The 70,528-nt window shown below is 54.5% G+C and overlaps 1 protein-coding gene across 2 annotated transcripts; it reads right to left on the bottom strand.

The window, feature by feature from the left end:
• Window positions 1-49,265: 49,265 nt before the first annotated feature.
• Window positions 49,266-66,448, bottom strand: Ythdf1 (YTH N6-methyladenosine RNA binding protein F1). Of its 2 annotated transcripts, XM_013144625.3 has the most exons (6): window positions 66,201-66,447; window positions 65,760-65,784; window positions 65,020-65,089; window positions 64,554-64,633; window positions 56,413-57,933; window positions 49,266-50,534 (listed from the first exon to the last, which is right to left on the bottom strand). In XM_013144625.3, exons 5-6 carry the CDS (start codon window positions 57,913-57,915, stop codon window positions 50,508-50,510), a joined length of 1,530 nt encoding a protein of 509 aa, XP_013000079.1. In that variant the 5' UTR covers window positions 57,916-57,933; window positions 64,554-64,633; window positions 65,020-65,089; window positions 65,760-65,784; window positions 66,201-66,447; the 3' UTR covers window positions 49,266-50,507. The 2 variants fall into 2 exon arrangements, with proteins under 2 accessions (XP_013000079.1, XP_003462856.1); XM_003462808.5 differs by lacking the exon at window positions 65,020-65,089 and having other exon boundaries at window positions 66,201-66,448.
• Window positions 66,449-70,528: the final 4,080 nt, after the last annotated feature.

The following is a 70,528-nucleotide window of genomic DNA, read 5'->3' as shown; positions in this document are numbered from 1 at the left end:
CACAAAAAGAGATGTGTGTGTGTGTGTGTGTGTGTGTGTGTGTATGTGTGTGTATGCAGGTGGATTAATAAAAACCCATTGAAATGCAAAATGAAGGGTCCCCCATGCCCCTCCCAGACAGAAGCGAGTCATCACCCATGGTCCTCCTGGGAGATGCAGAACTCGGGGGGCTTCCTGCCCTACCCCAGAACACTGGAGAGGCCTACACTGCCAGTCACGGAAGCTCTGATGGCTAACCAGGTGGGGACCACCGGCTCCAACCCACGGGGCTCTCGGCACCTCTGATGTCTCTACTCTGGAAAAGAACAAATTCCAAGTTTATTTCACTGCCTGTACAACGTGCATCACTGCTGAAATTCCAGCCGTGCTGTCTTCTGATGGTGCCACCCAGCACAGCCGGGCATAGCCCACCCAGTCAGGTATACGGCTGTCTTTGAGTGGACACCAAGTCATTTCATTCCACATCCGAACTTTAGCCGGGGGCTGTGTGGCCCAGGCCGCTGTCACCTTGGGGATCAGATCACGTCAGTCAGCACTGGGAAGGGGATCTGCCCCGGGAATGGCTTCTTCTGGCCTCAAGCACCACCTTCTTCTGCTGAGAAGACGTTGTCCATCAAAAACAAAGTCTGGCATTGTGGAAAGTACCTCTGATTAGAAATAACAACCAGAAAAGTCAGCCCCTCCTGCCATGGGTGTGGCCACTCCCTGGGACCTGCACTGTCTGGGGCACAGTGGTGGTGGCCACACAGACAGCACCGGTGTTGCAGACCGTGGTGGGCCACCCCAAGGGCTTCACAGTGAATCCGAACCACAGAGAATGGTAACCGGCGCTTAAAGACGGGCCTGGTAGTTAAGCCTAATTTATTCTCCTATGAAAAGGATATCGGGCAATGCTTCATTCTGCCCTTTGCTGAAGATTAACTGTTTGTGCCCTGCCACGTGAGCACGGGTGATGACTGTCTTTCCCAGGCAGCTTGGGGTGGGCTTGCAGGGCTGCACACCCACCTCCTTCAGCAGGGGCTGGAGCTTCCTGGGGAGCGAGCCACTGGGCTTGGCTTCCCTGGGCCCAGTCCCAGCTGGCCCCTCACACTCAGGAGCCAGCCTGAACCTCAAAAAAGACACAGTGAGGGAGACACTGCTGGACGGGTGTTGGGGGGCACGGGGGCAGGCGGAGGTGTAGACCGCACAAGCGCTCTCACCTTCACACACCCCGACACTCTCTATGCACACACACCACCTGCACACACACTGGCACCCACAGAAGCTCGCGTCCTCAGCTGCACTCTCGGGCCCTCAGCACACACATCTTGTATGCATGAACTCAGTCACCCACGCATAATTAAATATGAAGCCATGAGATTCTTGACCCCAGGATGTGGTCAAGGCAGCTGTCCCCCAGCACTGGAGAGGCTAAGGCAGGAGAGTTTCAAGTTCCAGTCCTGCCTGGGCAGTTTAGAGAGACCCTACCTTACATGGATAAGTGACTGGGGTGTAGCTCATTGCAAAGACCTGGGGTGGAATGCCCAGTACCACAGAAAAGGGGGCCCATTTCCAGATGGCAGGTGTCCAGGGAACGAAGAGACACAAAGGGAGGTGCTGCTGGACGGCTGTTGGGGGGCACAGGGGCAGGCTGGGGGATGAGGTTGGTCCCAGCTGACCCCAGGGGCCAGGGTCTTTGCTGCCTGCACTCTGGCACAGGAGGCCAACACTCTGATGTGACCCTGTCTAGGCAACACTGGCCACCCCAGACAGCAGGGATTGCTTGTATGCAGTGAGCCTGTGCCTTTGTTTTAATGTTAATAAAAAACTGAACTTAGCCTGGGTGCCCACCCTCCCACAGTGGGTTCAGCCTAGAGGAGAGACTGTGGGCCACCGCAGGACAGAGCTGTCCCTGCAAGCCCAGTGACGCAGCTGATGCCCATCAGCGCAACCCTGGCTCCTCCTTCCTTCAGTCCCGCCTCTGCTGGGCTGTGGCCACCAGGCAGGTGTAGGCTTAATAGACTATGTCAAATTGAGAAGTTTAGAAGCTTAACTAAACTAAATTGGCTCAGCATTTCTGCACCCTAGGATGTAGAGGACCTGCCCTGGGGTGGCTGTCTGCCCCTTACGATGTAGAGGACCCATGCCAGCGTGGCTCAGCCTGATGGTATAAAGGGGAAATGCAGCGGACAGACAGGCTGCTGTACTTTGGAGGCGCTCCAGTCTTCGTCTTCAGCTTGGACGTCAGCTCCTGCTTCTAGTGCAGACTCTTTGATTTCCACCCTGGATCCTTGACTCTTCAGCCTTCTGTCGCAGACCCCCTGGCCTGCTGGTGCAGACTTGCATGGGACACTGCGGTGAGCTCCAGCCCTCAGGCTGAATCCTTCAGCCTCCAGCATACAGACGCCCTCTACGCGCTTCCTCATCCGACTCTGGATGACCATTGGAAGTAAGTCTTATAAGTTCTTATGCATTTGTATATCTTGAGTTACATCTGTTTCCCTAGTAAAACTCTGACTGATACAGGAGGCGAGCTGGGGACAGGGTGAAGCTGCAGTTCCTTACAAACGGGGTCACCACACACAAGCGTAGAGGACACGGAGGGGTGAGCCTGTGTGTCAGGAGGGCCACATGTGCTCTCAGATGTATTTTTTTGCTTGGCTGCCAAGCAGGGGCTACTCACAGCAGTAGCTGCAGCCACACTGGCCCCTTTGCCTCAGAACACACACTGCTGTGCTGCTTGGTGCTCTGCAGGGCTCCCCACACCCTGGCCCGGGGGCAGCAGGAAAGGAGCTCCTGCCACCTGTCCTCTGGCTGGTGGCTAGAGAGGGCACCAGGGAGGTGGCTCTGTGTTCAGAGTCCACAGTGCCTGCTCCAACATCCGGGCCTCACACCTGGATGCTTGACCACCGAGGATGAGGTGAGGCCAGGGACTGTTCAGGCAGGGACCCCGAGAAAGGGCAGCCCCTGCCTGAGGTCAGGACTCTGGGAAGCAGAGGGCAGGCAACAGGGGAGGCGGACATGGCCACAGGAAGAGGAGTGTCGCCAGCAGCCCGTCCTGGCAGGCCTGGCCCCCCCACCCAGGCACAGGCCGGAGGCAAAAGGCAACTGTTGACTAATGGGGACCTGCTTGCTGATAAAAGCCAGTCAAGATGTCTTACAGTGTGAATCAAGAAGGCACACTTAAGTTAATAGGCAGGGAACTGAAATGTTGCTGAATAAATCTTTCAGTAAAATCATTTCCAAGTTCAAGATCAGCAACTCCGGATTAGTCAACTTGATCTGGAATCTGCCAATTTGGAATTCAGGGCAAGTTTGGCTCCTAATTAACGATGGTGTTGTGTCCACCAGCAGCTTTCCCAGGCAAGAAGAGGCCTCCTCCAAGGTGGCCCTGTGGGGCTGGCCCCAGCAGCTGCCCCCCAGGGCAGCAAGACGGCTAAACCCTGGACACTCTCCTTCTTCAGGACCTGTCCCAGGAAGGGCTGTGTGTTAAGGAACCCGGGTCACGGGAGGCTGCAAGCTCAGCAGTCAGGCTGGGAAGGGCATGAATAGTCATTTGGCAGACTCAGTGAACGCCTCCTGGACACACAGCCCCGGGATGTGACTCCCACCTACCTAGGAGTCTGTCTTAGTCCATTCCGGCTGCCACAACACAATACCACCCAGCAGGTGGCTTACACACAGCAACGATTTGTGCTCACAGTTCTGGGCTCTGGGGAAGCCCTGGTGTGAGGTGCTGGCAGACCCCTGCTGGAGAGAGCCTGCTTCCTAACAGCGGGGCCCTGTCCATTGTCCTCAGGGGATAGACAGGGCACCCTTTGGGGTCTACTGCCCAAGGCTCTGCCTCCTAACACCTCACCTTGTGGGTGAGAAATTTCAGCATGTGAATTAGGGAGACACAGACATTCAGATCATAGACCTTTACCCCCAAAATTGACCACCTGCTGGGCCACTTTTTTACAAAAGCTCAGTAAACTCAGATAAATAGTGCAAAGTCTACTCTGACCAAAATTAATACAACTAGCAAATGAAAAGTAGAAATAAAAGTTCACAGTTTAATTAATTTTGGTTAAAGTCACAATCCCAAGGAAAATCTGCCTTGGCGCATGACAGGGGTGTGGCCCCCGGGCAGAACTGTCACTGCTGAGCCCTAGCTCACCCTAGACTTGGGCTCACCTGGGCTGAGGTCTGGAAGCCCTGGGTGATTCCATCAGAAGCCAAGATCCATCTCCAGCAAACAACTTGACTGCCGAGGGCAGCGTCTGTGCGCCCTGCTCTTTTGAGACAGATTGCTCACACGACTGTGGACACACTCAAGCTAACCCCGGGAGCACCCACATCCTGCCAGGCAGGCTCCATGGAAGGGACCCTCATCCCTCCCCAGCCTGAGGGGACCAGAACCTGGACTGACTGAGTCCCGCAGGACCTGAGTGACAGCTGCCCGAGATTCTCAACTGCAAGAAAATAAATGTGTAGTTTGAGGGGGGCGGGCCGGAAAGTTTCTGGTGAGTTTTGTTCTGCAGAAACAGATAATTCACATTCAACAAGAAAAATTAAGTGACTTCTGATCCCCCAGGTCACAATGCTACCCCAGGGCTGGGGTGGGGCTCAGGGCAGGCCCTTCGTTCCATCCTCAGCATTAAGACAAATTGTCAAAAACACAGAAGCACTGACCCTGGCTCCAGTGTATGTGGGGAGGATTTGCCTCACTTCAAAGAGCTTCCTCCTCTGGTCACTGAGGTGGCCAGAAGGTGTCTGGTTGTAAGACACTCAGCAGGGCACCTCGACCTCTGCAGTCTCTGAGGACGTGCTTTAAAGAACAATGGTGGCAGCCAGCACTTGGTTCCAGGCGACCAGAGACTGAGCCTCTGGGCAGGCACTGTGACAGCCACCGCCTGCCTCCTGGGCGCTGTTTGGTAGCTGTTTCCTAGTACTATTTTATGTCACCACATTCAAGGTTATGAAAGAAGCCTCACTGTCACAACAGCAATTTTTAAATCTGTTTGCACAGCAAGATGGAACCAGTTGTAATGGGCTTGATGGAGAAAGGCAGCTGATGACTCAGTAAAGTGTCGACAGCCAGTGCTTCCGATGCCACCCTCTCCGACCAGCACCCCCACCCAAAACAGACCATGGGTGGGGCTGAGGCAGCTGCGCATGCACAGAGGATGCAGGCACAGGGCTGCGCACCCATCTGAGTGTGCTCCAGACCCACAGGGTCAGGTGCTAACACACCGCTCTGCCTGGGCTTTGCTCAGGGTGCTCAGCCGGCTCTTGTGGGCAGCGCCGCCAGTGTAGCCCACCCTGGCTGAGAGCTGCAGCCCAATCTGCACTCCTCGTTGCGTGAACTTGGGGTACTGCCTCGGAGCAGCTTGTGGTGAGGCTCCGAGTGACTGCGATTAGCTCAGCACATGAAGGCTGAGCAGGCCCCCCTGAGGAGCCTGAGGTCCCAGCAGCTACTCCCCGCCTGAGCCCCGCTGTTGGCCTGCAATTGCCTGCTGGCAAAGGCAGGAGGCACAAATCAGAACAATGCTGTGTGTCACACATGTGTCAGAGGGGCTCACGTGCAAAGGCCTGGCTATACCACATATAGGCTCGTAGAACCCTGCCCCACCGCTGTCCGGGGGGCACAAGGGTTCTGAGCCCCCTGGGAACAGTCAGTGGAACACCCACTCTGCAGCCGAGGGGTTCCGTTCCCAGGCATCCTCTGCATCACTAACCACCTACAATTCACACTCAGACCTGAGGGTGCAATTCATGCATTTTACACGCCCATGTATGCACCCACGTAACCACTTCTTAGTCACATGTGCAACATGTGACCCCAGAAGGCCCAGTCCCGAGCTGGCTCCCCACACACACCAGGTGGCTGGGTTCTGATTTTTCACTTTCTGCCAGAGGCTGCCTATGCTTGAACTTGGTAAACGTGACCATGCCCTGTGTAACCCTGTCCAGCACGTGGCCCCGCTGTGGTGGGCAGCTGGTTCCCGCCTCTTGCTGAGCGGGTTCCACAGTGCGCTGCCAGGTTGGGGATTTGTGTAATGAGTAATACGTTTTGATTCCTTCCTACGAGAACCTTGCCTAAATCAAGATCAGGGAATTGTTGCCTGGTTTGGAATCTTAGGAAAAGAACTGTAGGTTATTTTGTTTTCATTTCTTTTTGTCTTTTTGAGGCAGGGTCTCACTACGCAGTTCAGGCTGGCCTTGAGCTCACTTGTAGCCCAGTCTGGTCTCAAACTTGCAACAATTCTCCTGCCTCAGCCTCCCGAGTGCTGGGATTACAGCCGTGACCTCGTGCCCGGCTATAAACTGTAGGGCTTTTTTTTTCCTTTGCTTCACACTTGCCATGCAGGTACTTACACCACTGAGCTAAATCCCTGGCCCAAAGTTGTGGTTTTATCACACTGAGAAAGATCCCTTCAATTTCTAATTTGAAGGGAGATTTTATCACAAATGAGTGGTGAATTTTATTTTGTCTGTCATTTTTAGATGGTGATATGTAAAATGTTAGTTTTCCTTTGTTTTGTTAATATGGTAAAATAAATTGGTTTTTAAATATTAATCCAACCTTGCATTTCAAGGGTAAACATTCCTTTGTCATGGGACAGATTCTTTTATTGTATTGCTGGATTTGACTTATTAAAATTCTAGTTTGTTTGTTTGTGGTACTGAGGACTGAATCCGGGGTCTTTGCAGAGTTACATTTCCAGCCCTTCCTTACTAAATAAGAGTCTCACTAAAAAGTTGTCTGAGCCGGGAAGAATTTCTCACAAACATGTATAAAAATGCCACAGTGAAATCAATTGCTCTGTATATTCAATATACAGTACACTAAATTCTAAAAATAATGAAAATGTCTGTCTCTGTTCCTAAGAAACATTCAGCGTCATTTTAGCTGTAATGTCCTTGTCGGCTTTGATTTAAGTAATGCTCTGGCGCCCTGGGGGGCTCGGGAGTAGCCTCTCAGGCCACTCTGCTCGCTGACATCACGCTGCTTCCCTGCGAGCAGCCACACTGCAACTCTCTCGTCCCAAAAGCTGGTTACAGATGGCGTGTTTTCCCGGAGACCTGGGTGTTAGGTACCTCCAGACCCCAGGCTCGGCCTCACAAAGCAGCACACGGTTCTGCAGCCTCTGCGCTCTGCACCTGTGCGTGGTCTGCAATCGCTCTTCCGTATGTATCTGACAGGGAAACCGACGGCCTGGATAAGGCTTTTTGTTGGTTGTTTTTGTGAACTTAATTCCTTTAGTGGTTGTAGGGCTCCTTATCTTTTCATTTTCTTCTGGTATCAATTTTGGCACGAAATGTTTTTTCAAGGGATTTCCCATTTCCCGGTGTGTCTAATGTAACCCTAACCCTAGCCCTGACATGCCCTCCATGCGTTTTTAAGGTCTTCCTTACTCATAATGAAGCAAACGTGACCTTGCTTCCCCTTTGATCACCGCTGCCGACTTTATGACCTGTCAGAGGCCGCTCTCGGCTCCGGCTCCGCTGAGTTCCCTACTGTGTGCCTGCTTCCCGTTCCTCTGGCTCCAGCCCTCCCGTTATTTTCCTCTTCCTGTTGGTTTTCTTTCCCTCAGATGGACACGAATCACCGACTTTAGACTTTGGATCTCTGTGCTCGCCTAGTGACCCTCTCTTCAGAGCACTGCTTTCCCCGGCCCCACAGACAGCAATGTGTGGTGTTTCCATTTCATTTCACTAGAAATATTTGCTACTTTCTCTTAGGATTTTTTTCACGACAGGAGATTTAAATGTGTTCTTCATTTGCCTTTATTGGGAGCTTTTCTGAACAGCATATTAATTTCTCACTTAATTCCACTGTGATCATGTAACACTGCCTTAAGCATTTCCGTGGGGGCCCCACAGCCATGCCTGTGTGGGCACCCCAGCCCTCTGTGCAGGACCCTCGGGGGCCTCACACGAATCCTGCTGCTGCCCACACAGCTCTGCCCTGCTGGCCTCCCAACCCAGGAGTCACCCCAAACCCCAAACTCTGCCTCCTCACCGAAGCGTAACTCTGAAGTCTGCCAGGCTCACCTCCACGGCTGCCTGGAAAGGCCCCGGGGAAGAAGCCGGGCAGCCCCAATCCTCGGTGCTCTCTCCTCCGGATCTCAGTCTGGGCTGCGGATAACCCAGAAGCAGCTCTCTCCTGGGCCTTGTCCTGTTTCACCGGAGCATGGGGAGGCAGGGTCAGCACAGCTCCAAGCAGAAGCTGCTCAGGTTGCAGTGCCAGGCACCCTCCGCTGTGACTGTGAAGAGAGTCCTGGCAGGGAGGGCCCTGGGAATCACTGTTCCGAGAGAGGAGCAGCTGACATTAGGAGGGCCTCACCCAACCTCACCCAGACAAGGCCCCACTTGTCAGGAGACGAGGGTGACAAGAGCAGATGACGCCTCCATGTCACAGTGAGTGGTGGTTTAGAGCCAGAGAATCCCCCACAGGACTGCTACATGGAGGGTGCCCACTGCTCTCAGGAGGTGGGGCCTGGTCGGAAGAGGAGGGGTGCATCTCCCTGCCTGCTCCTCAGTTCTCTCTCTGCCTCCTGGCCCTAGGCATTCCATCACACCTTTCCATCATGCCATTTCCACAACCACGGATGGAAACCTCTGACACTGAGCCACCATAAGCCTCTCAGCCGTGGGGGTCAGGTATTTTGTCTCCATGATGAGAAAGTGACTCAAACCCAAAGCTTGTGAGAGTGAAAGGCAGGTTCACTGCACAGCGGACTCCACTGGTGCCACCCCAGACCGAGTGAGGGCTGCGGCCGGCCGCTCTGAAGGCCTCACAGATTCCAGCCCCACCCTGCTGTCTACTGCCCTCCAGGACAAGACGGCGCTTCTCCTGCATTTCTCCAGGAGCTCCGGGCCCAGCACAGGGCTTGCGGCCCCCACTGAGCTGGCGTTTGCTACAGTGGCATGAAATCCTGTGCACAGAGAACCCAGTGGGCATGAGCTCAAGCCACTGATCAGTGTTTGACTTGCATGCTTACCTGGCAGCTCTCTGGCAGCCTGGAAATTGCTCGAGTGACTCACTTCCATCTGGGCATCCGACTTCGTATTGAGGAGGTGCAAAACTGAGTTGGGTCCCCAGCAACTGTCCCACCCTAGGACTTCCAGGGCTCCTGGATTCTCGTGGCCAGAGCACAGAGCACGCCCATGTGCGCAATGCCCATTTCCGCAGTTCCCATATGTCCCTGCCTCAACTCAGACTAAGGAGAAAGTGAATGGAGCCCAGGCCTCGGCTGGAAGAGGCGACCTTCCCACCCTTCCACAGCAAGACTGCCCCTCCTAACAAGGTGAAGGATGAAGGGTCCTGCTAGAAATAAGCCTGACTGAGCAGACTTAAAAGGGTGGATACACATCTGAAAACTCAGAGGCTCCCCCAACGTCAGAGAGGGGAGAAGTGTGTAAGGCCCTGGACACACAGGGAAGAAGTACCGGGCTCCCTCGGTGCCAGGAAAAGACTGTCCACCTTGTGACCCCTGTCCCTGTGACCGGTACCTCACTGAAGACACAGTCTCTGCACTGGTTAAGCAACGGTTAAGAGGAAGTCATATGAGTTAGAATGGGCCCCAAACCCAACGCCAGGTATCCTCAGAAGGAAAGAGATGTGAGACATGAGGAGACGGCTCATGAAGAAGGCAGACTGCAGCGATGCAACCAGAAACAGGGAGAGCCAGGAGGGAGCGCCCCTGGAGCCCTCAGCGAGAGCATCGTCGGTGGCTTCTGCCCTCCGAGCCTAGGAACCAGGCTCACCCAGTCTGTGGCCCTTCCCAGACCTGTGCCCATCTACCTCACCCCTGCGGAGCCCATCTGTCTCCTTTCTCCAGGTTATGGTTGCTCAGGCTGGCAGCTTGGCAAGGCTGGGGGCTGTGCCACTCCTTCCTCTGCCCTGCATTCTCAGACTGGACACTCTGCAAGTACAAGAGGGCAGGTCCGGCTGGATATCGGATCTCAGGGACCTGCGTCTGGAGCACAAGGCCACTTCTCTGGGCCTGGACCTGAAGTGAACTCCTGCAACTGGAGATTGGGGTAGCCATGCAGGGGACTCTCAAGTGACAAGAGACAGGCCATTGGCAGATCTGTGCAGCCCGGAACACACACAGCAGTGAGAGGGTGCACCCTATCCTTCCCCGGAATCACCCCATCACCCTACAGGGTTCAGACAGAATTCAGAAGGTCGGATGCTAGCTGCACCTTCCCAGAGCGCACACTGTGCCAGCGTAAAGGCCACTGGGACACTTCCAAGAATGGGGGTGTGGGGTCCCCTCCTGCAGGCAAGTGACTGTGGGCTGCCAGCTGCCTTGGGCACAAAGCCCATCACACTCTCCTTCCCTCCTCCCTCCCAGCACCCTGCTTAATTCTGATTCTCACTGCACAAAGTGCTTGCAAAGTTGGAAAAGGCATCTGTATTTCTCTTCCTTTTCCAAATGAACTGGAGCTCCTGGATTTCCGGTCTCGATATTTTCCACCAGAGCAAATTGGGAAGGACTTGACTGCCCAGCAGCCGTGACAGCCAGCATGAGCATCACAGCTGTGTTACTGTCCCCACACAAGTGATGTCACCGCCTCCCAGCACGCGTGCTAGCCACTCAGCCCAAGTGTAACACGTGTGCGAGACCTCAGGGTGCTCCTCCCCGCTCCCCTTCAGCCTTCCTGGGCGCCTTCTTGCTGCCAGGCTCCTTATGCTGCCCCACACCAGACAGACCCATAAAGACCTGCTGATTAAAGGGCCCCAGGATGAACCCCTGAACCTGAGCTGCACGCCAGGCCCCCTTGTCCTGCATCTGGTAAAAGCCTAGGAGCAGCCCCTAGATGTGAGGTCCTGTTCACAGAACCATCTGAGCCCCGCAGCACTCACCCATAGCCAGACCCGGACCACCCAGGGGGGCTCACGGCACTCACTCGACTGTGTCCCAAGTCTCAGGGCACTTACCTGGGGGAACCCCAAGTGCTGGACCCTGGGGCTGGGGGTATGGGGATGAGGAGGTGGGTGGGCCCAGGTGGTCACAGGAGTAGGGGTAGGACAACAGCCAGCCAGCCATGACCAGCGGGGAGCAAAGTGAACCCTAACCCTCCCCTTCAGAGTGACTCCCCCAAGCCCCACCCTGACCCTGTGAGGCCCTCTGGCTAGGTGAGATTTCACTCAGCAGACAGCAGCCTTCCCTGGCTGGGAACCCTGCTGTCACCACAACCAGCGACCACCAGGGCCAGCACCAACCCTAACTGGCCTGGTGCCCTTGGCTGTGTGTTGAGGAGGCAGCCAGCCTCCCAGGGCAGTGAGACCCAGTCTGGTACCCTGGCCCCTTTCCAGCTGGAACCTGCCAGAGCTCCCCGTGCCAAACACCAGTCATCCACACCCACACCCACCAGGAGGGATGCCAGGCCCCGAATGCTGCCAGGCCCGGTGCCCCTCACAGGGCTGACCATGGGCTCCGCTGAGCTAGCAGAAGGGCCGGGAACTTGAGGAGCCCTACTCTGGGCCTCTGGGACAAATGTTCCCCAGAATGCTGCACTGCCTGCTTCCCCATGGGTCTGTAATGAGCCCTCCCGGCCCAGCTCACCCACCCCATCACCTCTGCCCGCAGCCACTGCACACCCAGCCCACCCCAGGTTCAGCTAATGGCACGCACCACCTTCAGACACAGCCTGATTCTTCCCAAATGCCGGTTTCAGTTTTTCTGTATTTTGCAAGTTGGGACAGTGGGTATGCAAGAATCTGTACTCCAAACTCAGCCCCAGGAGGAACAGCACCTTCTGCATGCACAGCACAGCACAGGTACATGCTCTAGGGTCAAGAGGTGAACACACGTGTGGCATGGGAGCAGAGAACCCATTCCCCTCCGGTCCCTCTGCAGAACTGAGGTTGCAGAACTCGATTGCCTGAGTCCTGAGACTGTGTCTGTCTGCCCCCTGAAGCTGTTTGTACCTCTGGGTCACCATGCTGAGCAGGTGGCAGGCACACACCAGGGAAGACAACCACAGCCACAGTGCCAGCTGAGGCCTGACAGACAGTGGCTCTCAAAGTTTATCCCGTTTGCAGGGCCCTTCGATGTCCATCTCTGGGCCGAGGGTCTCTCTGCTCAGAAAGGCACTCAGAAACCCAAGCCCAGGCCTGGTCATGTGGGGACAGAGCTCTCCAGCCACTGCCAAAGATGCTCCCCAAGCCGTGCCACCAGCTGGGGTCTGGAAGGATATATATGGTACCCGCCAGGCCTGGCTCCTGCCAAGTGCTCCACGCAAACTCCATACAAACCCAAAAGTTCCAGCAAACAATACCCTGGGGCCACAGTGCCTTGGGTTTTATCAGGCTGCTGCCCTAACCGGATGCAGGCAGGGACCACCTCCAGGGCTAACTCCAGGAGTCACCCTCTCACCTGCTAACTGGGGACAGCAGCTGGCAGGTCCCCTGGTCTTTTCCGGTGAAAAGACCCTGTGGACCACAGCAAGGAGTCAACCCCGGGGCGAGCAGCCGCATCCAGCTCCACACACAGGGGCTGCAAGACCCTGGAGAATTTCCTTAGTCTCTGTGCTGCGGCCCTCTCTCCTGACAAATGAGAACTTATGCCTACTCTGAGCGCTTTGGGTGAACTCCAGAGGCCTGAGGCCTCAGGCTGCCTCTGAGGCTGGGAGCTGCTCAGAGCACCGGTGACCATGACCAGGGTCACAGCTGGTGCCCGGGCTGTGGGAGGTCATGTTTTGGCGGCTGAGCTTTGTTTTTGTTTTTGATACTAGGAATCGAATTCAGGACCTCCGCTTGCCAGGTGCTGTGCTGCTAAGCTCTGTTCCCGGCAGAGTTTAGTCAGGATCCCGCATTGCTGGTGGTGACAGCACTTCCCGCCTTGTTGACATATTGACAGTCAACACCTTGTCTATTACTGTTCCGGCTCTGTCCTGCAGGAGCTTCAAGCAGAGCAGTTCTCAGATTTCTGAGCCAAGAAGCCAGGGCCGCAGTGCCTCCCCAGAGGCATTTTACACGGCCTGGGGAGGGGCACAGAGCTGTGAAACACGACCAGTGATAATTCAACAGCGAGGGTTTTGCCTTTAATTACAATAAACTAATAAAGATCTCAGATGCTCTCATTTTAATAGAATGCAGAGTTATAATTGGTGACCTATTTTGAGCAATTTAATTTCCAATGACCTGTTTTCCAAATTAACAAAGTAATAAAGGCCAGTGTGCCGGGAGGGAGGGCAGCCTCTGGGAGGTGCTGGGTGGTTAGAGGGGCATCCCCTTACTGATGGTCCCTAGGAAGAGGGGCTTAAATGTACGAAGGCTTAGTCCTGCAGCGTTTGATGGGCCTGATTTTAAATTGGAACACAGTGAAAGGCAGTGGCCAAGGACAGCCTGAAGATCTGTCTAAAAGATCTGCTAAAAGCTGCAATCCTGATGGACACCAGACTTCAACGGGTGTCCTTTCAAAGGGCAGGGGAGGGGGTCAGGGCTTCCTCTAAACCCCAGACGGGAGGGGTGGGCCTGCACCTTCTGCCCTCTCCAGCAGTCCTCTGTATTGTGAAAGAGGGGAGGAGGGGCGGGGAGATGGGGATCTGGCAGCCAGCAGAGGACAGGGCATCCCCAGCAGGTTTTGGGGGCACTGAAAGATGAGGCAGGCGGATCAGGGGGCCAATCAGGCCTGGTCTCCCTGGGGCCAGGCCTTCTCTCCTTGGCCTTCCCCACCCTGCCATCTCCCCTCCCGCTCCTCGTTTGCTGGATGGTTTACAAACAAGGGTGCAGGACAAAAAGCTCCTCTGAAACATCCAGGGGCAAATCGCTGCTCCTGGGACCCTGGACTCCAGGCACCTAGATGTCTCGGGAAGTGAGGGCCAAGGAGCCCAGAGCCCCTCATCTGCTCTAGCTCTTGCTCTGTCCCAGGCCGCAGATGCCCTTGGGGCTGGACAGGCAAAAGCCAGGCAGCCAGGAGGAGGGGGTCAGAGAGGGCAGGAGGGCTGGGGGCGAGGGAAGGCCCCCACCTCGGGTTTTGCAGCGCCCCAGGCCCCTGCCCCTTACGGGTCCTTCCACCCACACTGGAGGCCCTGCAGGACACCGCTGACCAAAAGGCAAGAGTCCTGCCGCTCGCTCGCCTCCTCCACCGACAGTGAGGACAGTCTGGAATGGACCTTCCCTCAGGGCCGCGGGGCTCCGCCCCAAACTGTGGCCCCGCCCACTCTGGAGGCGCTGCCCCGCCCCACCAGCGCCTCTTGACCACGCCCACCCTTGGGGCAGCCGCGGGGCTCCAGGAAAGCCCTGGGTGGTGCAGGTGCTGGAAAGAATAGAGGCTCCCCTTCTTCAGATGAGAGAGCCCCAGGCCACCCCCAAGCCTGTGAACTCATCCAGATCTGAAGCCGGAACTACCCCCAGGTAGTTCTTCTGCTCCTAGGCCTTTCCCTGGCCACACACAGCAACCCCATTCAACAAAACGCTCCTCCATATCCACTTCCCAGAGGCGCCTCCTGCTCCCCTAAAGTGAGCCCACTTTAGAGGTTCCCTCCCCCCATTAACTGGAAAAACCAGAGCTCTGAGCCTCCTAGCTGGCACTAGCCTGCCCGACCTTGGGCACCCTTGTCTGAAGGGATGCCCTCATTAATTCCACTCTGAGCTGGATTAATTTGGAAAGATAAAGCCCTGGATTCCTGCATGGTGCTATTTGTGGTGGTGGGGCTGGCAGACTGCTGCCCAGGGCACAAGAGGGATTAGGTGAGGGCTGATCCCCTGGGCACAGCTACCCAGGGCTTATGGACAAGCATCCACCCTCACTTCTCCCCGGGTCACCAGCTGCTGCTGAAGTGGTTGTACCCAGCTGGCCGGGAGGCACCTGCCTCAGGCCTCAGGAAAAGTGGGGTTCAGACTGAAGTGTACGCCTGCCTCTGGGGCTGAGCCTCTGGGCAGGACTGGCCTGTGGGTGGTGGCTGCAGCTCCATGGCCTGGTGCCAGCTAGAGAATGGCTGAGGTCCTCTATAGTCCCCCAGGATGGCTCACCATGGGGCCATTTGTCAGGCAGCTGACACTTGTGACAGGAAGCCTGTAACAATGCTAAGGTTCAGTCAGGGATGCTGGGAGAGGGGATAACCCTCACCCCTGCCAACATGACCTCTTCAAGGAAGATCAGCAGCAAGGGATGGAGGGGAGCAGCTTGGGAGTGCTGTGCTCAGGGCTTCCCCAAATGTAGCAGCTTCCCTGTGAGCTTGTCAGAGTCTCAGGCCCTCTGGAGCCCTGAGTGCAGTCATCACTCCACAAGGCCTCGGGCTCTGCATGCAGACTTCGCTGCAAGCTGCACTGTTGCATGCAAGGCTTCTGGGCAGGCAGGTCCAGTGCAGGGCCACTGCAGGTGGGGAGGGCAGTGGGGGAGGCCATGCTAGCTCCCGGGTGACCCTGAAGTGACTTGAGGCATCACTGTCCATGTCCTGGCATCCGTATCTGCACACCTCACCAAAGTCTTCTTTGGAAGGGCAAGAATACATGCATTGGCCCTGAGCTGCCAGCATCAGCACTGCATGGCCCGAGAGGGCAGCAAGCCAGTGCCCTGGAGTGCTGCCACTCACATGGGTCAGGGTGCAAGTGCCAGGGCCCCTCAAGTAGATGACAGATAGGCATAGGTGACAGCCCAGTGGGCTGATGGGCGAGTGTGTGGGTGGACAGGCGGTGCGTGAGTGGCAGGTGGCTGGTGGCTGGACAGTGGTTGGAAGATAGATGCACTGATGAGTGGAAGAATAGGTGGGCAGGTGAAAGGCTTCAGGGAGGAGCAAGTTTCCAGCTCCTCTCAGGGACACTCCGGGTCCTTGTTCAGAAGGTGCTCCATACAAAGACCCTTTAATAAATGCAGGTCCCTTATGTGAGTAGCAGGGGGTTGTGCAGAGCCTGTGTCTGATGTGATGAGTGCTTGATCCTCTCTGGGTGACTTAACAACACATGCTGCTATGTAGTGCTAGCTGTGTTATCCAGGGGGTTGTGACAAAAAGACAGTTTCTCTACAGGTTGCAGCTGCGGTGTTAAACAGTTCTGACTCGTGGTTGGTAGAATCCAGAGATGCCTGCAGGGTCGCAGCCTCAGAAGGTGACTGTATTAGCAGCTCAACCTCACTGATGCTTAGATACAAAGGATAATACATCATGATCGTCACAATCTTGGGATTTAATTGAGCATTTGAGAAACAGCAAATGTAATCAATCATCTTAACAAAATGGAAGAAAACGATGACCCCTTATGTTATCACCCCAAATACAGAGAAAGCTTTTCACCAAAGCCAATTGGTGACAGAAAAGAGTCTTTTAATGTGAGAAGGTGGGCCTGAGTCCTGCTGCTGCTGGGACAGTGGCTTAACCCAATGTGCCCCTCTCCTCTTACAGGCCTGGAAGCCAGAGGTCTGAAATGGGCCTCGATGGGCTGAGTCAGAGTTCCAGAGTCCCCAGAAGCCCATGTCCAGGCAGCTCCACAGCTGGCGGTGGCCAGCCTTTCTCGCCAGGCCTGATTCTGTCTTCCACTTCCCTCTGTCACATGTACAGACCCTGCGACTCCCCAGGGTCCCCTGGGTAATCCAGCCGATCAGCAACCCCAGCTCCCCTCTCCCAGGCCAGGGATCATCCCTGAGCTCCGGGGATTAGCAGTGGACTCTCCAGGAGGCCGCTGTGCTCTGCCTGGTGAGGGCACTCGTGAGCTATCACAACTCAAACAAGACGGGCACAAGCCCTTTCCCTATGGTTTTCAACGAAGCGGGAGGAAACAACTGATAGGTTGGTCTTTAACAGGCTGTAAAACTCCTGGACAATGACTCAAGAAATGAAAAGGCAATCGTGAAATGAAAGTATCTCCAGTCTTTCTGACATGTGACTTATTGAACAATACCCAAGGAATACTGGCCGTGGTGGCCGTGGTGGCATACGCCTGTAATCAGAAGGCTGAGGCAGGAGGAGCTACTTCGAGTTCAAGGCCAGACTGAACTACATGGTAAGACCCTGTCTCAAAAAACAAAACAAAAATCAATCAAACAACAACAATAAAATAACCATAAACAAAACAATATACAAGGAATTCCTATAGATCAGAGCTGAGAATGTAATTGTGTTTGCTTTTTCTGCTTTGCTCTGCTTGGTTTTGTTTTTGATACTGAGGTTTGTGCACTACATCCAGCCTTTTTATTTTATTTTATTTTATTTTTCGAGATGGGGCCTTCCTAAATCACTAGGTTGCCCAGCCTGGACCCAAACCTGTCACCCTTCTGTTACCATCAGGGGCCACGACACTCAGCTGACAGCTTCTAACACTGGCAGAAGACTCAACACTTCAACAAAGGAAATGTGCAAATGTGAACAACGGCACAGAAAAGATGCCCAAAATCCCTAGTCACCAGGGAGTGCAAGTTAAAACCAGGCCAGTGGGGCTGGGGTTTCGCTCAGCAGCCTGGTGCCTGGCTGGCAAGTGAGAGGTTGTGAGTTCGATTCCCCACACTCTGGAGGCTTGGGAAATGTAGCGACTTAGGAGACCAAACAGAGAAATAAAAAAGGCCTGGGGGTGCCACTCAGTGTGAAGGTCCTGCTTCCGATCCCCAGTACCTCAAAAATCCAAAAAGAAAACCACAGTCAGGTGGCACCCCACTGCCCCATGATGCTCCAGGGCTGAACGGGGCTGCAGTGCGGGGGCTGTGAGGGCACTGGGCACCGGCAGCGGTGGGCAGCCCGGGGCAGTGATCCCAGCTTCTGTATAGGCCGCCAGATTCCTAGCCACTATCATTCTGCCATAAGAAGCGGTGGGACACTACTTCCCAGTCAGTGTGGGGTTCTTAAAATACTGTGCTCGCTGAAAGAAGCCAGACCCAAAAGACCACATAAGGATGCTTCAGCTCTCACAAACAGCCCAAAGAGGCAGAGCCACAGAAACAGGCGGCAGGCGCGTGGTTGCCAGGGGTGGGGACAGGTCTCCCTGGGGTGGCAAGAATGTTCTGGAATTACAGGGTGGTGACCCTTGGAATCATGTGAGTTTCTGAAGCGTGGATAGAGGGTGAATTCTGAGACTGAAACGCACACCGCACTGGGACCAGACCTCCACCCCAGGTATTTACAGAGGGGGAAATGCAGGCACCTGCTCTGCAGACTCCAAACAAATGCTCCCAGGACCCCGGTGCTCTGGCACCAGGCCTGGGCCTCCCTCGTGCCCAGATGCTGGGACTGAGAACACCCACAGTGCAGATGGTGGTGGGCACCCAGCTCAAAAGCAAGGCCCGGGGCTGCACTGCGGCCCGGATGAAGCTCAAAATCATGGCCCGGAGGAAAGAGGCCACATGCGACAGGTCACACCCCGGGGCTCCTCTCAGAAGAGATGTGAGCTCCCGCACGGGTCTCCATGGCTGGAGCGCTGGCTTCCAGGTGAGGATGGCCTCTGAAGCCCCGTGGTGCACACCGAGCAGATGTGGCTTATTGTGGCACGTTGACATCTTGATAGGAAGATGGGTCAGGAGAAGAGACTCCCCCAGGTTTAAGCTTTACCATCACCACAGACCCCAAGCATCACTGACCTCACCTCAGTCCTTCAAGGGGCCGCAGTTCCTGCAGTGGACACCTGAGCAGCTGCAGGATGCACAGCAGAGCACAGCACAAGCAGACCATGTGGTGCAGGCCTGTACTCCCAACACCGAGAGGCTGAGGCAGGAGGGCTGGGAGTTCAAGGCCAGCCTGGGCGCCATAGCGAGTTCAAGGCCAGCCTGAACTATGGAGCAAGACCGTGTCCCCAAAAACCATAATACAAAACAAAGAAAGAAAGAAAGAAAGAAAGAAAGAAAGAAAGAAAGAAAGAAAGAAAGAAAAAAACAGCACCCCTGCTGTCACGTGCCCTGGGGAGTGGAAGGCTAGGGACAGGAGACCCTGGAAGCTGGCTCACCAGGCTTCCATGAAGACAGAGAGACCGTGCACTTCACATAAAGCCCCAGCGCATCACTCCGACACTGGCTGTCCCCAGGGCTGCCCTTCTTGCCTCTGCCCCCTGTCGCCACTCTTCTCCTGGCCTCTGCCCATCCTACACTCTCCAGCTCACGTCCAAACTGTGGTCCCCAGGGAGAGTCATTGGCCCCCAACCAGGTCTGATACGAATCGGGAGCCAGGTAAGCAAACTGGTCCCAGCTGGGGTTGGTGATGTACACCTGTAATCCTAGCATTCAAAAGGCTGAGGCAGTAGGATCATTTTGAGTTGAGCCCAGCCTGGGCTGCACAGTGAATTCAGGGCCAGTCTGAACTATATAGTGAGACCCTGCCAAAAAAAAAAAGCAAAACCCAAAAAACGAAAACCTGTCCTGAGGTTCTGAGGAGGCTCTGGCTGTCACTGAGGCTCCCCTCCCCATCTGCTCAGTGGATCTCGCAACCTTCCTCCCGGGGCTGACTACCCCCAATAATGCCACTCGGTGGTCCCAATTCCCCTGGGCCTGGCTCCCAGAACCTTCCTACCGCCCCACCATGGATCTCACCACGTTTAGACAGTGCACGGGCCGCCCACAGGGAGCGCGAGCTCCTGGCAGGCAGAGATTCAGGACCTTGCTGCCCCAAAAGGCTTTCCACATTAATCAGACCTTGACTTGGGTTTTCAATTAGTGCGGAGGAAGTGGGGGTTTATTGATCCTCTCCGTGTCTCCACTTATATTTAATGCATCTTTTGCCTACATTCTATATCAAGAACAACTGCCGATCAGGCTGCCCATGCCCCAGGGAGCAGGGTTTCATTTTCCTTTCCTTACGATCGATGCCAGATTAAGTCGCTGTGTAGCTTTTTATTGGATATGCACGTTTGCCGTGTTTATCAGGGAAGCCAGGGAGGCGGGCTCAGCGTGGCATGCAGAGGCCTTGCTTCACTGGTCAGGAGTAAAGTGTTCATATCCGTCACCATCACTCCGCACACCTGAGTGCCCCTGGGCACACGTGCACACACACACATGCTCACGTGCCCACTGATGTACAGGAACAAAGTCCCATGTTCATGCTCACACATGCATACACACTTCCACATGAATTCACATGCGTGCACACATAAACACATTTGCATATGTGACATACATGCACCCCAAAAGAAGGCATGGTCCTGAGATGGTTCCACCTCCTAGGCTGAGGCACAGGTATGCAGCCTTCCTAGTTTGGGGCCCCTGGAACTGGTTCTGTGTCAGTGGTTGACTTCAGCCCAGTGCAGATTTCTAGATCCCGACATGCCATGAGCGTGCAAGAGTTAAGTGCTTTGACATGGACACGGCAGGGCTGGCAGTGTTAGCTGCTCCTCAAGCTCAGACTCAGGGTGGGAGGCTCTCAGGCCAGGCCAGGCTCCAGGGTCCATTGGGCATGGGGTACTCACTTGAAAGCAATGTGTTCAGGGAGCCTTGGAACAGCCACCTCCACTTTTTGGAAGGTGGACTTGGACTGGGCTTCTGGGCCAAGGGGCTGTTAGCTCTGGGTCAGTAGAGAAGGGGCAGCAGGGGTGGTGCCCGGGGTGGGGGTGGAGCACTTGCCTGGTGCCCATGAGATGCTGTGTTCAACATCCAGCGCCACAAAAAATAAATTACCACTCCTGATGCCTGGGTCCTTGGGTGCACACCATCTGCCCACTCCCAAAGCACAGGCTGTGCCTCAGTGCCAGCACCATGCCCCTCGTGACCTGTGATTCTCCTGTAGAAAGAACTTAGCCTCATCTCCCTGGCTTTTGTGGCCACTCTTCCCCTACCTTCCCACCAAGATGAATAAAGATCCTTTCATATCATCTTGGAATCAGAACGGGGCTTCCACCGGGCATCCCCAGGTGTAGCAGACCTCTGGACAGGCTGCTGGGGCCTGACATGCCACAGGTTGCCTGCCCAAGGCAGAGGTCACAGAAGCCCACATCTGAGACAGCCCCACTTGGGTCCCATGTCCTCTCTCCACACACATCTGTCCAGATATGTGAATGCCAAGGCCAGTACCACTACGGTCAGTCTCAGTGGGTGCCAGGTTTGCCTGAGGCCTCTCACACTGCAGGCCTGGACAGCTCTGCTGAACTCCCTCCCATGAAATCACCAATCACTGCCACCTTCCTCCCAAGCGTCGGACTCCTCAGTGTCCACCAGGAGTACCTGGTGAGGGTGGGTTCAGGACTAAGTCCAGCACTGTCTCCCCAGGACCAGTCAGACAGGCCAATGGGAGGAGAGTGGGGAGGTGTCTTCATGCTGCCCCTGGGCTGCTCCACGGCCTCCTGGTGGCTTGTCAGGCTGTGAACACCACATCCATCCCCAGGACTGAAGACCCCCAGTGGCCTGCTTGACCTCCAGGGAAGTGTCTGTCACCCTCCTAAAGCCAGGCTGAGGGGACCTGTGCACTTTGTACCCAATCAATCTATTGCAGACAGCCCCATTGCCCTTCCAGAAGGACAGGGCTTTGGGGTTAGGATCAACTCTGCTTCCTGGCAGGGTTAAAGACAAGCCTGGTCCCTGTGCCATGGTGATGGCAGACAGCCCCTTGCAAACTCAGGTTGCAGGATCCTGGCTGACAGGTGGGGCGGCGGACACTACGGGACGGCCTGCCTGGTCCAGGGTCCGTGGGATGTCTCCTAAGTTATCCCCACAGGTGAACCAGGGAGGGGGATGGGGCAGGGACAGCCCCCAACCCACTTCCCTTGCACACACCACACACATGCACGCGCACACACACGTGCACACACCATGGCAGGAAGATATTTCCACCCCTAAGCCTATGGATTACTGACTTGGGCTTTAGGGGGAAAAAAGAAAAGAAAGGGAAGAATTGCTAGGCAACCAGCCAGGGGTTGCTATGGCATTTTCGAGTATGCAGCTGAGCCAATCAGGGCTGACTTCGGGCAGGAGGAGGCAGGCTCAGGATGTCATGTCAGCTCCCCGGAAGAGGAGCGGAGTAGGCACCACAGGCACGGGCAGACAACAGGCCCAGGAGGACCTGCCGCCTCATGAATATGCATCAGGCTGATTGAGGCAAAGTCAATTAACTACTTGACAGCTTGATTTCTCACACGTTCCTTTCTTCTCTTTTAACCATTTGGCCTCCGCAGGGCGGGTTCCTGGCAGCTGCAGGCCCGGGGTGCTCCCCTGATCAGGTGCAGTTGGGTTCTGCCTGTCGCAGCCTTACCCTGCTTCCAGGCGATGCTCAGCTCCGACACCCCTCAAATCTCGCCCACCTGTGCTGGGGCAGGCGGCTTGGTCCCTTACAGAGGCCTGGCTCCTTCCCTGAGCCCAGCACAGGAGAGAATCCAGCAGGCAACACTGCAGAAGTAGCCGGGTCTTGCATTTGGCAGCCCGACTCCTACTCCTTGGGGTGGGGCTTGGTCAGATAAGGCAGGAAACAGAAGTGAGAGCTGCCGGTCCCTCCAAATAATTCCCTGGGATTGTCTATAAATCTGGGTCACATGAACAGAGCAATCTGGGAGGCCTGAACTCAGGGCCAGAGCCTCGGCTTGGCTGTGGAAGCCACACGTGGGCAGGTAGGGAAAGCGGGCTGTGGCTGGCTGCGTTTTCCTGTTTCATTCTTTCCCCTGGTGAGTTCCGAGAAGCCCGTTTTGCCCCGAAGCAGGCAGATCCTCACAAGTGTCTCTGGTATTGATTGCCTCTGGAGCACTGACATTCCTGTGGTGTGGAGAAGAGGGCGGGACCTCAGCCCCAGGGGGCCCTGGGCTCTTCACAGTTCAGAAAGGTCTTGCTCCTCATAAAAGTTGGGCACAGGCCTTGGAGAGGTCCCACAAGACAGGACCCAGGCCTGAGCTCTCTGCTGGCTTCATGGGGAGCCTTTGCACTGTCATTGCTTGTCCCCACGGTCCCCCTCTGGGGCCTGGCCCCTCCACAGAGGCCTCCACTTGGCCAGTTTACATGTGCCAGGAGGGTCGCTCTTCACCGGGCTCTGGGCATGGGAGCCGACCTGCACCATCTCCAGGACCCACAAGCAGCACAAGCAGGGTATTTAGGAAACACTTGCTGGATGAACCCCCAAAAGAGCCAAAGTCTCACAGTTCTCAAGAGACGATGAGAAGGGCTCTTCACCTGCACAGCCCCAGGGTGACCACAAGGACACCCAGACCCAGCAGGGGCACAGCAGAGGCCCTGCAGGACCCCTGGGGACTGTCACGCCAGCAGCAGCCAGGACATCGGGAAGCTGCCCGGCTCACAGCAGCTCTGGAGATGTGACCACTAAACGCCAGGTGGGGTCTGGATAGGACCCTGTGAGCAGCCGGGGGAGCCAAGGCCAGTGGCCTGGGTTGACCATGAGGCAGCAGTGCCGCTCATTGAAGGCTGGGTGCTGAATCGCCATGGCAACTTAAGACACTGACAAAGAGGAGGCCACTGAGCCCCTGCCTGTAGAAGTGCACAAAGTGGAAGTCCCATTGCTGGCCACAGGTTGTGGGGATCTGTTACAGTGGCCACCGGAAGCCAGTACCATGTGGCACGGTGAGCAGGGCCAGCATGAGGTTCAGTCACAGCCCCATGCTGCAGATTCTCCACTCCAGACCAGGAAGCAAGGGAGGGCTGAGTGTGACAGCCCACAAGGGGTCGCGTGTCTTCTTTCTGGCCTCCACTCATGGACAGGATAGCAGAGGTCCCCAAAGGGCAGCACAGAAAGCTCAGCCTCCGACCGCTCGCCCGGCATGGGTAAGGATCCCGAGCCTGCTGCGGCTCGGCCTCTTCTACAGCCGGGGATGAGACCCAAGTCTTGTAGAGAAGGCAGGTGTGCAGCCCACAGCAGACCCGTATGCCACCTGTAAGAGCCTGGGCTTTGAGAGGGACTGCAGAAGCTAGGTGCCTCCCCAAAAGGCTAACCAATAGCACTCCTAGATGTGGGGCCACAAGAACCAAAAACCCTAGGGCACGGAGAACAGCAATGTCCCATGGTCAGAGGGCAAAGCAGCCAGGTGTCCAGGGACAGACGGATGAACAAACCTGCACACACACACGCACACATCAGTCTGCACAGCCGGGCCGGTCACCTATGATGACTCACAACCTTTCCCAGTGCTGGAGGAAAAAGCCAGTCCCAAAGACAAGTCCTGTAAGACCCACTCATGTGAGGTCTCACATGAGGTCTATGGCCAGAAGGACGCAGCGGGATGGGGTGCGGGGACCTGGGAGGGCCACAGGGACAGACCACTTAAGGAACGCCAGGGAGGCTGGGGCTATAACAGAGTTTTGAGACTGTGTGGTGGCAATGGTCACGTAATACCGAGAACATAATAAATGTCACAGGGTTGTAGGATGTGTGAGATTAATTGTATGTTACTGTTGGGAGCCCTTGAAGCTGGAGATTGGTCCCACGGGTGGGGCTAAAGCAAGGCCAGCCCAGAAAACAGAGAGACTGAAACAAGCTATGTAAACACGGTGTTCGGGCACCAAGGAGGCAGGGGCCCAGGCCTGCCAGGCAGTGGCCTGCTGGGCAGAGGGGCTGACACTGGCATCGTCTTTCCCAGTGTATGAATAAAGGTGCTGCGGTGGCTGAGCAGATCCTCTCCTCCCGTCAGGAGGACGAGGGCTCCACCGGACCCCAGCTTTGTTTCTTCTTGATTTTTCTCATCCTCTCTGGGTCCTTAGCCTCAGGAGCCGCATTGGGTCGCAGCAGTGTCACATGGATTTCTTGTCAGTAAGACAGGGGAGGCCGCAATTTTTGCTGGTTTTCCACATCCCTTCCCATGAGCCCCACACAGGGCTGACCGATGGCCAGGGACACAGGGGCCTGCCTGAGAGTGCAGCTGCTGTGGGATTAGTCCACCCAGGCCCTAAGCTGTGGCCTCTGAGCAGGATAAGCAGGGAAGAAACAGCCCCTTAAATTATCAGCAGCATGGCCTCTGTGCAGCTCAGGGCGAACGAAGTCCCCTGTGTGTCGGGCACAGCTGACGGGGCCCAGGACAGGGGGAACCAGCACTGCCTCAAGGGGAGGCAGGAGGTTAAAGGAGGCAAGCCGCCCTCCCCGGCACTGGACTTCACCTCAGCTGCGGGGCCACCTTTCCCTGCACAGAGTGCAACTTGGAACAAGGGGTCCACTCTGGCCACGCCTTCACAGTGGGTCACAGGTAGCCAAAACACTCGGGAAAGGAGAATGGCACCCTCACTCCCTGCTCAGTGACATACCCCAGAGCCCGAAGGGCAGCTGCTCCACCCTGCATGGGCACAGAGCAGGCTGGCAAGGCTCGGCACAGCCGCGCCATCGCTGCCGCTGGACACGCCGTGGTCTGAGCTGACTGCTTCTGCTGCTCTATCTGTAAAATCGGGACGATGAGACCCATTCCGCAGTCAACCTTAAGATCACAGCTTCCCATATTGCTCTCGTCATTGAGCAGTGATCATGTCCATCCACCTTAGCTGTCTCCGACTCCACCCACTGGACAAGCTGGCCCAGGCCAGCAGAAGAGTAGAAGACCCATCCTCTTCCCCATGCATTCCCAGGACGTGGCCCCAACTCCTGAATTCAGAACCCTGCACACCAGCCCGCCCCAGCCCTAGCAGAGCAACATCAGGTCCCACAGAGCACAGCCCATCCCTGCAGACACCTGAGCCTGCAAGGCCTCTCCCGGCTGCTGACTCAACTGTCCCACTGCCAGAGCTGGCCCTCGCCCAATGCCTGCTACACGCAGCGAGCTCCAAGTTACACCCACCACCTGGCGTGAGGGTCCTGTGTTTTGCTGACACACCCTTTCTGCCCTTTACGGGCTGGACTTCCGTAGGGGTGGACATCCTGGAAGCAGGCAGGCCCATGACCCCGTGGGTGAAGGGCAGCTCAAGGCAGAGGGGAGCACATGGGCCAGAAGGAGGGGAGGCCAGGGACCTCTGCCTGGGGCTCTCAGGACAGAAGAGAGAGTGAGCTGGTCAGGGCCCTAATCCTGACCCCTGACCAGCCACAGGCGAAAAGTGGCCCCTCCACCTCTGAACCTCACTTTCCAAAGCAGGGCCACACGTGGAATTCCCTGTCCTCGTCAGCATGCTGCCTCACACAGGTGAAAGACAGCAAAGTGAGATTTGCACAGCTGCCTGCTGGGCCTTACCTGAACCCCACTTCAGCTCTCCGTTAGCCTTACCTTATCCCCACGTGGCCCCACATGTGCCCCACCTGTGCCCCAGCTGGAGCTCCCCTCCTAGTGCCACCTGCCCCTCTACCACCTGAGTTCAGGAGCCCGCCTGCCCCACGCTGCCCAGGCTGGCCCTGCAGGCTGCCTCCTGCCTATAGCTGCATCCACCAGCAGGTCCTGTGGGGAGAGGCAGGGCTGTGTTCCTCATGCACCCGTGGGTGCTGCCCATACTTTGCCCTCAACCCTTCGGCGGGGGGTTGGGTGGGGTGGTGCCAAGTGCCCTGGCAGTTGGCTTTTCCTGTCTGGTCACCATGTAGTGTCTGACTTCCAGGGTCTGGGACCAGCACCCCCATCCATGTGGATGCCCTCTGTCTCCCTGCCCTCTCCCAGGCCTGCATAGGGTCCAGCCCTCCACACAGGACAAGGTGGGGCTGTGAGCAAACCAGGTCTCCTGAGACTGCTGCCTTCAGAGGTCACCTTTGCGTCTGGATGTCCCTTTTACAGACACAATGTCCCACTTCCTGTCCTACCTGGATGCAGGTCCGGACCACACCCTCCTAAGTTCTCTTGCAAGCACCCAGGACACAAAGCTTAATGCTGTTGCCGCTTTAGATGAGGACACAGATGTGGGCCCACGCCCTTCCCGAGGCCAGGTGCCTGCAGCTTGGACCTGCCAGGGTAAAGGCACTAGGAGAGTAAGGGGCTGAGAGGCTCGGCGACGGGTGGGGCAGGTGAGGACGCGGTGGGCAGGGTCTGCACCCAGGGTCCCCCGAGTGCCAGGGGACAGTGTGGGCCTCAGCCACGAGGCCAGGCAAATGCAGGAGGCCAAACTCAGCCCCTCCTCAGGCAGCGCTGCCGAGGGGTCCTTGCTGGGAGACCCCGCCAGGCTGAGGGGGCCACACCGACTCACGACTCACAGGCAGCACTTTTTTCCTTTCTTCTCCTCTTTTCTCTCTCTCTCTCTCTCTCTCTCTCTCTCTTTCTTTCTTTCTTTCTTCTTTCTCCCTCTTCCCCTCTCTGGTTCTAAGGATTGAGTCCAGAGTCCCTGCACCCCCAGCTCTCCAAATTTTGAGACAAGGTCACACTAAGTCTCTTAGTCGCCCAGGCTGGGCCCAACGCTGCTGTCCTCCCCCAGCAAAAATCGAACCCGCTCTGCCTGAAGCTTCCAGACACGGAATGGGCACGTGGCTTCCTCCGGGTCCCAGGGCCGAGAAGGAGGCTGGGCAGGGGGAGAGGACCTCAAGACAGGCCTACCCTCTTCTTTCCAGGGAAGGCTCCTGGAAATTGGGGACATTTGCTGTCTAGCGACTCCTGGCTGGGGCCACAGGGCTCTTCTTGTCTTTTTGGCTTTCCCAAGAACACCCTCCCACTCTCTCTGGGCTGAGGGGCACCCTGCATTCTGTCCCTTGGGCCATCCATCTCCCCTACCTTTCTGGATCATGGTGGGTCCTGCAAAGCTCTGGGGCCAGGGCCTGGTCCTTGGGGTGCACATGAATGTAGGGGTTACACAGCTGCCTGCCATCTCTGCTCTGCTCCAGCCATCCTTCCGCATGGGCTGGCCCTGGGCTTCTGTAAAGTCCACCAACCCTTTTCAGAGTCACCCTCAGGGCACACAGGGGCAGTACCTGTGCTGAGTGAGCCTCTCTGGGCCTAATCTGGTGGGCGGAGCTTAGGAAGGGTCTCCTGAAGCCCCTCCCACCCTGCCCAGCCTCCACATCATGCCCACAGGGGTCTCCCACCAGGACTACACCTCCCCAGTCTCCACCCCGAAGAGGGCCATCACTGAGAGGGAGCCAACCAGGCCTCTGGTGGCCCCAGGTCTCCTGCCTTGATCTGAGGCAGCAGCACCTGCCATTGGCACATTTCTCCCAGTGACACCAGCCAGCAAGGAGGCTATGGTGCCATCCTGCTGAGTGACAACAGGCTTTTGCAAAGGTGTGGGCAGATACAGGGGAACCCACAGACAGAACAGCATTCTGAAGCTGCAGCCCCTCCAGACCAGGCAGCAGGTTAGCGGCTCCCCTCTGCTCCCCACTTGGAAGGTGAAGTCACACTACTTCCTCTCTCCTCCCTGAGCCACTGGTGCCCACGGCAGCCACAGCCACCAGCAGTCAGAGGCTGCAAGCCCACCACAGAGGGGACAGGGGTGACAGCCATGCTAGGTAGAAAACAGCAACCCTTGGCAGTCACACATCAGTAAAAACTTATGCTTAAGACACCTTCCGAGGAAGACAGAGCTTCCCCAAATGGTCCGGTGGTCACTGAGGGACAGTGAGCACACAGCTTCTCTAATGGATGTGTCTGCACTTGGCTCTGCCCCCACCGGCAGGTCCCTTGGCTGTGTCTCCTCGGGCTCCTGGGAAGTGAAGAGTTGGCCCACACTGACCCCGCTGTGGACCCCACTGCTGATGTACCAAGGCCATCTCCGCAGACCCCACCAGGCAAGCTCCGGGCAGACCGCAGACCGCAGGGATTAGAAAGGATGGAGCTGAGAGCGTGAAATCCAATGTCTAACAGGAACCTTTTGTGCAGGAACCGAGACCCTCCAGGAACACCATGGAAGTCCCTGTAGCTGCCCTGGCCTAAGCCCTGTCCCCATGCTGCTAGGTCGGGGCAGCAGCAGACCCCACTCCCCAGAGCTCCTTTCTCTCTACTCTTTCTTACTTAAGTTCCAAGATAAGCACTCGGCAGGGGCAGGAGGTCCCGGGGGTCCATGGAGGGTGTCCCAGGGATGCAGGCTTCCTGCCTCCACTCTGCAAGCTCCTGGTCTGGCCACCCTAAGGTCCGGGCTCATAAAAATGCCTCTGAGCAGGAGATCAACAGGGGCAGCAGAATCACTACTGCTTGCCCTAAAAAACACACTCTGAAATAGACACAGTTACAACCCAACAGGCCCAGGTGCCTCTACCCACACCCCATGGCCTGCAGACGGCGCACTGAGCTCAGCGCCTGTCCTCATTCTCCAAATAAGGGCATTTGTGAGCAGTGAAGGGAAAAAGCTCTGACAGTGGCACTGTCTCAGCATTCCCTGCAGGAGTGTGGGCTGGCCCCTGTGTCTGGGCAGGGCTCTGTCTCCCACCTCCTGCAGCCCCCAGGGATAGGATCAAGTGCTAGATATAGGTGTTCAGGCTCCTTCCCTACAGGCACCTCTGCCCTGGCCATCAGTGCAGGGCCCGGCCTCTCTCCCTCTCCCCCGGATCTGCACTGGTCATTCTGGAGTAGGCCCTGCTCATTCTCAGCCAATCCTGCTGAGAGTTCACCCTCTCCTCCCTCCCTTCTGGGGCGGAGGCCAAGTTCCAGCCAGACAGGGATGCAGTGTCCCCTGGCAGAAGTTCCAGTGTTTCCCCATTGTGGGCACCCCTGCAGCATCGAATTATGGAGTACAGGAGGCACCCCCAAAGAGGAAAGTGGGAAAATGCTCTGTCTGTAACAGCCCCCTTTCACAGACAAGGCAGCAGCCAACACCAGCTGGCTGAGCCTGAGCAGGTGCTCATGGGGTGACAGGGACCCCAAGGAAAGGCCAGCAGATGGTCCTGCAGGAGGGGCCAGTGGCAGAAGTGCCCATACCCTGCCTCTAGGTCTGGCCCGGCAGCTCCCCACCACAGAACCCCAGTCTGGGATAGCCCAGCCCCACTTCCAAGTGCCCTGACGTGGTGGGGCTCCCTCTGGTGGGCCCTGAGCACTGGGGCCCTGGAGAGGGGATGGAGAAGGGAGAAGGCACGGCCAGGGGCCAGCACAGGGTGGGAACTGCACTGAGCCCACCCAGCCTCTGTGAGGGGAGCAGTTCTGCATCGAGAGGGCTGCCAAAGCCCCAGGAAGTGGGAGTGGCCAGATTCAGCATCCCTGCTCCCACCCAGAGGAAGGTCAGGCTGTAGCCTGAGGGGCCAAAAGGGACAACACACAGGACCTCCCCGCAGCTGTGCAGACTTGAAGATAAGGGGCCAGGCTGGCCTAGCGCCCCTTGGGCTCCTACCGGGCTCCGAGATAAGCACTTGGCAGGGGCTGTTCGTGGGTGGTGTCCCAGGGATGCAGGATTCCTGCCTGGCTCTGCAGTCTCCTGGTCTGGCTGCCCTAAGGTCCAGGCTCACAAAGGAAAGTGCCTCCAAGCGGGCAGGTCCTGAAAGATCCCAGGGCCAGGCCCAGCATCTTTTCCGCCTCCTCTGAGCTCCTGAATGGAGCTCTCAGAGGCCTGGCTTCCTAACATCTCCACTGACACCAAGAGCCATAGGGGAAGCCAGTCCCTGTCCTCTCCCCAGAATGTATTCTCTGGAACCCCAGGCTGGCAGCAGTGAGCAGCTTTTCCCCAAAGGCAAGACCCCACTGGGGGAGGGAAGTGGGACTGGCCCAGGTTCTACACTCTGATCATAGTGGGCAGCCTGGGAGTTACCTGCAAACTCAGGGGACTAGCATGGGTGCACAGGCCTGGTGGGACACTCCTTGGGTTGAAAAGCCAGTCCCTGGGGAACAAAAAACCCGCCTGCTCTGGGCCAGGCTTATGCCACAGCGCTCTGCCCCAGCTTGGCCTGGAGTGGTGCTCTGGCCCCCAGCCCGGCCTGTGGCTCACCTGGCTGTCCTTGAAGGCTGACCTGTGTCTTCAACTGGCAGCTGCAGCTACCCAGGTAGCATCTGAGGGACCCCAGGCCAAGGCAAATTCTGCCTCTGGGACTGTCATCTGAGGCTGCCGGGAGGAGGATGCAGGCTAAGGGGGGAGAAGGGGCCGTGGCCTCATTTCCATGTGGAGGGCCCCAGGCCGGGCCTGCCCCAGCCTCTTTGTGCACCAGGCAGGGCTCACAATCGGTGCCTTTGTGGTGGCCAGCTCCCGCCCTCAGCACTCAGGCCTGCGGGGGTCCCGCCCCCCCCACCACAAAGCACTAGGAGGAGCAAGGGGGGGCAAGGGGGAGCAAGGGGGAGTTGCCCCTCCCACCAGGGGCTTGGTCATGAGCAGGCCAGAGCCTGCAGACCGCAGGGTACCAGCATCTCCAGATGAAAACCCCACCTTGGAGCCCCCACCTCGGGGCGTGGCGGGGGAGGGGGCGAGGGCTTCCCCAACCAAGACAGTGGTGATGAGGCTGCCAGCAGAGCCTTTCGCATACCTGAGGATGGGCTGGGCCACAGGCACCTGCCCTGCCTCCTCTCCTGGCTGAGGGAGGCCTCCTTGCATCCAGCGGGCCAGGCTGTGCGTGGGAGCGAGGTTGGAGCTAGGGGGGACTGAGGTCTGTGCCTTCTCTTGGTGGGGTTTTCTACGACCCCCGTCACCGCCCTCGCTGAAACTGAGAGGCCGCGGGGGCGGGGTAGGGGGCGCCACTGGCCACATTTGTACCGTGGGCCCCAGCATCTGGCCTCCAACCTTCTCACCCCAATGCTCCAGACCCGCCTCCTCCACCCCTCCTCTTTACCCAAGGAGGATGGGGTCAAGGGTCAAGAGGCTGTGAGCCAGCTGTCCCCAGATGTGGGCCCTGTCCCCCTTCCTGGAGGAGCGACAGGCCTCCCGCAGGAGGGGTGGGGTGGCCTGAGGAAGGGGCGGGCAGGAGGGCTCGCCTGGTCTCCAGCGATCTGTTAATCCCACTCTTTGCAGGCTCTGGCAGCCTCGCAGGAGGGGGTGTCCGGCTCGCGCCCCTCCCTCCCCCACTCTGCCCCAGCCACCTGACTGTCTCCAAGTTGCGGCCCAGGCCCGCGGGGCCTTTGTGCAGGCGGAGGCGGCTGCCTGGAACCCGGAGCCGAGCCGGCCGGGCCGCACCGCCCCCACCCCACGCCCCTCCCCTCCCCCACCTCCCCAGGAGCTGGCAAATAAATAAATCCACAAACACAAATTCTCAGCGTGCTCGGGAGAGGCGGCGGCGGCGTGGCGGTGGCAAAGAGAAGACGCGTGGAGAGGCGAGGCTGGGCCCCGCGGAGCCGAGGGGCAGCACGGGCCGAGCCAAGGCCCGGCAACAGTAAGTTGACTCTTATGAAACGTTTGGAGGCGCCGGCCACTAAGAAGGTCGCCACCCGGGGGCAGCGGGGCGGACGGTCCAGGGCGGGAGGCGGGCTCCGCTTCCCGCGCCCACCCGCCCCGGCTCCACTCCCGCGCCCGGGCCGGCCCGTCCCCCTCCGGCCTGGGATGGAAGGGGCGCGCCGGACGGTGCCGCGGACTCGGGAGGTGGAAATAGCAAGAGGAACGCGCCGGCGTGTCATCCTGGGGATGCGCAAAACGCCGACCTGATTCACTGGAAGGACGCAGTCTCCATCCTCCTCCCCACCCCCCAGCGGATGCGGAGGGCGGTGCTCGGCCCGGGAAGGGGCGCGGGCCCGAGCCGGTGCTCTGCCAAGTGCGGATCCGAGGATCTGGAGTTCGCAAGCCCGAGGGCCGAGCGAGGGAGCGCAGGAGTTCCCCTCCTGAGGAGGGAGCCGAGGCTTGCCGGGGCCGTCCAGGAAGCAAGGGGTGGTGGGCGCGGGGAGAGGCCTGGGAGCTGCGCTCCTGGCTGCGCGCGGCCCCGGACCCCAGAAGGGAAGCGGACGGGCGAAAAGGGCAGGCAGGACTGGGGGTTCAGGCTTCGGTTTCAACACCATGGACAGCGGACTCAGGGCTGCGGAGCCAGAACCGCGTTGGAGCCGCAGCGACCCGCTGGGACGAGGGTCCGCGGCGCGGCGGGGTGGGAGGGGCGGAGCGGAACCGTCTTCAAGGAAGCTGAGGTGGCAGCCGCCTGGCGTCCCCGCCCTCTGCTCCCCAGCAGCCGCCCTGCACCCCTGTGACCACCCGCACCCGTAGGCTGAGAGGAGGCGGCTTCCCGAGATTCGGGGCTGGAAATAGGCGAAGGTGCTGCTTCCACCGCCCGTGAGAAGTGGGGCCCTGCGCACCCCACGCGAGAGCCAAGGGCCGTCCCCTAACACCTGCAAAGAGCTAGGGATTATGGCTGGGGCGGGAAGGGAGTCAGGACGACTTGGGGACGGGTGTGGGATGAGGACAGAACCTCCCTGAATGGCTACCTCCTTTACGGGGCTGTCCACTGGCCCCGGCAGGGCTGGAGAGGGTGAAAAAGCGGGACCTGCGCCCAGGGCGGGAGAGTCGGCCAGGCTCTGCTCGAGGGCGGATGGCGCGGGGCCTGGTCTGTCCACAGCGCCAGGAGAGAGGCACAGAGGCCTGCCGATCGCGCCTGGGCCTAGCGCTCCTCCATCATCTGCACTGCAAACAAAGGCCCGGGAGGCCAGTTTGGGGAAGCTGTTGATCCCTGGCCCTAGAAGGCCGGATTAGCATGGCCCTCTCCCCACAGGACGCCCACAGTGCGGGCCTGACTGCGGTGGTCGGCCTCCAGCGTCGCCTGTGCTTCCCGTTCCCTCCCAGTCAAACAGCAGGAAAGAGACGCATTCTTTGATTAAGAGTCCGGCAGGGCAGTCAGCGGGGACCCCGCGGGACCTGTTTCTTACTCCGGGAAAGAGGGGCGCTGGAGCAGCAGCTGCGGAGCGACTGGGTGCGAGCTGTGGGGTGCGTCGTGGGTGAGCACGAGAGGCGCGAATCTGCGGTGCAGGCCTGAATGTGGAGTGTGTCTGCGGGTGCGGCGGGATCGGTGCAGGCGCGGCGTGCGCGCGGCACAGCGGGATGTGGCGGGTGTGGCCGGTGGGTGTCAACCTCCGGCCAGAGGGGCAGCGGCCGGTGGGCTGCAGGGTGAGCTTTTGCGAGGGTGCGGGCGGCTCCCGAGAGCCGTTCGAATGTGTGTGGGAGAGAGGGGGCGTTTCCTAGGCTTACGCCAGGCCGCGGGGCGCTGGGCACAGTCGAGGACGTTCGAAGGCTGCGTCCGTGCGAGCGGAGGAGCGCGCCGGGCGGGAGGCGGCGCGTGTGCGCGGGTAGGCACCGGGCCGCGCGCGGTACGTGTATGCGCGGCGCGCGTGCCCCGCAGTTCTCAAGGACACCTCGGGGAGGCGGCGGCGGAGCCGGTGTCCGGGTGACGTCACCGCGCGCCCCAGTGATAATCGCCCGGTGCCGGAGCCGAGCGCGGATACGCGCGGAGGCGGCGGTGGCGAGCGTGGGGACAGTCGAACCCGGTCCGGGCCAGGCGAGCGGGAGCCGAGCGCCGGCAGCACTGACCCCGCGCGCGCTTGGCTCCCAGGCGGCGCGTGGCGCTCGGCGACTCGCCTGGCTCCCCGGGCTCCGCCTGGGGCAGCGGCACGCGGGGGCCTGCGAGCGCCGAGGAGGAGGCGGGCGCGGGCGGAGGCGCGGGCGGCGCTGGGAGCGGAGGCGGCGGCGGCCGGAGAGCAGCAGGCGGCGGCGGCGGCGGCTCGCGCCCGGACGGGTAACTGCGCTTGGGGCCCGGCCGGGGCGAGCCGGCCAGCGGCCGCTCCGGGTCACCCCGTCTTTCCCTCCGCGGGAGCAGCCTTCTCGCCGGCCCGCGGCGCTTGGGGAGGGCGAGCTCTCCCGGCTGTAAAAGGAGACCGTGCTCATCTGTGCACATCGATGTTCTTTATTTAACCGCATTCGGTGCGCGTGCGGGTCGGTCTGGGCAGGCCCGCGAGGGGAAGGGCAGCTGCCGCAGGCCCGCGCTGCCGGGTGGCAGCGGACCCCGCGGCGCCCTCGCAGGACCGCGGGAAGCGTTTCCCCGCCGGGCTCCGCGGGGCCCGGCCCCGGGAACGCCCCGAGGGACCCGCTCGGGCGCTGCGCGGGGAGGGGGCTCCTCGGACTCAGGGGCTGCACCGCCGGCTCAGCGCAGCGCCCCGCCCCGCCCGCCGCGCCACGAAGACGCCGGGGCATGCGGGCCCCTCGGGGTGGACCCCACGCGAGCCGAAGCCGCGGAGGGACCTGGCCGGGCCGCCCGCCGCTCGCCGCAGCCTGAGGGCCCCTCTGCGTGTTCACAGCGGACCTTGATTTAATGTCTATACAATTAAGGCACGCGGTGAATGCCAAGAGAGGCGCCTCCGCCGCCCCTTTCTCATGGAAATGGCCCCGGGAGACAGCGAGCCCGGCCCCCGGCGGCCCCTGCGCTGCGGACAAATCCGCCGAACAATGTGCCCGCCCAGAGGGCGGCCCAGCTGCCGGGCCGGGACCCGGCCTCGGGACACAAAGGGGCCCGCACGCCGCGGGCGTCGGGAGCGGGCGGGGCGGGGCGGCGCGGCGGGGGGTGGGGGAGGCCACGGCCACCGCCCCCGGCCACGCGTGTCCGCACCCGCGAGCAAGCTCCCGGAACCGCAGAGGCGGCGGGGCCGGAAGACAAAGGCAGGGTCCGCGGGGAGTGGCGGCCGGGGCGCGGGGACGTGGGCCAGGCAGGCGGCCGGGCGCTGTCCGTGGTGCTGGCGGCGCGCGGCCCCCGCGGGACTGGACGCGCAGGGCCGAGTGTGTCCCGAGTGCCGCTGGGCCCACGGGGTCCCTGGACAGTTGCCACGGAGACGAGGGAGGGAGTGGGGTAGAGGTTGAGGTCACCGCCAAATCCGCTATGCGCGGGCCGCCGGGCGGGCAGGGGCGGGGGTGGCCGAGACCTGGACGGAGCTGCCGGGGGAGAGAGCCAAGTCGGCGCCCAGGGTCCGAGCGCGCGCGGCCGCATCCCGCCCCCAGACCTCGCCTGGGGCTATGCGGGACGCGAAGCACGTGAGGCCCGCAGCCGGGGAGAAAATGACAAATCCCTCCCCCACCACCATCTGCAGCCGCATTGACACCCACTCGGGTCTGCTGCAGGCATTTTTTTCCTGTCCTCGGAAGCCAGCGCCACCTGCTGGCGCCCTGGCACGCGTCTCCGCGCGGGCGCCTCCTCTCCTCCCACTGCCTGCCCCATATGCCCAAGGCTGCAGAGCGCAGTGGTGGGGGTCAGAGGAGAAAGACCCCTCTGTGCTCCAACCCCCTCGGGCAGGTCCCAGTCCAGCTTTGAGGCTTCACAGCCTTTGCGTGGGGTTGAGAATGCGTCCCTTCAGCCGGCTCAGAACCTGAGTAGGAGACTTGGGCTCCCAAATTCACAATCCACTGTTCAGGAGGGTTGCAGAAAATCAAAATAACCCCAAGAAGATTCTACTAGGGTTCGCGTGGTGGCAGCTCACCTACAGCCCTGTCCTCCTGCCCTGCCAGGCTGCAGAGGACTTCCACAGGGAGCCTGCCCAGCTCTCCGCAGAGATGAGTGCACAGGCACAAGCAGAACACCCCCATGCACCCCAAATTGTAGTCACTGCGAAGCTGAGAACAGAATCCTACAATCCCCTGCCCCCAAAAGGACAGGGAAGTAGCCCATCAGGCCCTGGCTGGACAACAGCATTGACCTTGAGCTTGTCGTCTCCCTTTCTCTTCATGCTCTGTGACACGGCCAGGACAGCATGTCCTCCCCCAGGACCACTATTGACCCTGGAGAAGGTCCCACTATCACCCCAAGGCAGTAGAAAGGATTGGGAGGGCAGTGGCCCCAAGTTTGCTGGGAACCAGAGGGTGGCTCTTATTCAGCCTGAGCCCTGTCTGGGGCTACTCAAAATCTTCCCTACAAAGGAAGGTGGCCCTGCCCTCTCCCCTGGGTCAGCACTCCATTCCTACAGCACCGCTCTTTCCAGGGACCCAGCTTCTAGCCAGAATGCCCTTCAGCACTGTGAGCCAAGGGATGGTGAGGCTCGCAGGCACTGACGCCGGCTTGATCCATTTCTGGCTGGGTCTCCTGGGAAAGATGCCCATACCTTGCCTTGCCGGTCCCCTTCCCACAGGAAGCCTGGGACATATTTCCTCTCCCATTAGCCTGGGGCTCTTGGGGTGCCAGTTCAGGAACATGGGCTTGGATCCCAGGGTTGTCCTACTGGTGCACTTAGGGGTCCCTCACCGCTCAGAAACCATGGAGCCCATGTGCCATCTCTGCAGAGCTGGCTTTGCCATGGCTGGGCTGCAGTGGGAGAAGGGTCCTTGTGCCCTGTGCTGAAGGACTCAGCTCAGACCTGCAGGGCTGAGCTGCCAGCCTCCTGACAGACCCATAGGTCAGGAGCCCACCCGCTGTGCTCTGCAGAGACAGCGATGCCTGTCCAAGCTCAGATACATGTCCTTCCCACACCTGAGGGCAGCACACCCACCACCCGACTCCTTGGGAAACCACAGCTTGGCCCTAAACAGCAGCTTTGGTGCCTGGCAAGGTTGGGCACCAAACCTTGGCGTTGTTACATCCCCAGATAGGTCCAGGGGCCTCTCCCAGTGAGGGACAGAGGCCACAACTGGCTGAAGAGTACAGCTCTCTGTGAGGATTCTTCTAAATAAAAACTCGAGAAGCCAAAGAGCTGGTGCCACCAGCCTCACACCCTCTCTGAAATTCCTACAGATCTCCGTGGCTCCACTCCCCCAGCTGCTCTGACCCACTGAGATGGGGGTGGGGGCTGCAGCTTCCGTGCCACTCCTGCACCCAGGCTGTGCTCTGGCCCTGACTTTCCTCAGCGTCAGGCTCCCACAGTACGGCCAGAATGGAAGCCAGGCTGGCTGTGCCCACAGCCTGGGCACTGGCAGTGGGTGACTCCCGGGCGCAGGCCCTTAGCAGCATGGGCTTCACCTGGGTGCATCACCTGGCTGTTGTTTCTGGTAGCCTGAGTGTCAAAGGTCTCACCAAGCAGGGTGGGTGCAGCAGTAGTGATGTTTGGGAAGGAAATGGAAATCATGAAGTACTCCTCCTCCCGACTCGCTAGAGGAATGAGAGAGAAGGTGGGAAGATGCCTCACTCGGCAGTGAGAAGGGACCAGGCCCCACCTCACCTGATGGCCCCTCTGGAGAGAACAAGGTGGGAGGGTCTTCACACACACACACACACACACACACACACACACACACACACACGCTTGAACAGGGATGGTGAACGCTTTAGAGATGAGTGCCCAAACTGCAACTCAAAACCCACTTACTTATTGCAAAGTGTCAACACCACATTAAACCTGAATACTGAGGTTTTAGTTAAAAAAAAAAAAAAACTCACACATTAAAAGGAAAACACAGTAACAGAACTTTCAGTGATACACATCTGCCATAGGTTCTCACCATTCCCTAGAGCCTCATTCTCCGAACTCCCGGGGTGCTCCAAAGAGAGGGTCAGCAGGACCCCAGAACACAGACTCTGACCTGTGGCCCAGGCTTGTCCACTTCCAACCCACCCTTGTCCAGACGTTGGCCTGGACACTCACCGTGGGACTGAGGCCCAAGCTCGCCTGTCACCCTGCTTAGCGTCAGGTTCTTGCTGAACAGTGTTTCCCCTCCAGCACAATGGTAAGAATAGAACCAGTGTCACCATGGCTGCCTGGCACTTCCTGCTGAGCAGTAGTGGATGAGACACTGAAGAGACCAGCAGGTGGCAGAGGCTGTCCTGGAAGCTGAGGCCAGGCAGGTCTTGCTCCGGAGCATGGGAAGGATCTACATGGGTGGCCAGGCCTCCCACCTGCCACCTACCTTCTCGCAGCTCTCCTGCTCCCTGCAGAGCTGAGATACAGCTGCCAGGCTCCTCCTGGGAGACTCAGCACCAGTGAAGGCTACATACCACAGAGGTGGTCACACAGCTGCCCTTCTCATCCCTATCGCCCTACCCTGCCTGGTGTAGCATGGTCCTAACCCTTCCCCTCCCAGAAGATGCAACAGGAAGACGGGTAGAACAGCTGCCCATGCTGGGGCCAGGAGAGCCGGGAGTGACTCCGAAGGACCCTCACACACGAGCCACTTCCACAGATGCTCTCCTGGAGGTGGGGGCAACCAAAAGCTGAAGGCAGCGGAAACTGAACAGGTGGGAAGCTCCCTGTCATCTGACACAAACGAGGCTCTCAGGAGAGTCGAGTCCACCTTAGGCCTCAGTTACTTTTGGCAGGTCCTTCCAGGCCACCCCAGAGGTGTCTGTGGGTCCCCTACATGTCCTACCTTTCCTGACTTGTCACACTGTCCACAGCCACGGTCAGATGCATCCTGAGCTGGGCTTTCCAGCGTGGTCTGAGCCACACCACCACGCGGGTTATCCATGAGCTCTGGATGCCAGGGGACTCTGGGTTGCTCTGGGGCAGAATTCCAGTCAGGACCCAAGGTCCTTGTCCAACTCCAGGGAATCCCAGGTCCATGAGCGATCTGAGCTAAACCAGACCTGGGATGCTTCTCACCCCCAGGCTGTGCCTGGTCCACAGGGCACACAGGGTTAATACCCCACAGCAAGTGCTGTCCCTCCAGGGACTAGAGGGGACTTGTATACAGACAAGGTCAGGTACTCTGAGTACAGCCAGACAGCACAGAAGCAGGTTGGGCAGCTACCTGGTAAGTGTGAGGCTCTTCTGCAGTGCCTGTGCTCACCACATGAGGATGCCTTGGAGCTGCTGGCAGCTTCCGCACCCGGAGGAGGGGGAGGGGGAGGACCCTGTGGGACTCAGGGTTAGTACTGCCCAGACAGCAAAGACCAGATCCAAACGGCATGAACATGAACGGTGGCAGTGTGTCAAACCCCTGCACTGACACCGCTCAGAGCAGAGGAGGAAAGACACACAGGATGAGTGAGACCTTTCCACACCTGGACACTTTACTTACTCAACAAATATTCCTGAGCCACCTCCTAAGGACCAGCCACAGATGCTGGCAGATCAGGACAAGCCGCAAGGAACAAGGCTCCATGGACAGAGAGGGCAACCCGGGCTCCTGTACTCCACGAAGGACCAGCTGGAACCAACAAAACAGACTGATGGCAGTAGGCAGGACCCAAGCACACTCCAGCCCCAGGAACAAGGAGCAAGAGTCCGTGGCCTCAGACTCCTGACGGCAGGGTGCACACACTTCATCCATTCCTCTGCGTCTCAGTTCTCCTATCCGTGACGAGGGTGAGCTCAGACGTGCCCTGTATCAGCCTCCCCATGCTGCACAGAGTATCCAACACCTGCAACTTAACAGAGGGATTTGATTTGACTCACAGTTGCAAAGGATTCAGCCCATAGTCAGCTGCTTCCAAGGCAGGAACATCACGGTGGAGGATACAGCAGAGCGAGGTTGCTTAGTTCATGGCAACTGGGAAACACCAGGGGAAGGGTACCAGAAGGGCAAGGCCGGGGATCAGATCTAGCACATCAGGCGTGCCTCACAGCCCACCCAGACACACGAAGAGGTGTGTTTACTAACCAGGTGGCCTCCAGACCAGTCAGGCTGACACAATAAGCTACCCTTTATCAGCCTGACACACAAACACATCTCCTTACACCATATTTAATCTGCAAATAAACACAGTAGGCTCATAATTCCATCTAATGCTATACAACTGTCTTACATACAACTGGAAATATAATCACCTCTTTCCCAAAGTCTCAATAATTCTAGCATTTTTCAAAAACCAACATCTCTTTTGAGACTCAAGGTAAAATTTAGCTGTGAACCTCTGTAAAAATAAAAATGCAGTTACATAACCCCAAGGTATAACAGAAATAGAAAGGAACAGGGCCAAAGCAAGGCTGAAACCCACGTCCTGTGGCTCCATGTCAGACATCTGGGATGTGCTTATGTGAGACATGAACTCCAGAGTTTTGGTGGCCCCAACCTCATGGTCTTCTCAGTTGTGGCCCATGCGGTCTAACTCTTGACTGGATCCACTGGTGGCCTGCAGCGTTCTTCAGCAGATCTCTGTGTTTCTAGCATCACTCACTTCCTAGTGTCCTCAACTTCATTCCCACGGCTCTGGCACTGCCACCTCCGGGGCTCCTGACCTGACCTCGCCAGCCTTTCTTTAACATCTGGGTGGGAGCCCCCCTGACCCCACAACTCTTGCAAGCCAGTAAAAGTAGCATCATGTGAACATCAACACGGTCTACTGTGAGCAGCAGCAGTGGTCAGGGCCACTGGACCATAGCTGCAGTGGCTGTGAGTGTGCGGATGGCTGAACATGAGGAAACAAATCCAGGGGGACCAATTCCCTAGGAGGCCCTTCCTGAGCAAGGGGTTCCAAGGACTCTTCTCAAATGAAATTCTGACACTTTTGCACACTTGAGCCTGTAATAGGTATAACCTGCTGATTTCTGAAATGCCCTCAAAGCATGTTTCTTCCTGTCCTAGTACAAAGTATAATAAAACCTTGGCTTGTCACCATAATTGACTCCAGAAACTTGTTTGTAATCCAAGGCAAATGTATCAAAACAAATTTCCCTGTAAGAAGTAATGAAAACTGATAATTTGTTCCACAACCTAAAAATATTCATATAAAAATGCTTACAGCACTGTAATATAATACAAAATAATAAAGAAAATAAAAGCTATAAGGAAAAATATATCCTGTAGGGCTGGTGTGAAGGGAATGGGGGACATTTATTGTGTAGGATGACTTACACTAACAGAATCACTGCCATCTATTGGCTCAGTGGCATCTTGTTATTTGTATGCAGCTTTAACAAGGAAACTAGCCAGTGACACTTGCTTTAGCCTGCTTTTGAGTGTTTTGTGAAAATGTGAGATTCGTTGTCATTGAACAGATTCACTGCTTGCACTGCTACAGCTTTGTTGAAGCGGTACTTTTTTATAAAATTTGTGACTGTTTCCCTCATTTCCCACATCTCCCTGACCTCACTGAAGTGAGGGATTCCTCCACCTTTTTCTCTTCCTCTGCAGATGAGGCCTCCTCCATGGCCTCTTGCTGTTGGGAGATGATCACACGCAGTCTCTCAGCAAGCAGGAGAGCCATCAGCTTGATCAGTTTGATCATGTGACATTCAGCATTACTAATATTTGTATTCAATATATGACTCATTTATCAAGTTAAAATTCAATAGAAATATTTGTTCATCCTGCAGAACACTTACCAAACAAGTCACAACCCAAGGCTTTACTGTACTTGTTTTCTTTTTAATAGTTTTAATCTCTTTAGCAGTCACACCTTTGACCTCAACTTCACACATGGTTCCTTTGCACCAAAATTTAAGTTTTCCACATTTTCCTCTTCTGCATTTTGTCCTCAGTTCTTACTATAATATAGCTAAAGCAGCCAACAGTAACCATACAACAGTCTGAATGTTGAGTTGCACTGACCAGCAAATTAATTAGTTCACTAACCTTAATCTATCTCCCAGGAGGTCTCAGGACATGGGCAAAATGTAGATCAAATGTTTGTCAGAGTGTAACATGCACAGCCTCTAGTCCAATGAAGTTCTTGTTTCCAACTGATATTTCTGAGCCTTTACTGTCCACATTATACAAAGCATTCTGGTCTTTTGAACTCTGACCAGAATTACCCAATACGCTCAGCTCATAGCATATTAGGGCTACTGTACCTCACATTTCCAAACCTTTACAAATTCTCCTTGAAAACCAGTTCCAAAGGCTTCTAAACTATATGGCCAGCAGCAGTCACAGCAACAACTTCCATTTTCTGTGTTAGACAGCTTTCCCATTTCTACCCAGAATACCCAGTGCTTGCAACTTAATTTAGGAGAGCTTTAATTTGGTTCTGACTTCAGAAGAAGGCAAGAATATCATGGTGGACAGTGGCAGAGCAAAGCTGCTGAGTCCAGAGTGACTAGGAAGCAGAGCAGAGAACAGTGCCAGCCAGAAAGGAGCTGGAGACCATACATACACCCTAGGTCACACTTCCACAGCCCTCCCTGACACTCACAGAAGTTTACGAAAGGCTGAGGTGGCTTCCAAGCCACCCAAGTTGACACAGTTAAGCTTAACAAACACATGTGCTATCATGGTTTATGTCGGTGACCCCCAGGGCTCATGCATTTGTGTTATTCATTTGTGATTGGTTCATTGTCTAGTGCTTGGATTGGGGGTGTGAGTGCTACACCGGTCTAGGGGTGGAGCCAGGATGTGATATAATGGCAAGAAGGTGTGTCTCACTTTCTTGCCAGTTTCTGGCCTGGCTGTTTGCACCCGCCATGAACTGCAGCCCTGCCATGCCACCCTGAGTAGTGACTGAAACCTCCAAAAGCTGTAAGAAATAAACCTTTCCTTTCCCAACTTGGTACATCAGGTATTTTGTCTCAGCGATGAATAAAAAGTAACCAAGACAGATTTGGTACCGAGGAGTGGGGTCATTTGTTGTGACTGTACCTGAGCATGTTTTCCAAGAGGCTTTGGAAATGGCTTGTGGGCAGAGTTTAGAAAGGTTCGGACATGTTGCCTGGATGCATAGAGCTGGAGCAGCCTAGGATGCTCTGTAGAGGAGATTCTGGTCAGAGTTCAGGAGACCAGAACGCTGATAGAAAGCCTCATGGTAAAGACTAGGCATGGGAGGTTTCTGCTGGGAAGAAGGACTGCATTGGTCATTGGACTCCCCATGATGTGTGTTATGGCTTGGCAGAAAGTTTGTCTGCATTTTGTTCATGCCCAGAGACTTTGCCTGAGACTGAGACAAAGGGCAATGGACTGATTAATCTGGAAAAGGAAATTATAAAGCAGTCCAATGTTGAGGCTGTTGCATGGCTATTGTTGGGGGCTTTTAGCCAGCTTTACATTGCAAATCAAGAGCAAAGAATCCAACAGGATAGTTTACAACTCTGTGAATTTGGCCAGAAGGAAAATTCCAGGAAGGTTGTGGATTGTAAAGACAGGGTTGAGACTTTGATTGCTGAGGAGAAAGAGAGAGATAAGATGGCCCCAGAGCATCCCAGGAAGCTCTGGGTCTCCACCGTTGACAGCCTCAAAACTGCAAAAGTGAAAGAATTTTCCCTGAGAATTTGTAAAGATGTAAAGGTGAAGCCAAAGGTGCAGTGGAGACCCCAGAAGTTTGGAAAAGCCAGGAACGTGGATCATCCAAGGAAAGCTGCAAGAAGTGATCAGAGAGGGCTTAAGAGGGAAGCTGTGGGAGCTGATATCCCTGGAAGTGCCGTGGGGGTGAAATCACCCAAGCCTTTTGGAGCTTGCAACCAGATTGCTTCAAACGCTGAGCATGAAACTCTAGGACTTAATGTTCATCTGCTGAATGTTGGACTTGCTTTGTTTCCAATGCTTTATATTCCCGCTTGTAACTTTGGAATGGTGATGTTTATCTTGTGCCTTTGCATTTCAGAAATGTTTAACTTTGTTTAATTTGTACAGGGGGTTACAGGTAAGAGTTTGCCATAGATCTTGGAGGAGACTTGGGACTTGGACTGTTCAGCAATGCTGAAAATGTTAGGACTTTGGCAATTTGTGGAGATGGACTAAATGTCTTTTGTATAAAGGATGTACATGAGTCCTGGGGGCCTGGGGTAGAATCTCATGGTCCATGTTGGTGGCCCCCAGGCCTCATGCATTTGCATTATACATTTTGTGATTGGTTCATTGGATTGGGGGTGTGAGTGCTACACCTACATAGGAGTGGAGTCAGGATGTGATGTAATGGCAGGAAGAAGGTGTGTCTTGCTCTCTTGCCAATTTCTGCCTTGCTGTTTGCAGCCACCATGAACTGCAGCCCCGCCATGCCACCCTGCCTTGGAGCCAACTGAGTATGGATTGAAACCTCCAAAAGCTGTAAGAAATAAACTTTCCTTTCCCAACTTGGTGCATCAGGTATTTTGTCTCAGCGACGAGTATAAAGTAACCAAGATATGTGCACTCAGCAAACATGAGCAGTCACCACATCATTGCTGTAATCACCCCCTCCCCAGTTCATCCCCACTGTGCCTCATCACTGTGCAGGGTGCGGCCACTGAAACCCCCTCTTGCTCGTTCTGTTTTCAGATCTTTGAAGTGGTGGGAGTACAGAATAAAGGTGTGGACCCATGGGAACTGTGGCTACCTAAAGGTCATTCGGCTGTCTTCTTCTAGGCCTACTATAATTTGCATAAGTGACCCCTAACGACATGTGTTAGAAGTTTGGTCCTCAGGATGGCACCACTGGGAAATGACAGAACCTGTATGAGACAGAACCTTTTGGTGACAAACCCTTGGTTACCGGGACATGGCACTAAGCGACCTGTGGCCTTCTTTCTGTCCCTTCCTCTTTGTATCATGGCCATGTAGTGAGTAGCTCTGCTCCCTCCTGCACTGCCATCTGCACCTTACCAGAGGCCTAAAGAAATGGGTCCCCCAGCCATGAGCTGCAGCCTCTGTAACTGTGAACCAAACGAAATCTTACTGTAAGTTAACTGCCTCACAGAAAGTTAACACAGGTGACCACATAGCAAGGACACAAAACGGGCAGTGACAAAATAGGCCAAGACCTATAGCAGTAAGGGGGTGGTGCAGCTGAGTGACAGATGAGCCGAGCAGAGCTCGGGTCCCAACTCCACATCAGGACCACTCCCCCCACGCTGTGGAGACCCCCAGCCGTCACTGTCCAAGCAGCCCTGGCCCAACTGACCTTGTCTTCCAAAATGTCCAGGGAAGACCCCCAAAGAACATACCCAAACCTTAGGGGAACACCCTGAGAAGTACAGAATTCTCCAAGGCAAACAGGTCTGCTTCCTGGTTTAAAAGACATGGTGGCCATGCCTGAAGAGTACAATCCCTGCTCAGAGCCCACTTGCCCAACAGTGGAGGTATCTCAAATCTGAGGATAAAACTGAGCCTAAAGAAAGGCCCATTTCTAGCAAAATATCACCTTTCTTGTGTGCATGTCCCCAAAAATTCTAGAACCAAGGAGGTACTGATTAGTACCTCCTTAGTAGGGCAAGCAAATCCTCACCAAAGAGGTACTGTATATCTGGGATTATTCACATCTTTACAGCTAAATCATGGGTTCAACCAAAGCCCACGTGTGCAACTGTGCATGCTCATGTGTACATGCATGGGTATGTACGTGTATAGCCTCAGACCTAACTGTGTATGTGTGCATGGCCACGTGCAAGTATGCTTATGTCTGTAGGCATTTTTTATGCTTATATGCACAAGTATATGTTCATGTGTGCATTTGTGCATGTATGCTATGCATATGTGTGCATGTGTGGCCATTCCTAGACAGGGTGATATAACCCCCTCACAATTCACCTGCCCTAAAGATGGTGACATCTCAAGAGACAAAAGACCAAATATAACCCTAATATCTGCATTCCAGGTTTCTCTCCAGGCTTTTGTGTCCGGTTACAGTGCAGGAGTCAGCTCCAAGATAGAAAACCCACCGACCCCCTAGCCCTCTGGATCTCAGAACTCTTGGCAGCCCTCCTGTCCGGCAGCCTGTGCCTGAGGGATGTAACCAGAGGCTCTCCTCAGAATCCCACCACCCCTCCCAGCTTGCCCTTCCTTCGGCCTCAGCTCCCTGTCTCTGGGAATCTTCTGAGAGAAGTAAGGGAGACATCAATGCTCTGGCATTCCTGGGGCATGAACTTCCCTTAGCCCCCACCCCTAAGGCGGCTGCATCCTGGGGTCCTTCACTGGCCTCACTAGGTCCGCACTAGCCAGAAGAGGCCACAGCAAGCCTGGCGCACTGCTAGTGATCTGCTGCCCTCTCCAGTCTAACTCTTACTCCTCAAACTGAGCAGCAACTCTGCCATCCCATCCTGCATTCACAGTGGTGTCCCACCCAAGCCATGGGCAGAGAAACTGGTCAGTAGCAAGAATAAAGCCTGCTCTGAGCCCCCAATGAAGGACGCTGGCTTCCTGGGGGGAAGACAGCTGTTTGCCTCACTTTCTGTGGAAGACAAAGCGGCTCTGAGTGGCCACCCACATCCTGCTTTGGCTGCTACTCACCTGACCTAGAGTCAGGGTGCCCCTCAAGAGACCAAGCTGTGAGCAGGACAAAAGGGCATGGGGTCCTCTAGCAGCATTCACATTTGCCCCCTGGACCCCACCCTTGTGCAGCACAGGTTTGTCAGAATCATATGGTCAGGCCCGGAGGGCACGGAACCCACAAAGAGGGGCTGCTCACTCCCTTGTGCTCAGAGGGGTGGGCAATGAAGCACAGGGTCTCTCTGGGGCAAGACTGGGGCAGAGACAAGGACCAGACCCTGGGGCACCTTGGGCACTGAGCAGAGATGGGGCCTCTCCTCCTGGCCCTGAGGATGCGCACCCTCCTTCCTCTCCAGCCACTGGCTTCATTGCGCACTTGGCTGACCCAGGCTCACCTAGGCCCTGTGCCTCTGCCGACTCCCAGCTCCTCCTGCACTCCCAATCTTCCCCCAAGACCTCTTCATGCCCTATCACAGATGACCTGTCCTCCCAAAAGCTGGAGAGGATAAGGGGTCCTATATACATCTCCTCAGAACATGCTGAGTGCCACCCACAGGCTTGGTGGTCACCCTGCAGAGCAGCTCGGAGTGCCTGGACACATGGGGAAGGGAAGGCGCTCACCAACATCCCGAAGGCTAAAAGGCTGCACTGCAGATGTGGTCTGAGATGACCTCGCCCCAGGTCGTTACAGGAAGCCAGCAGGTCCATCAGTCAGTCCCCTGCTTGCCCCAGAACTGTCCTTTCAAATGGACACTTGGCAGAGGTGAAGCCTGATTATTTGGGTAGGAAGCAGGCTGTCCCAAGCACCCAGTACTGTACCCACAGACCAGGAAGGGAATTACACACCAACTGATACAAACCAAGGGTCAGGCAGCCCACTCTTCTCTGCTGCGCTCCTCCCTGGGTCCTTCTCTTGGTCCTCCTCTGCAGCAGATGGACTGTGAGAGACCGCTGCGAGTGGACAAGCCTGACAGCTCTAAGAGAGAGCTATTATTTCAGTTCCACAAAAACTACACCATATATATATATATATATATATATATATATATATCCACAGAATATGTTTAAAATGTCATAGGGGACAACTATTCAAATGCCTTTTCTAATAATTAGTTTCCCTAAAAACCTGAACATGAACATTCTCAAAGCAATTCTAGGCTACAGAAAACTGTGAGCACCAATCACAAGGGGACAAATAGTGAAGGAGACCACGGTTTTCTTGTATACATTGCAAGGGACATCTAAAGGGACTCTGCAGTGTCCACATCATTCCCACAGCTATGCAAGATGTCTACAGCAACCCACCAAGATACACAGCAAGCGTGGTGCCGAGTCACACAGAAACACAACACACAGACCTCAGTTCACAGCTCGCCTCTGGCCAGTTACTTACGTCCTAAGTAAAGGCACAGAAGGCCGCTCCTAAGGAAGAGAACAGAGTCCTAACAACTGCCCCAAACCACACATTTCCTCCAGCTGACACTCAGGACAGGAGGCAACCCACAAGCCCAACCAGTGAGCACCTGTGGGCCAGCAAGGATGGTCAGTGAGGACTTCAGACCCTTTTAAGAAAGGTCTGGAGCCGGAGAGACATCAAGTGGCACTGCAGGCTGGTAGCTTTACCAGTACCTTAGAATCCATGATGAAATCCTAACATGGCTTGCTATGGGTGGGGTCAGAAAAAGAAACGAGAGCTTACTTGGCTGGCTGCATCTTCCCAGGAGTGGGAAACACACACCAATGGCACTACTGACACAGCCCTTCACAAACCACAGCGTGACACAACCTCCAACTTCCACAGCACATGCCTCGCTTCCCGACACCTGACATGGCTGAGAGCCGGGAATGTGCCGCAGGCCGGGCTGCTCCTCCAACTCGCCACCTGCTCCACACTGGTAAAGAGAGGGGAGTTCGCAACTCCCCTTCAGGGCGGGGGACAACTGAACACCAACGGCAGCTGGCAAGCACACTAGCCACAGTACCTCCTCCAGCTCGACGGTGACCAGCGCTCGCAGCGCCTCTTCCCCACCAAGACCACGCACACGAACACCCTGTGTAACAGGCCCTGCCTCCTGGTGCTTCTCTCAGCCTCATGCTCAAGCGCAGGAATGACTTCCAGAGAAGCCCAGTGAATCCACGCAAGAAAACGGCACAGGCACTCAGCCACTCAGTGTTTAAACCATTCAAGCAAAATTCCGCGAGCGATTTGGAGCTGCAGTGAACACGAATATCCCACTTGACCAACCTTCAGAGTGTGAGACCAGTTTTTTATGCTCGTGTTGTGCATTCCCTGATGAAATACTAAGTCTGGCAGGGCGAGGACGTGAGGACTCCTGAGACGACACTCATTCCGTATCGTTATCTCCCACATGTCAAAAATGGGGACATAGACCTGCACGCACGTGTCTATCTGCAAACTGTACAAGGAAAATGCCGTGAGGAACTGTCTGCACTTGAATGGACTGAGGGCGAGTGGGCAAAAGGACAGAGACGAGCCAGCCACGGGGCACAGGGGGCAGAGCTGAGGTCACCTGCAGGTCTCCACCTGAGCTGGGGAACTGAAACGCTAATTACAACTCCAGCTCTAAGAGCTGCTCTGCCCTTTCAGCAGAAGCCACTGCGAGGCAGTCAAGCTCCAGCAGTCAGTCTCGGACGGCTCCCTGCTGTCCACCTACCTGAGAAAGCCCACTGCGCAGAGGGCGACCTCACCACTGGCTTCGCAGCAACCACAGAAACAAGCCTTGTCCCCACAGGCAGGAGTGAAGGACGAGAGACACAGACTTGCTAACAGGTGTGTTTATTAAGGCTTGTATTCTCCTAGGGGACAGCAATCCGGCGCTGTCCAGGACTCTGCACAGGCAGTAACAGCTCAGAGGAGGTGACACATTCTAAATACAAGTCTAAAGAATACAGCTTCAGCTTTAACTCAGAGGGTCTTCTGGAGTAAATAGTTTGGGAGGCATCTGCTCTCTAAGACGCAAGGATCCTCTCTACTGTGGGTGCGTGCAGATCTGTGTGCGAGGGCAGGGGGCACGAGCGCCGCTTGCATGCTAAACTCCAACTGCGGGCAGCTCCTTAACAGCCCCTCATTCCACAACATGTGACAGCAAATTATTTCCTCAAGGGATTTTTTGTGTTTTGCTTTTTTAAACTGTTCAACAGGAAAAGAAAAATCAAGATGCACACATAGTATTTGTCAACAGCATCGTCCATCACACTGCATTATCAGAGCCTACATTTAAAGCTCAGCATTATTAGTAAAAAAAAAACTTAGGACAGCATTATGATTATCAAGTGAAGAAAGGGGCAAATTAAAAACGATGTGCAAAGAACGAGGAACACACACACAGAAGCAGACCTCAAACACCTTCCAAACCCTCGGCAGCCGTGGACAGCAGGCAGTGAGGGGCGGTGCAGCTGCTGAGTGGGCAGCACACCGCAGAGCGCTGACCTTCCGAGGGCAACTGTAGTCACATTTGAACAACTAAAATCTACCTTTCTGCCTAGCAGGAAAACTAATGGCAGATCAGCGTTTGAGAGAGCATGAACCATAAAAATGGTGAACCAGCCCGACGGGGCAATCACTGACCTTCTGATTTCAGTACTGTGAGGAGATTCCAACAGTATACTCTAAAGTAAAGGGGTAAAAACTCTGAAGTATCCTATAGAAATATTAAATGATTGGATATAAGAATAAGAACATAATTTCTGCCAAAATAAAAAAAAAATCTTTGGGATGTATTAGATTTTTTGTTTTTAAAGATATTTGTATTTCGCATTAGGTCTGATAAGCTGACAAAAAATATTCTTTTATTAGTGAGTTCTACAGTATTATAATACATAGAAAAAATACAAATGAACACAGATCTATCAGCAAAAATGAACTGTCAAGAAGGTAAAGATGAAACACTCAGTCTCGCACAAGGATGATGCACTGGAGCTGACACCAGGGGCAGCACCCGGCATACAGCTTTAAACCGTTTTCAAAACCAACAGTGAACCACAGAAGACACTGGCTTGTCCTCATTGTTTGTTTCGATTCTGCCGCTCCTGTAAAAAGAAAGAGAGGAGTTTAACACACTAAGCAGCCGTGATGTGACGCCCAGGGGACTCCCCACACAGGTGGGCCCGAGGCTGCCGTCCTGCTGCAGTCGCAGCTCTGGATGCAGGGCCCTCTGCTCAGCAGTCCAGGCCCCTCCACACCCACGCTCTGAGCAAGCGCCAGGGCCCTGGTTCCGCAGACCACGCCCCCCACCCCACGCTGCAAGGCTTGCTGCCCAAGCCGTCACAGCCCTCCCTCACAGGCTACTGCCACGCTACGCGGGAAAACATTAGAAATACACACAAGCACCCGAGCCCAGAAGAAAAAAGCATGTGAAGGGCATGCAAGCATGCCAGGAAGTGGGAGCTGTTCTGCGTTTTCTCTTGCCTAAACCTCTCAGTGGCTCAAAGGACACCACAGGCTGTCTAACTAGCTAAAAAGGCAGACCCTGTGCCGGGTGTGGTGGTAGAGACCTGTTTCCAAGCAACTTGGGAGGCTAAGGCAGGATTGCAAGTTTCAGCCAACCTAGGCAACTTAGAAGGACGCTCCCTATCTAAAAAGAAAAAAATAAAAACTAAAAAATGTAAAGAGCTGTGGATAGGGGCTGGGGATTTAGCTCAGCGGCATAAGCGCCTGCCTTGCAAGCTGGCAGTTGTGAGTTCAATCCCTGGTACCTATAAAAACGAAAAAGACAAAAAAAAAAAAAGAGCTGTGGGTATAGCAAGCAAGCAAGCCCCTTGGTTCAATTCTCCAAAGGGGGGTTTTAAAAAAGAGTTCTGAGTTACTTGGCTAATGAAGAGTAGGACAAGCTGGGGTCCATCCAGTTTGGGCACTTTCTCCACACTTCAAATCTCCTCTGTGCCAGTTAAAGCTATTTGTCAACTGGACTGGATTGGAAGACCCTGGAGCAGTCACAAGACTGAGGGCACCAACAGCATCTGAAGGCTGACCCACTGGCGAGCTCATAGTCGAATGGGCTGTGATAGGGCCAAGTTGGAGAAAGTGTCATGTGAACAAGACTCTGGGACACCTGGTGCCTGGTCCCTCCTGCCCTGTCCTCTTGCTTTCCAGATGCCATGACAACAGCATTCAACCATGCTCTTTCACCACTGTTTTTACCTCAGAGCCAGCCAACTAAAGACCGAGACAAACCGCTCTCTTCCTTCAAGGCACGCCCATCAGGTATTTTGTCTCAGTGATACAAAGCTAATACATCCTCTACTGTCAAAAAGAACCCAGTGACCTCTGGCAGTGCTGACCAGTTCAGGGGAGATGGCTCTGGTCCAGCTTCCTTCCTATCTGCATAACCACAGTAGTCTTTTCCAGAGACAGTACTCTTTTCCTGACATTAAGTTTGGAGTTCGCACCTGACCTTATTCCCAAGTTTGCCTACATGGCTTCTAATCAGTGGGCTGTAACACTTGTGGCCAGTGGGGAAGCTCTCAGGACCTCTTTCCTTACCACGCAGCATCTAAATTCAGCTCTCAACACAGAAACACGCACAATGCAAGAAGCCCCACCATGCTCCGTCACAGGGGCATCCCCAGCACGTCCACCCTGAATGAGAGCTAGCACAACGCCAAGAAGGTGAAGTACAATTTAAGCAACAATGAATCCTCTTCCGATGAAGAATGAACATCGTCTTCAAGTTCACACCAACACTGTCCCTAGCTCAGGGCACAGCATTAGTGTGGCCACTCCTCACACAGCCCTGGGCAGCTCCCGCATGGAGGAGCCTCCAGGGTATCTAGATTGAAGAGAAGGCAGGTGGCCACTGCTCTAAGCATTAACATCTCCCCCTACCTGAAGTGTTAACCTGTATTTTGCTTTCCCTTAAGAATTCTCTAAGCAGATGCCAGTCTTTTCAATCCAAATGGCTACTACTGAGGAATCCAGAGTGGAGACTCGGCAAGTGCTGCACACTGCCCTCCCTTTGTGATGAGCTACAAAGTTCACCACCTGCTCTCTCTCTCTCTCTCTCTTTTTTTTTTTTTTTTTTGTTTTGTCTTTTTCCTTTTTATTGGTACCGGGGATCGAACTCACAACGGCCTGCTTGCAAGGCAGGCGCTTATGCTGCTGAGCTAAATCCCCAGCCCCTACCACCTGCTCTTAAAGAGTAGCATCAATCATAAAACTTCTTAAAAAGCACAACAGTTTTAAAGGAGCATTCCACATGCATGCAGGAATGCTTAAGTTCTCTCCTCTACTCAGCTTCCAAAGCTGGGTGTGCGGCCTACACTGCAAGGAACACCCTATTTTTACCTCTTATGCACTGGGGTTTAAAATCAAAACAATGTATCACCCTAGGACTTGGCCTGACATAGTTGCCATAAAAGTTACAGCTTTCATAAGAAGTAAGAATGTTTCCACATTTATAGCTAGAAACTTTGAAAGGGAAACTGAAAAAATGTCAACTGTGAGTTACTTTGTCAACATTAGGTACTTTTAAATTATGAAAACTTACTGCTGCCTGGTCTCTCACCAGTGATGAACAAAAGAGGGTCCAATCTCAGGGCCTGAGAGTTTCCCCACTGGCTGAATATACCACAGCCCACAGACGCAGTGCCTCCAGAATCTGCAGGATGTTGTTCAGAAGGCTACGCTGCACTTCTCAGTGGAAACACAGGATCTCAACTCTGAAACACCCAGGGTTCTAACCCTGAATACATGATAATCCAGCCAATAGAATGAAGCCCAGAGTACTGGCAGCAGCGCAAGCACAGGACAGGTAGGGAGGGCATGGTGTCAGTCTGGGGGCTGCCCCAGAACCACCTGTTTCTCTATGCAGCCTAACGAACTGACCCACTGAACAGATCAGGGTTCTTATTTCTTACTTTTTTCAGAGATATGGCTTAGAGGCATAGCACCTTCCTGGCAAGCACAAGGTCCTCAGTTCAATTCCCAGTACCAAAAATAAATAATTTGTCGATTTCAAAAACACCAATTAACAACAAACACCTGGGTTAAAACAGCCCAGCTGACGTGGCTCAGGGCAGGGTCACCACACTCCTTCCCATGACACTTCCCAGGTGCTCCGGCAGACTTGCCTCCAGTGTTCAAGTGGTACAGACACTGAATGGGAGTGCACAGGTCGCTGGGCACAGGCTTAACCCAAGACCCCCAGAAACTCAGTGTTGAAGAATCGTATCGTTACTGTGAAAGTTTTAGAACACTAGAATTTTTTAAACAGACCTGAAGCAGGATTTCATACCGAAGCTCACCACTAACCTTTGGGACCCAGTGCACTACAGGAAAACCCATGTATACAGGAAAACCCATGTATAGAAGTTATCAAAATATTGAACACTTTAATTAAAAACAGATATAGGGGGCTGGGGATTTAGCTCAGCGATATAAGCACCTGCCTTGCAAGCAGGCAGTTGTGAGTTCGACCCCTGGTACCGATAAAAAGGAAAAAGACAAACAAACAAAAAAAAACAAAAAACAGACATAGTCAGGGACATAGCTCAGCAGCACAGCATCTGCCTGGCAAGTGCAAGGTCTGAGTTTGATTCTTGGTACCAAAAATATAAGTAAATAAAAACTAAAAATAAATATAGATGGATGATGGATCTGCTGACACAGGTGGATATAAGAGATGTAAGTGGACAGGGATGAGTACAGATGTAGCTACAGCTCCATGTCAGTAAAAACCACATTGCAGGGCTGGGGATTTAGCTCGGCGGCATGAGTGCCTGCTTGCAGCAGGCAGTCGTGAGTTTGATCCCTGGTACTGATAAAAAGGAAAAAGACAAAAAAAAAAAAAACCACAAATACTCCCCAGCTCTGAACACGCAAACCCATCCCATCACTCCTGCCTTCTTTCCTCGGAAGCAGACCGAGAAGTCTCTTTCTTGTCTTTATGAATGTGACCAAAAGTCCTGTGTACACTGCGGCTGAGCGCCACCATCGCCCGAAGAGGCGGCTGGGGACCCCGGTGCGTTCTCTCTGCCTCACTCCCACAGCTGCACTATGTGCTGCCTCTGGCTCTTCCTCGAAGCCAAAATGACCATGAAGGGCAAACATTTTCAATCAGTTCAGGACACTGAGGTGGCCACAATAGCACAATTAAAGACACTCACAAAAGGAACTTCCAGAGCTGCTTCAGGAAGTGACAAGAATGGTGTGTTTGAAGCCAGAGGTATTTTGTGCAGGATTACTGACAATGTGTCTTTTGCTGCAACGAATTTTTAATTTAAACATTCGCTGCATTTTCCCCCCTCGGTACTGGGGATCGAACTCAACTTCGTGCTTGCAGGTAGGCACTTGTGCCACTGAGCTAAATCCCCAGCCCTTCACTGTATTTTTCAATCACACCTCCTACTCAGTATTTATGAAAAAACTCAAGCACACACACAGTCAACTGCCAGTTTAAAGCCAAACCTGAAGTTAATTAACAAGTGTCCCTCTCTAGTCCTGCAAACTCAGTACAGCCATGCACTGCATTATGAGGTCCTTCAGGACAGTGGTCTGCAGGACCAACTAGTGACACTGCGGCCATCTCGTTCCGGAAGGTCATGCTCTGACAGCAGCAGAGCAGTGAAGACACACAGCAGCACTTGGCAGAGGGAGTCTCGCTGCGAGGCAATGCACTTTATTTACACCTGAAACAGTGAAAGCGCAGCCCTTCAGCACTATCTCAAACGACCGCCTCCGCCACCACAGGGTCATTATGTGGCGAAGTCAGTCTGGCGGCCCTGCCATACACCACCTGCACACCCGTCTGGTCCAAATGCGTAGGACTCGTACATTCATGTGAATGATCCCCCTGCTTACACAGAGGACAGGAAGACTGGAAAGCAACCTAGTATCAACTGACATTTTATGCAGAAAAGGAGGAGAGGACTTCAGGACAAACTCCCTCAGGGAAAGCAAGTTTTGTGAAGCATATTAGGTCTTTACTGTCCCTCTGGCAGAACGAGTTTGTGGGCATCTGGGTGCTGCCCAAGACCAGATGCGCTCACCGACACCACGAGGTCCTGGGCCACTTGGACTCTACAAGTTTTCACTGCAGACCTTACTTGTAGCTGGATTAGGACCACCTCAGAGACCCAGCCAAACGGAGCGATTGGGATTTTTTTTGGGGGGGGGGGTACTGGAGATCGAACCCAGAGCTTTCACACAAAAGCCCCCTTTTAAGTTTCTGTTCTGAGGCACACTAAACTGTGATCCTTCTGCCTCAGCATCCAAAGTGCTGGGGGTACAGCTGTGTACCACCACAATCTGCCTTAAATGTACTTTGTTTTGAACCCTGGCGACTCATAGCCCTGCCTCAGCCTCCTGAGTGCTGGGATTACAGGCGTCACCCCCACACCCAGCTTCCCATTTACTATTATTATAAAATGTCCGGACTTCATAATTGCCTTTTCTCCCCACTGTCTTTACTACTGTGATAGAGTCAGTTTAAGTTTCTAAAACCTGAAAGATACCAGGCTTTTAAAAGAAAAACACTAGACAATCTCTAGACCAGCCTAGTTTCCAGCATCAAGGGGAGGCCCCCCAGAAGCAAAGCCCCGAGGCAGTGGAACATTACTGCCTCTCCACGCCCATCTTCCAGGGCAGGGGAACATTCCATTCCAAGAGTTCTGGAAGGACACAGGCCAGCAGGCAGAGAGAGATTAGGAGTCAAAAACAAAGAGGAAGCTCCCTCCAGGCTCTGTAACTAAACGTGCACATGGCAGTCCCGATTATGTCCTAAACACTGGAAAGTGGTTGAAAGTTGTTCAGGACATCCTAAGATCACTTTCCCATGATCACTGTGAGGAAAACTGGATGAGGGGACTGCATCCTCTGGACCCCACCCCTGCCCACAGCCAGAAAGTGTCCTTGGACCCCTTGGGGGTGGAGCAGGTTTCCCCAGGTGGGTACCCAAGAGACACAACTCACCTTGCGCACCACCTCCTCCTCCTCCTGGCGCTTCTCATAGTGAGAAAAATCATCAAAGATGGAGGTTGTGTGCTTATAGGAAGCAATAATTCTCAATACTTGCTTTGCTTTTTCTAAGGGCACCTCCTGTGTGTCTCGGGAGTTTGTGACTGGTTTGTTGTCGTTGTTCTCCAGTCTGATGTGCCGGAGCTGGTTATTGGGCACATCTTTGACAAAAATCCACTTCACGTCAAACTTTCCCTTCCATTTGTCCTGAGACCAGACCCCAGCACTAGTGCCATAGTCCACAGGGGACTTCATCTCAGCCACGCCACAGAAATGCCCACTCCCATTGACACTGAAGAGCAGGTAGACCGGCCCCTTGCTACTCATGGCCCGGAAGGCGCTGTCCAGGCGCTTATTGCCATGTTCCGTGCTGCACCAAATGGAGTACTTGATGGAGCGGTGAATGTCATCCTCCGAGTAGCTCTTTATGATGAACACCCGCCCGCTTTTAAGATTCCAGTCAAATTCTTTAGGGTTGTAGCTGTGGGCAGCTTTCAGTTTCTCAAGGATGGGGTGGGATTCGACACTGGGGGCAGAATGAGGCTGGGCATTTGCAGATGAGTTACAATCACTGTTGGCCCCTCCACTCTGACCAAATGCTGCATTTCTATTCCGAGGGGCAACCCAGCGAGTCTGGGGTGGCTGCTGAGGGCTCTGATACTGTGGCTGGGCCAAAACTGGAGGCTGAGCTGGGGGAGGCTGAGCCACCGGCTGGGACTGTGGGGCAGATGGGGGGGCCGGTACCTGTTGAGGGGCTGGTGCCTTTGGCACAGGTCCCTTGTTGTCCCAGGTACCAATGTCCATGTTATGTTTTATGGGTGGAGGTGGCAGTGCCCCCCCTATCACAGCCCCGCTCTTTGTTTTCATTTTAGGCTGGGGTTTTGCAGGTTTGCTGGCAATGGCAGCCCAAGAGGTTGGTTTTGAAACTGGTATGCTTACATTTGTCCCACCATTCCCAGAAAGGACACCTGTCAATGCCACACTGTTGACAACTGAACCTACTGTCTTGACAGCAGAGGTAGTGACATCCCCAATCTTCAGGCCAACCATGCCCTGCTCCAAGCTGTTCATCCCAGGAGCCTTGCTGAGCGTGTCACTGTGAAAGCCCGTCTGCCCGTCAACGACCGAGCCACCCAGGGAGCTGGGTGGATAGGTGTAACTGCTGCCATATGCTGAGCTCTGAGTCTGCTGCCCTTGAGAACCACTTGTTCCCCATGCTGAGAATGCAGGATTTTCGGGGAAAAAATTAAACCTGTGCTGATAGATGTTGTTCCCCAGGCCCCCAGGCTGCCCAAAAACCGCATCATGCATAAAATGATGGTCTCCATTACTGAGCTGTCCATAGGTAGTCAGGTACGGAATTGGAGGGTCTCCTGCAGTGGACCACGGTGCCTCATTGAGGGAGTAAGGAAATCCAATGGATGCCGGGTAGTAGCTGGACAGGTAGGGATCACTCATCGAGGGATAACTGTTATTCTGTGAAGACAAACAGGTGACTAGTTAGGGCCGGGGATTTGGCTCAGCGGTGTAAGAGCCTACCTGACAAGCCCAAGGTCATGTGTTTGATCACTGGTACCAAAACAAACAAACAAACAAAAACAGGTGATTAGTCAGCCTGCTGCCACATAAAGAAGACATGAGCAGGCCAAGTACCTCTCACACACAGGCTGACAGGAAACAAGCTTGACAGTGGGGAGCTATTCCTCCTTAAAGGAAACTCAAGGTCACCAAGATGAGAACAAACAAAACACCGAGAAATGAGTAAGGAATCCACAGTCGTCACTCAGATGCAAAGCCTTATTTGCAATGATGCAGCCTCAAGTTGAACAGCTGAGCGGAGCCACTCAAGAGCCGGCTGCACAGCACTTTCCTGCTTTCACATCCAGGAGCGTCCAGCCAGAGAAATGCAGAGTTAGAAGTTCCTCCCAGCCCTGCAGCAATAATGCCAACACTAGTACAGAGCAAAACCAAAACAGCCTGAGAAGGCACTGAGCCGCTTCTGATGGCAAGCCATGGTGTCAGGGCCTCGAGCTCCAGCACCCAGGTCCCACCTCTGGGCCCTGGCCCCTTTGCCACACCTGGACCTCAGGATCCTCACTGCCCTGCATGCGCCCTTTCAGAGACCCCTTCCACATGCCTTTTCTGACAGCTGCCCCCACCTGAGTGCAGAGGTCTGTCTCTTCACTCTGGGGCTTCTGGAGCACAGTCATGGGCTCTCAGAGTGGGGCCTCTCCTAGCAGCTCCTCCAAGAGCGAGCCCTTTGAGTATGGGGAACTCTGTCCTCTGCCTACAGAGGAGACTTCACTTCTGACACCAGCCTCACTAAGCTGCCCTATTAAGGCTTCCCTGTCTTGCAGCAGCAAGAACGTCAGAAAGAGGCTTCAAGTGGCCATACCACAAGGCAGAATGGCCTGGGAGAGAATGTGATGTTTTCAGCACCTGTCTCAGGAGTTTCTGAAGCGCTGCCAGGGCAGGGGCGCAAACACAGATTTAGGCCAGCAGCTTTGGAGCACAACTCACGGCAGACCCCTCCAGGTCAGAACTCGGTCCCAATGGTGACAAAAGATACTTTCCTGTGGCACACCCGGGTAGCAGTGCTGGAGGAGTGGAAGAGCCCCATGCAAGGTCAAAAAACTGTGCTTTCTGAAGACCAGGAGACCATTCTAGAACCATCTTTTACACTGTAACAACAGTTGTTTCTCTGTAATAAAAACCTTTTTGAGGGGGCTGGGGATTTAGCTCAGCGGCACAAGTGCCTGCCTGGCAAGCACAAGGTCACAAGTTCGATCCCCAGTACCAAAAAAAAAAAAACCTTTCTTGAGTCTCCAAATGTAACACTATCAACATTCAGTAAACATGAGACAAATGAGCTTATCTTTCCTTGAAAGGAGTTCAAAGATTCTGGCTCCTTCACTGCAGCCTCCTGGTCATGTGAGTCTGCCCAGGCAACCCTACAACAGCTCTCTGGAGAGAGACTAATCAACAGAGAGGCCTGGGGAGAGACTGGTGAATTAGGAAGGCGGATGTGAGCAGAAGCAGGATGAAGAGGGGTCAGTCTTCAGCAGCTATAATCCCCTGGACACGTGAAGGGCCTATGGGAGAAGGAAGACCTAACGGCAGTACAGCATTCTAACCCAGCTGGCCACAAACAACACAGCAACAGCAGTGAGCCCACAGAGACACCCCTGGTGCTAAGGACTTATGCTTACCTGCAACAGGACATAATTTAGGACACAAAGTAATGTACATCAAGCTACGTACATGAAATTCCTGAAAGTCCACTTGAAGTGCGACGGTCAGACAAACAGTGCACACGTCACAGAGCCACAAAGGGCCTACCATGCTTCCCACGTTGCAGGCCAAGCAGCAGGTGGCTCTCAGCTGCTCTGCAGCCAGTGCTGTCTAACCTCACAACTTCACCAATGAGCCTTAAACAAATTCTGGAGTCTCTGTCCCTTCAGGACACTAACACAAAGGTCCTCACTTGTTTTCCCTTGTGAAAACCATCACATCCTAGGACAAGAAGTGGCACAGGTCAATGAAGAAGTGCGGGGGCCTCGGGAAGAGAAGTGGTCAGGCAGCCTGGGAGGCAGCCACCCTGAGAGGACCTTGCCCTTCTTCTGGGTCATCAGATGGGGTAGACTTTGAAAAACTGAACACTGCAAATGGTGGCTCTTTCCTGAACACTTAAGTTCATATAAAAATAGAAAAACTGATCAAGAGCCTTAATTTAAATTCTCAGGAGTTTACTAAGAGTTCCCTAAAAAGTGCTGCAGGCCTCTTGGGGCTGCCCCACACTGGACTATACCCTCCTCCACTTCCACATCAGCTCTGCCAGCAGCCGCCCATCCTCAGACAGCCACACAAGCACAGTGACCAAAGGAGCCATGGGCGTGATTTCTTTTCCTTTCTTTTTTAGCGTGTGTGTGTGTGTGTGTGTGTGTGTATGTACATGTATGTGCCCGGCGTGTATACAGGCATGGCAATGACAACTGAAGGCAGGGCCTCTGCACCAAGCTGTATCATCAGGCCTTTCTTAGTGTGAGTCAGGGTCTCACTTGGCTGTGGCCTGGGCTGGGCCCAAATGTGCTGTTCTCCCTCTGCCTCCACAGTGCTGGGATCACCGCAGTGTACCATCACACCCAGGATCAATTTCAATGTTTACCTCAATCCTACTCACAGCCTATTTTCTATGATCTCTGCCATATTTCCTTTCTATGCCTGGAAATAAAGCAGCAGGTTATTCAGGAAAGCTATCTGACACAGGCCATTCTCTACAGAAGAAAACCTGCAGGTGTTGTTACCAAATACTGTGTGCAGCAAATGCCTGCCCTGGGAAGGAAAGTGGCTCCCGGTCATAGTCGGCAGCACAGACCAACTGTTCTGGCCGGAACTGACAGCAACTTACTTCACACATGGCCTGGAAAAAGCCTGAGCTGCCTGTAAAGCGCATGGAGCCCATTCAAGCCCTCAGCCTCCCTCTGCCTCGTGCAGCACAGGCTCAGCACTCACACTCACAGCAAGACAGCCGCGGCCCAGGCCCTCGGCAGCACGGGGCTCCACAGGGCCAGCTAAGCGCCAGATGTGAAAGTCCACTTATCAGCAACACAAATGAGTAAGCTGGGGCTGTAAAAACAAGCTCAAGGCTTGCTCTCCACACATGGACACCTCTGAGCACGCCAGCTGGGGCCCCACAGTCCTCCTCAGGAGGCTGCTGGGTGCCGCCACATCCAAGACTTCGCGTCAGAGTCCTGGGATGACAGGGCCGCGTGAAGGAGGGTGACACACATTCCAGGCACAAGCAGAGCCCACCGACAGAGGTAAATGTACATCTCCACATCCCAGTGAACTGAAAAAGTGATACACAAAGTAGATATGCCAAACAAACAAGGCAATATTAGCTATCAGTGACTCTCATCTCTCCATTTGTTTGAAACGCCAAAAGGAAAACACGGGAGAACCACAACCTACTCTGGAATCAAGAGCATCTTTTCTGAACTTGTTACCTTGACAAAAAAGAAATGCCCATTCTGAATGACTAGAGTCAGATACTTTGCAACTGAAATGTATACTTCCTCCATTCATTTTTCTGAGGAAATTAAGTTTCATAAATAATAGAGTGACGTAGCATCAGTGTGACCGAGAGACTAAGGGCAGAAGCAGAAAGGTCCCCAAACCCAAGACAAGCAGAAGGCCTTTGGAGTGTGCTCGGAAGCATGTCCTCAAATCAAATCACTTATGTTAAAGGAAAACACTTGAGACAATGCTCAAGAGTAACTAAATGGCATGGGCTCCTGGAAAACAGTTCTGAACAGGGCAGGGAAGCCTGCTAGGCTAGCCACATGTCTTGGGAACAGGAGAAATGTCAGAGAAAAATTCAAGTTCCAAATGTTTATGCAACTGTCACTTAACCTATGTCTTCTTCCAAGGCTCAATTCTAGCACCTCAGCTGGCTGGCCAGAATTCCAGCAGAATTTCTGCATCTATTTCAGCAACTTGCCACAAGTACATGACCACTCACTGTGACTTTCCAGCTATATTTCTGGAAGCACGTGGGATGCCAAATGCTTACCTAATGGGCGTTACTCCTAAACCCCATATTCTTTAGATGTTACCAGAAGAAACCCATGCCAAACACAGGGTCAGGATGACCACATGTGCATGTGCTGGCCCCTCAAGTCATCCTAAACCAACCAAAACCACCCAGAAGCAGAAGTAAGCCATGTGCTAAGTTTCTCCCAAAGCTTGAAATCAGTGTTCCATATCACACCTAGAACACAACTTAATTCAAGAAAACAAAAACAAAAACAGGTGTTTCCTTACGTTTGATTCCCATCAGATGTGACCAGAAAAGTGAGTGTGTTAACAACTGAACACCTTAAATTCAAATAAAGGTGTCACCCACCTCTGCACCCAGTGCCCTTGGTTCATCTGCCAGCGCTGGTCAAGGTCACAGCACTCATGCTTAGTCTGCTCACCGGCTACAGAAGGCCCAGAGAACAGCAGCATCTGTTCCCGACTCAGATATCATGCAGAGGGAGTCTTTTACACTATGACTTAAGACCTACTCTGGGTCATCTCACAATCCTTTCTGACCTTTCAGAAAACAACAAGAACCAGGAAACTAGGTAGCTGGCAGGAAAGGCCTCAAACAAGAAAATCAGGCCAATCTGGGCATTCGTAGAGCCCTTCACTCAGAGTCTCTCGGTTCCCCCATTATTCACACACAACTGACCAGGAGGTAAGTATAGGACAGTACAGGGCAGTCTCATGGGCAAGGAGACAGAGAGAGGTCTTTCTCGATCTATATCAACCTAACTTAACTGCATGCTCTTACATGCTTCCCAAATCATTTTGTAAGTATCAGTTTCCAAAACAGAGGCACAACCACTACAAATCACATCTCGAATCAAAACAAGGGCTAACGGTAGGCCCATGACCTTCACTGTTGTCATGGCTCTGCAGGCAGGCTCTATGCAAGTCAAGTCATAAAACTGTGGGTTCTAAACAGGCGAACCTTACACCTCAACAAAGCTCACACACACACACACAACAACACACACAGGTACCTACTACAGCAAAGGGACTCCAAGCTTACCGTTACCAGCCACACCAAACACCCTCTCTTCTGGTTGAACAGACACAATTACAGTCTCCTTTGAGAATATAAGGGAACTTTTCTAAATGGCAACCTTAGTCCAAAGAGGTAAATCTAGAGGTAACAACAATTCCCAAATGACTCACGACTGAAACAGTACAATACAGAGAATTCAAGGCAAGTCGGCAGAACAAAATCACGGTCCCACCCTGGCTCTACCACCATGAGCATATCATGGGTTTTCGTGGCTCTCAATTACTTTATCTGTAAGTAGAAGTAAGGACTAAAGAGTTCTCTAATGTTATACGCTTCCCTGGTAGTTTTACTCTGCCTCAAAGAATAGGTAAAGCCTAGTCTTATTCTAAAGTAAATAAACATGATGTTTTTAAAGTGGCAGACATAGTCAAACCTGAATTCCAACTAGCCCAGTGGTTTTAACCAAGGCACTTTTGTCCACTGGAGACATCCACAGTTGGCACAACAGGGGTGGCAGTAACTAGGGAAGCGGGTAAGGGCAGCCCTGAGGCTGAGGAGGATATTGATGGAATGCAGTGAGTTGAAGCCAAGCAGACTGCTAAACACACTACAATGCACAGAAGTGTCCAAGACAATATTCTAGTCCAAAATGCCCACAGTGCCAAGGCTGAGAAACCTTGAACTACCTAACGAAAAAAAGCAGGCCAGGTATGGCAACACATGCCTGTAATTCTAGTAGTTGGAAGGCAGAGGCAAGAACTTCAAGTTCAAGTCAGCCTGTAATACATAATCCTAACCCTAACCCTGTCTCAAAAAAAGGCAGCTATGCTTGCTAGGTCTTGTATCTGGTACTTTCTTGTTACTCTAGAAGTACCTTCTAACATCATCCAGCAATAATTCTAAGCAAAGTTACTATCATCTCTGTGCCACACAGAAAGGGAACTAAGGACAGGGGATGGAAGCCATCTGACACAGGTGAAGTTAAATTTCAGATCTAAGGTGGGAGTCTAGCCCTATCACCCAGTTTAACTGCTCTCCCAGAAACACAATTCCAGCCTCCAGAGCTAAAAACACATGCCAGAAAGCTTCAAAGAACTATACAAACCTATACTCTTATGGGGCTGGGGATTTAGCTCAGCGGCATAAGCACCTGCCTTGCAAGCAGGCAGTCGTGAGTTCGATCCCTGGTACCGATAAAAAATGAAAAAAGACAAAAAAAAAAAAAAAAAAATCACACACACAAAAAAAACCTATACTCTTATAAAAAGCACCACATCACCAGCCCACAGATGCTGGGGTCCACTAGTCCCTGGGAACTGCCTATATCTCAGCCCCAAAAAGATACTCCTTCATCCAGAGAAAAAACCACCTGCATCAAATTCATGTCCCAGTCAAGCAAAAGGAAATGTCCAAAGCAAAATATTTTCTAGTCTGCTTCTTTCTTGTTTAGGATAAGGTCAGAAATACAACATTAAAGGTATATTACAAACAACTAAAATTAAATCTAACAAAATAAACTTACCGGATTGGACTGACCAGAAAGGTAGGGTTCAAAGTCACTGTCATGAACTGTATCCTTCTGATGCAAAGAACCATTTTGTACTAGAAAAGAGACGAGAAAATATTATCTCCAAGTTTCAAGTTTTAAAAAATTACTTTTCAGCATGAAAACTGAAGTCAATATTCTACTTTCATCAACTTCTATAGAAGCTTTTATTTCATTTTAAGATGGACAAAATCAGTATGGAGCTAATAAACATACCTTACTAGAATGGTAACAGAGAATTTTTAGGTTACACTAACATAATAATTTGTTGACAAAACAAATTAGAACAATAAATTCAACCAGGTTTGGGGAAACTGACAAGGTCTTGTTTTTCTTAGTTGTCTTAGGCACTACTGAGGATCCAATCCAGGGCCTCTTACCCCAGGACAACCACTCTACCAGTCACATCCCACCCATGAAACTGACAGGGTTGAAGACCCACCTGGTGCAAACAGAGCAGGGAGCCTCCAAAAAACTCAGCTAGTGTGGAGATCTTAAAACAAGATGCTCACCTGGAAAGGGGCAGTAATCGAAACTCACTATTACCTGGCTCTCCACTTACTTTCCACTGTTACAGTCAGAAAAGCCAGAAAAGAAAGGAAAGGTAAATAAAGTGTTGGGTCTTTTCCAATCTTAAAACACGATGAACCATATTTGGTTACACCCACGTAGCAACACACCATTTAAAAACAAATAAATATGAAGTGTCACAGGTTCTCTGAACAGTAAATTTCAGTGGTTTATCCTAAGGCAAAATATCACAGCAGAAGACAGGAGGCTGAGAAACAAAGGTTGTAACCCGGCAAGAATGTGGTCGGCCTTTCCCAAAGAGCCAAACCTTCCTGAGTGACAGTGGGTATGTTACTCAGCCCCTGGCTTCTGTCCTGTCCCCTGGACAACTTCATCTTCTCCCCCTGCCCCATGGAATCAATGATCCTGTAGGGCAGAGAGCAGGGAAAAACTGAATTACTCTGAACACCCTTTTATTCCATTTCTCCTTGAAACGCCCCTATCTTCGACCTTTAAAGTCTCCCAGAAATGTAAAACTTCATCTCTCCAAAACTGGTGGAGAAAAGTTAAGTTTCCGGTTCAAGACGCCACTTATGGACCTTCTCCTGCCCAGGAGGACAGGCGCTGCCCGCTCCCCCTAAGCCCGCACGGCCATCCCGGAACTCTGCTCACCTTTATTATCTTGTCCTTTTGTTCTCTGCATCGCCACAGGCCGGAACATGTGAGCGGACACGACCCAGCCCAGGAAAGGAAACACAAAGTTACTCTCCGGACAACGCTCTCTTTGGCGGGTGGCGCGACACCAGCCCGGCCTCGATGTTCCCTGCCCCACGACCCCGAATTGAACCCCACGACCTCATGACGGACCCGTGGACCCGGCCCCGCAACGCCAGCCTCGCCTCCAGGTCCCGGTCAGGAGCGCGCACTGCAGACCTGAGACCGGACTGCAGGTCCCCAGGCCGGCGCCCTGGACCTGAGACCCCGGCGTGACCGCCAGGTGACCCGGCCCGAGTCCTGTGATCCCAAACTAGATCTCAGCCCGGCCTCCAGGCTGGCGACTCTGACCCCGAGACCCAGGCAGGCCCAGCCTCACGTCCCCGCCCCGGCCCCTACCTGAGGGTCCACGCTGGTGGCCGACATGCTTCATGAACAGCACCGCGCGGGGCCGGGGCGCCCGCCGGCTCGGGCTTCCCGCGAGGCCGGGCTTGTCACTCCGCGCGCGTGGCCCCAGACCCCGCCACTTAGTCCACGGGCGTGGGCGGGCGGGCAGCGCGGGCGGGCAGCAGGCAGGGGCGGACGAGCTGGGGGGACCGGACTCCAATGGCGGCGGCGGCCCGGACGAGGCTGCGCGACGTCAGCGCGCGAGGCAGGCCGGGATCGCCGTCGGCCGCCGCTGCCACGCCTGCGCACCACCGCTCCGCGCGCCAGTTTTTGCGCTCCGGTCCCAGTCTCGCGCGCGCGGGGCGGAGACAGCAGGGCTGGGGCGGGGACAGCCGGAGAAGGACGCGGTTCCTTGCGGCTGCATTCGCTGCGTAGGAAGCCGGTAAGGGCGGCCAGTTATGCACCTGTCCTTCGGCCGCGACTTCAGAAGCGGCTGCTGAGCTCGGCTGGCTTCTGCTGCTCTGAGTGCCGTCTGGGTCCTGCAGGGGGTTGCCAGCTTATAGCCAAGACAGCACGTTAGATTCTGAACTCTAATTTCTTCGCCCAGGAGAAAAGAAAATTGAGCCATGCTCTGTGTCCTAGCACAGTCCACGCAAGAGGCCTTTGGTCTTTGTTTTAGGACCGACGACTCCTTTCTGGTTCTTAATTCTCCCCTAAACCCCATAAGGTCCTCAACCAGGACAGTCCTCTGATCAGGTGTTATCCATCCCTGTCACCCCAGGGCCATTGCCCACCCTGGCTTCCACCTTGGCTTTTTTTTTTTTTTTTTTTTTTCTTTCTGGCATAGGGTAGCATCCTCATGAGACTCAGACCTGAATCCTGTCTTCATTTAGCTGAAAGAGAGACCTGTATGCTAGCTGAGTATAGGGTACCAGGCATGTCAGGCTGGCAAGTGTGACCCCATCCCCTCCAAAGCAAGTACAAGCAGATGCACTGAGCACAATGAACAAGACTGAGATCTCAGCAGATCATGGGAGGCTCCAAATCTATGCTCCCACTTGGGTGTCCCTGGGGCCCTGACCTAATATTGGGGAATGCTGGCCCAGCACAAAGGGAGGAGACTTGTTTGATGCCCCAAAGAAGAATCCTGAATACCTAGGGACTTTGAAACACTTAAGCCATGGCCAGTTTGTGCCAACATGAAGTCCACCCATTTAGATAGATCTGAAAGTGTCCAGAACGGTAGCAAACAGGGAAGACATTCTGAAATCACAGCTGCCAGCAAGCTAACTGAGGGCCAGAGCCCTGCCATCCGCCCCTGTTTGGTGAGGATAGGCCACTCAGAGAGACGATTTCTATTGCTTGCCAAGAGCCTGGACACTCAGCCTTGCTGGAACCTCTGCCCTCTTCTCCCACCTCATATCCCCCCAGACTGTGCAGTGATCACCCCTGAGGTTGGGGACCACACGGCCAGGTATGGCTCCTCTAATTTTCAAGGCTTCTTTTTCATCTGCCAATGTCCAAGTAGTGACAGGAAGCCACATTGGCCCTGTGGGAAGTGGCCACTGACAGACTGGGTAACTTTGATAGATCGCTCTATGGGTGCAAGCTCTCACTTATGTAACTTTCCTGGGACCACTGTAACAAAGTACCACAAATTGGATGACTTAAAACCACAAAAATTTATTCTCTTCTAGCTCTGGATGCTAGAGTATGAGATCAGTGTCCCTAAGCTGAAATCAAGGTGTAGACAGGGTCAAGCTCCCTCCAGGGGATCCTAGGGAGAATCTTTCCTTCCTCAGCCACCCTCCAGTAGTGACCAGAAGTTTTGGCCTGCCTCGGCTTCCAGCTCTGCCTTGGTCATCTCAGAGCCTTTTCCTCTCTCTGTCTCTGTATTGTTTTTTTTTTTTCTTTTTCTTTTCCTGTATCTCTTCTTACAAGAACACTATCATTGAATTTAGAGCTCCCTGTAATCCAGAATAGCCTCATCTTCATGTGATTATATCTGCAGAGATCTTGCTCTTGGATAAGGTCATATTTACAGGTCCCAGTGGGTGGGAGTTTGGGAGGACACTCTTCAGCCCAGTGCAGGAATCACAGGTAAGGAATGCCACAGGAGTATTTTGAAGATGAGTGCCCAGGGGCTGAGTAGGCTCCATTCACACATGAGGACAGAAGGATGAACCCCCATAATGTGGCGCTTAAGGAGGCACTATCAGGCCAGCTCAACTCTGCCAGCCAACTACGCAGGGGGGTGGGAGGGGTGAGGACTGTACCAGTCTCGGTTGGTAGGAAACAGAGGCACCTCAAAGCAGCTTGAATACAGTGCATAGGTACAGCAGACCTGGCCTACCATCTCTAACCACAAGGGGCCACAGCCACTGCTATGAGTCTACTGCTTGCCAAGAGCCTGGACACTCAGCCTTGCTGGAACCTCTGCCCTCTTCTCCCACCTCACATCCCCCAGATTATGCAGTGATCACCTCTGAGGTTGGGGACCACACGGCCAGGTATGGCTCCTCTAATCTTCCAGGCCTCTTATTCATCTGCCAATGTCCAAGTAGTGACAGGAAGCCACTGGACCACAGACCAGGACCAGCTGGACCACGGACACCTGCCCCAGGCTCGCCTTCCTAGCCCAGATCCCTTTGGACCAGCAGACTCCGGGCTCAGGGGCCCCAGAAGACACTTGACTGCTCAGCACCTTGGAACCAGCCTTGGGGACTGAGCTGGGCTTCTCAGGCTCTGTCACTGCTTGCACCCCTGGCTCCTGCTCTCCCTGCCTGACCCCTGCTCAGGCTTCAGTCTCAGGAGCCAGGTGATGTGGCGTGGGGCTCCCTGTACCTCAGAGCCCCTGACCTTTATGTGACTAAAGCACAACTGTAAGCAGCTGTGTATGTCATCAGCTCAGTATCCGATGCACGGGAGGGACCCCATCTTGACACTGCACACTTAGAAGAATGCGATTGATTGTCAGTCACAGAGACACCAAAGGTCATTGTGGCACTTGCTCTGCCCCAGGCCCTTTGATCCTATATCCACTATGCATGGGCTGGACCAGAGTTCTGGGTGTGGACTGAGAGGTCACCCAGCATCAAAGAGGCCCAAAGATCACTGAGGCCACCTGCTTCAGCCTGAAGGGCATGAATGGCTCCTCCTGTCACAGGCAGAATGGGTACCACGGACCTCCACAACCTCTGCGGTGGCCCAGGGATCTTGAGACCAGGAGAGGCCACCCCTGCTGGCCATCCATTCTGCAGAAGTTTTCTCACTCAGGGAATGCAGTGTCAAGCAAGCACCCCTGCCTCCTGTATCCAGGTGGTGTGGGCCTTCCTAGAAATTACTAGCATTACAAGGTTTCTTTTTTATTTCAAAGTCATTCAGGCATACAGTTTAAAATTCACCTTTGTACTCTTAAGTGCTCAAAATGGAAAGGCAGAAGTTCCTGGCCCCTCACTGCACTGCACTGCAGCAAAGGTCTGTCCATCTGTCCGTACCTGCCCTGCCTCTCACTGCCATGGAAACTGTCCTGCAGATCCACAGGATCAACATCTACTGTCCACCTCGCTTGCTCCATTCCAGAGAATGTTTGGGTCCCAGCCTCACTGCAGTAAGTGTGCTGGCCCCTGAACACAAACCTGTATGAGGTCACCTGGAAGGCTCCTGCAGGCCAGTGAGTTGGCCGCTTTACAGGTGTCAGATGGCACTGGGAAGGCTGCACCAGTCTCCAGCTGGGAGCGCTGAGCCAGGTCCAAAGGCTGCAGGCCCTGGTTCAGATGACAGCTGGCTACTGCACACCCCTCCTGGTGCCATAAGTGGCTCGCCCCACAACGGATCTCTTGAGGGGAGCTCAGCAGGATAGCCAGGTACCTCAACAGGCAGCAACCATTCTCTGTGATGCCTTCTGGGGTCTAAGTACCTCCCTCAGCCTAGCAGCAGGACCTCGCTACTCCACAGGCCTCCTTCCAGAAACCTGGGGCTGCTTTGTCCTCCATGAAACCTGCTCATGCTCTTGAAGGTTCCTTTTGCTTCCCCACCCCTTGGGAGCTGCCTTGACTTCCTTCTGTGAATCACAGCACTGGACAGTTTGCAAACTCCTCTCTAAATGTCTAATTGGGTCTTTTATTACAAAAGGGTTATTGCACACCTACCACACGCCTGGAGTGTTTGGGGTGCTGGGGGTACAAGGCAGTCCCTTCCCTGTAGAGCTCCTATGGAGGGACACTCAGCCTGCAAAGGGATATGTCTCATTGCCCTCATTGGGCACCTGCTGTTTGCCAGGACCTTGAAGGACTGGGGTGGAAAATGAGCCAGGTGTTGCCACTGCAATCCAGACAGGA

This window comes from Cavia porcellus, unplaced genomic scaffold (genome assembly GCF_034190915.1).
Source record: "Cavia porcellus strain 051 isolate PalLab524CR breed Dunkin Hartley unplaced genomic scaffold, mCavPor4.1 scaffold_5, whole genome shotgun sequence".
In the NCBI taxonomy this organism is placed as follows: Eukaryota; Metazoa; Chordata; class Mammalia; order Rodentia; family Caviidae; genus Cavia; species Cavia porcellus.
Note: the sequence above shows the minus strand (reverse complement) of the source record. Positions and strands in the feature narration are given on the sequence as shown.

Coding starts and splice junctions, on each gene's coding strand:
- Ythdf1 (XM_003462808.5), bottom strand. CDS start 66,227: ATGTCGGCCACCAGCGTGGACCCTCAG. Junction 64,634..65,759: donor AAAAGGACAAGATAATAAAG/GTGAGCAGAGTT, acceptor TCTCTTTTCTAG/TACAAAATGGTTCTTTGCAT. Junction 57,934..64,553: donor TTTCTGGTCAGTCCAATCCG/GTAAGTTTATTT, acceptor TTGTCTTCACAG/AATAACAGTTATCCCTCGAT.